A 72,089-nucleotide genomic window follows, 5' to 3' on the forward strand; every position below is an offset into this window, starting at 1 on the left:
ATCTGGCAGTCAGGGGCAGGGTGGATATCGGGGAATTCACCCACTGTGTAATAAGTGCAACAAACACCACAGTGGAAGATGTCGCAGGGAACAATGTCAAAGATGCCTCAAGATGGGTCATGAGGCTAAGGATTGTAGAAGCTCTCGGCCAGCAAATCAGAACCAGCAACTCCCACCGCCAGCTCCACAGAACCAGCAGCAGCAACCACCGCGTGGAAATCGGGGATGCTTCCAGTGTGGGGCAGAAGGTCATTACAAACGCGATTATCCTCAGTTGAACCAGAATCAGAACCACAACAATAACCAGGGCAACGGGAACAACAACAACAACGGGGGAAACAACAACAACAATGGCAACGAGGCAAGAGGTCGAGTTTTCGTGTTAGGAGGAGGAGACGCAATGAACGCTAATTGAACTTATAACTTATCTTGGGTTTTCATTATTATGTTTACGCTACTCAAACAAAGTTTGGTTTGAACATTAATCGTGTTGGGTTTTATGAATTATTTTACCTATTATATTTTATGTTTGGTATGATGGATGGTTTGATATTATTGAGCGCACCTGCCGTATTTATGGACCTTATGAACAGGGTGTGCAAACCTTATCTTGACAAGTTCGTCATTGTCTTCATCGACGACATTCTGATCTACTCCAAGGGTCAGGAGGAACACGAGCAGCGCTTACGTCTTGTCTTGGAAACTGTACGCAAAGTTTTCAAAATGCGACTTCTGGCTTCGTGAAGTCCACTTCTTAGGCCATGTGGTGAACAAGGATGGGATTCATGTCGATCCATCCAAGGTAGATTCGATCAGGAATTGGCCAGCACCGCGTACACCGACGGAAATACGCCAATTTTTGGGCTTGGCGGGGTATTACAGGCGATTCATTAAAGACTTTTCGAAGATCGCGCCACCGATTGCTATGCTGACACAGAAAGGTGTCACTTACTGTTGGGGAGATTCCCAGGAAACCGCTTTTCAGTACTTGAAGGATAGGCTTTGCAGTGCACCTATTCTCTCATTGCCAGAGGGCACCGACGATTTCGTGGTTTATTGTGACGCATCGATACAGGGGCTTGGTTGTGTATTGACGCAGCGTGATAAAGTTATTGCTTACGCTTCACGGCAACTCAAGATTCATGAACGGAACTACACGACGCACGATTTAGAGCTGGGAGCTGTTGTTTTGCACTTAAGATATGGCGACACTACCTGTACGGTACCAAGTGCGCAATTTACACCGATCACAGGAGTCTCGAGCATATCTTCAAGCAGAAGGAGTTGAACATGCGTCAATGACGATGGATCGAACTGCTTAACGACTACGAATGCGCCATCAAGTATCATCCAGGCCAGGCCAATGGTGTGGCCGACGCCCTCAGTCGAAAGGACACCCTACCTAAGCGCGTGCGAGCGCTACAGCTTACTATTTAGTCTGATCTTCCTGCACGGATACGAAATGCTCAGGTAGAAGCACTGAAACCCGAAAACGTCAAGGCTGAAGCCTTGCGTGACTCACGACAACGAATGGAACAAAAGGAAGACGGCGCCTACTTTGTATCGGGGCGTATTTGGGTCCCACGTTATGGCGGCTTACGAGAACTTGTGATGGATGAAGCTCATAAGTCTCGCTACTCGGTATATCCAGGTTCGGACAAAATGTACTACGACATCAGAACTGCTTATTGGTGGCCTAGCATGAAGGCCCACATCGCCACCTATGTTGGCAAGTGCTTGACCTGTGCGAGAGTCAAGACAGAGTACCAGAAACCCTCAGACTTACTTCAGCAACCCAGGATACCACAATGGAAATGGGAAGAAATTTCCATGGACTTCGTTACGGGTTACCTAGATCTCAGCGTTGGAATAATACTATATGGGTGATCGTGGACCGACTCACCAAGTCTGCACACTTCCTAGTTATAAAGGAAACGGATAAGTTCTCCACTCTCGCAGACATCTATCTTACAGAAGTTGTTTCGAGGCACGGGGTGCCCACCTCCACCATTTCGGATCGGGATGCACGATTCACGTCAGAATTATGGCAAGCGATGCACAAATCTTTTGGCTCACGATTAGACATGAGCACAACATACCATCCTCAGACCGATGGGCAGTCTGAGCGAACGATCCAGACTCTTGAAGACATGCTTCGGGCATGTGTTATTGATTTCGGCAACGGCTGGGAAAAGCATCTCCCTTTGGTGGAGTTTTCGTATAATAACAGTTACCATACCAGCATTCAAACCGCTCCATTCGAGGCATTGTACGAACGTAAATGCCGGTCACCTCTCGGTTGGGCAGAGGTGAGGGATAGTTAGAATGCAGGCCTAGAAATGGTAGTTGACACTACTGAACGAATTGCACAGATACGACAACGCAAGGCGGCAGCTCGCGATCGCCAGAAAAGCTACGCAGATAAGCGTAGGAAGCCATTGGAATTTCAGGTCGGGGACCGGGTTTTACTCAAAGTTTCACCCTGGAAGGGTGTGGTTCGATTTGGTAAACGAGGCAAATTCAATCCACGGTATGTTGGACCGTTCGAAATCACTGAAAGAATAAGCCAAGTAGCCTACAGACTAAACCTAACAGCTGAACTCGGTGCAGTTCACAATGTATTTCACGTATCAAATCTGAAGAAGTGCCTGTCAGATGAGACCCTCATAGTTCCTTTTAAGGAACTCACTATCGACGAGCGGTTGCAGTTCGTCGAGGAACCAGTTGAAATCACGGACCGGGATGTAAGGTCCTCAAACACAAGAGAAGCCCTCTTGTTCGAGTTCGTTGGAACTCCCGACGTGGCCCAGAGTACACCTGGGAACGCGAAGAGCAGATGACAGAAAAGTACCCCAGTTATTCGAAACCAATGTAACCACTACTGAGGCTGAAGCTACTACTACTGAATTTCGGGACGAAATTCCAAATCAACGGGGGGATGATGTGACACCCCAGGAAAACCAGTGAACGATATAACTTACCTAGCTTCCTCAGTGAGTGCGTACCAAATTTCGGGACGAAATTTCTTTTAAGTTGGGGATAATGTGACAACTCGAAATTCCAAGATTCTATTTCGCATTTATTGCGCGTTCATGTATTGTCTAGTCGTTTATTTGCACAATTGTTTGCCATGGAATTATTTATGTTTTAATTGTGGGAACGTGCATGATTGTTTATAAATTGTGAAGTTAGTAAATATATGAACATGGTGGTGGAGTTGTGAAATAAGTAGGGGATGGTGTACTTGTGTAAAATATAGAAATTCAGGGTGTATAGTGTAATTGGTGAAAATAAACCATACTTAACCCTAATCACCTACCCTAATCATTCTCTAATTATTCACAAAGAATTAAACACGTACTTTCACTTCCTCTAATCCTCTCTACAACATCCTCTCATCATTTTTGGTTTCACAAGTCCTTTGCATCAAGTTCGATCTTTCAATCTATTTAGAATCAATCAAGGTAATCGCTTAATCATTGTTGGTTGTTAATAATTGATTGTTTGATCTTTACAAATTCATGATTCTTGTAATTCTTGAAAAACCCTAGATTATCTTATGAAGGTTCTGCGTTTTAAATTGATATTGAATATTGTGATGATGATGATTATTTACATGCTTGATAAATTGTTCTTGGGATTGATTGTTGATTGATTTAGAAATGGAATTGCCGTTATGCGTCGATACATAAGGAATTAGGGTTTTGAGTCATATGAGAACGTAACTGATATGATTCTTTTCTGTATTGGAATTCATGTTATTAATTGTCTGAGTTTTGTGCAAGATTGAATTGTCTGAGTTTAAAATGATATCACATGTCCGAGTATTAGCATTGTCATGTAACCGAGTGTATACTTGAATGTGGTCCGAGTTTATTCATTTAAATGAGAGGCCCGACCTTTGCAATCTATCATGACCGAGTTTAACTCCTGTTATATGTTGCCCGAAGTTTTGGTGAGTAAACCACTTGGTCCGAGTTTCTTGTATGGGACTATGTCTGAGTTTATTAATTAAACACTAGGCCCGAGTTTATTAATAAACAAAATGTCCGAGTTTATAACAAAACACAAGGTCCGAAATTATAACCAAACTCAAGGGGGTCCGAGTTTGTGAGCCCAACCTATAGTCCGACTTTTTGAATGAGATATAGTCCGAGTTTAATGAATCATGTATGGTCCGAGTTTCAGCAACAAGCATATGGTCCGAGTTTTAGCAACAAGCATATGGTCTGAGTTTAACAAGCCTATGGTCCGAGTTTATTGAGTTGTTGGGCCGAATTTATATTATGTTCTTTGGTCCGAGTTTATTGTATGCAATTGAGGTCCGACTTTAATGAACTACTATTGGACCAAGTTTAATGGCTTGCATTTGGACCGAGTTTAATGAGTTTGATTTGGTCCGAGATTAATATGATCTAGCATGCCCGACTTTAATAAGTTTATGAGTAGTCCGACTTTTAAACAGGGGAAGCCCCCCCCCCCCCCATACTTGTCTGAGTTTTTGAAGGGCAAGGCCCTGTCTGTCTGTCTGTCTGTCTGATGTTATGTGATGCTTAAATTGAATCAATGAGCTGCATACTATATAATGACTAATCTGTTAAGCTTATTAACGATAATAACATGTTCAGTATGTTATCAGTGGTAACCAGGTTAACAATTACGTTAGATTAAACTGTGTAATCAAGATGCGACGCATGAACTATATGAATATGATTAACTGTTTAAGTGATGTATGATTCTGTATATGATTGTATGATACTGAATGCAACAGTATAATCCTGCATGAATGAACGATCTATGTGATATCATCCTGCATAAAATAAGCACACAAAACACAGTCTCTTGAATGTCAATGATTTGTAAACCGTAATTTGATGCAAACACTTACATCGTATCATATGCAACATATCCTAGGTCGTGTGTAACGGACTTAGACGTTTGATAAAACCCTAGAAGCAATAACATACCGAGCAAACCAAGGTGAGTTCACACAGCCAAGGCATGGGGTTCCCAGGGTGGGAATGGGATTTGATTGTTTACTGGTACTCGAGTATAATGGAACGTAGTGATGTGATTTGATGAACTATGGTACATACTCCACTGTTAGAACTACTACTAGACTAGTAACACTTATTGAACTGATTTTCGCACACCTGCCAAGGGTTGGCCGCGATAATTATGACTGACTTCGCACACCTGCCTTTGGAAGGCCGCGAACTGTAATTTACTAATCTTCGCACACCTGCCTGGTAGGCCGCGATACAAGTAAACCTAGTCTAGAATATACGGGATGAACATCCCCCTAATATCTTCGCATACCTGCCTGGGAGGCCGCGATGGAAACCAATACGATACACGACATAACGAACGAACATACTACTACTCACACTGTACTATTACTGATCTGTTAACTGTGAACTCGCTCAACTAGTTTGTTGATCCTCTGTTACATGCCTTGCAGGTCGTTAGATATTTATGGAGCTTGCACAGGGAGGAGCAGGTCGTTGTGGAGCATGGATTATGTTTTGAACTTATTGAACTTGTGTTACACATTTGGGCTTTCATACTTATGCTTCCGCTATACTTATAAACTATGATTATGTTTTGAACACCTATCAAATTGAATGATTGATTTACACTTATTATATTTGATATTACTTACATGTTCGATATGATTGGTGGCTTGATCCTGGTCAGTCATGCTCCCAAGCGGTGATACTCCGCAGGTGGATTTTGGGGGTGTGACACTTACGGTACGTAAGCCCTTAGTTTGGCAGATTTACAGTTTTGGTCCCTGCAGCCCCAAAACTTGGTATTTGATGCATTTTTGACACGTTTAAGCCCCGTTAACCCCATTTCAAAGCTCTAAAATGAAGCTAAAGTATAGGGAACTTAAAATGTGCTCAAAAATATCTCGGATGTCGGTTCGTTTGGCCGTACGGTCGCGATGTTCGGTTAATTACGACGGAATGCGCATAAGCGCGAAAGACGATCCAAATTGCGCGAAGAATGGATTTTTCTCATGCCATACACTAAGGCATAATATAAGGATGCTTACATATATTTTTGGATGTCCGGATGTATTCAGAATGTAAGTTATGCGCAAAAGTGCAAACTTGTGCACTTTTTAACACTTTTAGCCCCTGAATGACCCAAAAGTTTATTTTAGCACACCGAACACCTCAAAGCCTATTTCTAAGCTTTGTAAAGGATATTTATGGTATGTTTAACTTATGTACATGTTCTGGAATGTTTGTTACAGCTCAAATTGGCATACTTTCACTGTTTGTCAAGTTTAGTCCCTGTAAGCTAATTAACTTGTTTTTGCCATACCGAAGCCTTCAAAACTTATTTCTAAGTTATGTAAAGGTTATTTAAGGTATGTTAAGCATATGTTGATGTTCCGGATTATTTGTCTCATTAAACTGAGTACGTTTTCGCACCAGTTTGCGTATAAATCTCAAGAAAGCGATGAAGAGTTTGAAATTGAACAAAAGTCAAAACATGAAAAATGTAAAACATAACCAAACAAACATTGGGATCAAATAACATTGTTTTATTGATGATTGAACTGTTTACAATGATTACAGGCACAGATGTTACAGTCTCCCCTACTTGTGGAAATTTCGTCCCGAAATTTATTTAGAGGAAACTTGTGGAAAAAGATGCGGATATTTTGCCTTCATTTGATCTTCACGTTCCCAAGTAAACTCAGGTCCACGCTTAGATTCCCAACAAACCTTGACCAAAGGAATGCGCTTGCGTTTGAGCCACTTGACTTCATGTTCCATGATTTCCACTGGTTTCTCAACAAATTTCAGTGTTTCATCAACACGAATTTCGTCAAGCGGTATGTGGAGGTTCTCATCGGCTAAACACCTCTTGAGATTGGACACGTGAAAGGTTGGATGAACATTTCCAAGTTCAGGAGGTAACTCAAGTCTGTAGGCTACCTTACCGATTCTTTCGACGATCTTGAATGGGCCAACGTATCTAGGTGCAAGTTTTCCTTTCTTCCCAAATCAGATCACACCTTTCCAAGGTGAGACCTTAAGTAATACACGATCACCGATTTGAAAATCCAAGGGCTTGCATTTTAGGTCCGCGTAACTCTTTTGACGGCTTCTAGCTGTCTGAAGGTTATCACGAACTTTCTTAACTTTATCTGGTGTCTCTAAAATGAAGGCAGGTCCAGTAAGCTGAGCCTCGCCGATCTCATTCCAGCAGACTGGTGAACGACATTTTCGACCATAGAGAGCCTCGAAAGGAGCCATGTTGATGTTGGAGTGATAACTGTTGTTGTAGGAGAATTCAAACAACGAAAGATGTGAATCCCAACTACCACCAAAGTCGATCACACAAGCTCTTAGCATATCCTCCAGTGTCTGGATTGTTCTTTCAGATTGACCATCCGTTCGCGGATTCTAAGCTGTGCTCAGATTAAGTTGGGACCCCATACCAGATTGCATGGTTCTTCAAAAATGAGAAGTGAAACGAGCATCTCTATCAGAAATGGTGTTCAAAGGAACACCATGTCGAGCTACAATTTCATCCACGTAGATTTGAGCAAGTTTGTCAGCCGAAAAATCCTCACGGATTGGCAAGAAATGCGCTGACTTAGTAAGACGATCAACGATTACCCAGATGGCATCGTGACCTTTCTTTGTGCGCGGGAGTTTAGTAATGAGATCCATAGTAATGTTTTCCCATTTCCAAACTGGGATCTCTGTTGCTCCAATAAACCGGAAGGACGCTGATGTTCAGCCTTAACCTTAAGACAAGTAAGGCATTTTGATACATATAAGGCAATATCTTTCTTCATACCAGGCCACCAATACTGAATACGAAGATCCTTATACATCTTATCTGAGCCAGGATGAATAGAATTATGAGACTTATGGGTTTTATTAATAAGCAAGGTACGAAGATTATCTTGGATTGGGACCCACAAACGGTCCATGAAGTAATATGATCCATTGTCCTTCAGTTCAAGAGCAGGTGTTATGTGGTAAGGAAATTCCTTATCCATCAAACCTTGTGAAACACAAGATTGTTGAGCCTGAGAAATGCGTGCTTGGATATCAGATTGAGCATGAATAACAGATTGGACACGAACACACTGGAGCTTAGTACGTTCCTTGCGACTCAAAGCATCAGCTACGACATTCGCCTTACCAGGATGGTAGCGAATTTCACAGTAATAGTAGTTTAGAAGCTCCACCCAGCGTCGCTGCCTCATGTTGAGTTCTTTCTGATTAAAGATATGCAGAAGACTTTTGTGGTCTGTGAAAACCACACATTTTGTACCGTACAAATAATGTCTCCCGATTTTAAGAGCGAAGACAACTGCACCCAACTCAAGATCATGAGTGGTGTAGTTTTTCTCATGTATCTTCAACTGCCTCGATTTGTATGCTATAACTTTATTTCTTTGCATCAGGACGCAGCCAAGACCTAATTTAGATGCATCGCAATAAACGACGAAATCATCATTGCCCTCTGGCAATGTTAGGACAGGCGCGTCGCAAAGCTTTTGTTTCAAAGTCTGAAACGCTTCCTCTTGTTTGACTCCCCAATAAAATGGCTTGTTCTTCTGAGTTAGAGCAGTTAGAGGAACTGCAATCTTCGAGAAGTTCTCAATGAAGCGGTGGTAATAACCCGCTAGACCAAGAAAAGAACGAACTTCAGTAGGAGTAGTAGGCGTGTCCCAATCCCTAATCGCACTGATCTTGGAGGTATCTACATGAATACCTTGTTCGTTGACAATATGTCCTAAGAATTGAACTTCTTTAAGCCAGAATTCACACTTGGAGAATTTGGCGATAAATTGCTCTTTCTTTAGGAGTTCCAAAGTAAGACGAAGATGTTGCTCATGATCAGCTCGCGTCTTAGAATATATTAAAATGTCATCAATGAAAACGATGATGAACTTATCCAAATAAGGTGTGCAGACCCTATTCATCAAGTCCATGAAAACAGCAGGATCATTAGTCAAACCGAATGGCATGACTGTGAACTCATAATGTCCATAACGGGTGTGGAACGCTGTCTTGGGAATATCTTCTTCATGCACACGAAGTTGATGATATCCAGATCGCAGATCAATCTTTGAAAAATAAGAAGCGCCTTGCAATTGATCAAAGAGGTCATCAATCCGAGGTAGGGGATATCGATTCTTGATGGTAAGCTTGTTAAGCTCACGATAATCGATACACATCCTAAAAGATCCATCCTTCTTCTTTACAAAAAGAACGGGAGCACCCCAAGGTGAAAAGCTAGGACGGATAAAACCTTTGTTAGAGAGCTCCTGAAGCTGCTTAGGTAATTCTTGCATCTCAGACGGTGCAAGACGGTATGGAGCTCTGGCAATGGGATTTGCACCAGGTACGAGATCAATACGGAACTCGACTTGGTGTGGTGGAGGTAGACCATGTAACTCTTCAGGAAATACTTCAGAATAATCCCAAATGACAGGAATATCTGAAATAGACTTACCCTTGCCTTTAGATGCTGTAACATGTGCTTAGAAAGCCACATAATTCTTCCGTAGATACTTCCGTACCTTAAAACAAGACATGAGTTTGAGACCACCGGCAGGCTTCTCACCACGAACCTGTAGGATCTCACCTGTCGACAGCGGCACACGAACAATCTTCTCAGAACAAGCTATCTCTGCGCGATGCTTAGATAACCAATCCATACCCACTATAACGTCGAAGCTTCCAAGTTGCATTGGCGTGAGGTCAATAGGAAAAATATGGTCGTTAAGGTTCAACTGGCAGTTGCGCAGAACAGAATTAAGAACAATGGGTTCACCACTGGCAACCTCTACTGTCAAAGGTTTACCTAGTTTCGTTCTAGACACGCGAAGCATTGGCTCAAAAGACAATGACACAAAACTTTTTTCAGCACCCGAATGAAAAAGAAGAGATACAGGCTGATTATTAATAAAGAGCGTACCATTCACCACTACATTGTCTGCTTGTGCCTCTTGAGCATTCATGTTGAAGACTCGCCCTCGAGTCTGAGCCTGATTCTGATTCTGGTTCGCTAGCCTTGGGCACCGGTTTCTATAGTGGGTCAGATCCCCACAGCTATAACAAGCACTTGGTGGGTATTGTGGTCGTGCAGCTTGATCCTGTTGCTGAGCAGGAGGCTGAGCAACTTGTTGAGCAGGGTTCTGAACTGCGCGATTTTGAGCAAACCGACAATCATCGGCAAGATGACCTGACTTCCACAGTTAGTACAGAAACGGCACTGATGTTGCGGCTGATGGTGACTGTTGCATCGATTGCATAAATGTGCACTTCCTGAATAGGGCTTCATTACTGGAGGCTGTGCGGGTTGGTTGGGAGCTGCCTGGTTACCTTGGGCAGTGACAACATAGTTTTGGGAAGCCTTACGCTTCTTTGCCCTTTTTGATGGACCAGTATCCTTTCCATTCTTGTTTTGACCTTTCTTGCTATCTTCCTTGTCAGACGACTGTTTCTTGCCGTTGTCACCCTTCCTGTGTAATTTATTCTTCCGAATCTGCGACTCAGTCAGTGTCGCTGATACTCGATTGCCTGACGGAGTGTGGTAGGGTTGCTACCTGTGATAATGTCTTGTACCGAGTCAGGCAGGCCGTCGATGTACCTTTCGATAGCCTTGTCGAGTGGGGCGACCATAGTCGGGCAAAGTAGACTCAACTCTTCAAACCTATCAGTATATGCCCTGTGCTCGCCACTATCTTGCTTCAAATCATCAAACTCTTTCTCCAACACTCGTTGCTCATGATGAGGACAAAACTCCCTCATCATAAGAGCTTTTAGTTCAGCCCATTTCTGTGCTAGAGCGACGTCTGCACCACGGTCTCTCATTACCCCATTCTACCATGTAAGAGCCCTCTTTTGAAACACGCTTGAAGAAAACTCGACCTTGCGATTATCCGGACACTGCACGTGGCGAAAAGTATTCTCGATGCTCTCGAACCATTGAAGAAGCCCAGTTGCTCCCTCAGAACCACTAAACTTGAGTGGTTTAGCCAAGTTAAAGTTCTTGAAATTGCATGTACCATTGTTGTTGTTGTTGGCCTGGTTCCATTGAGCAAAGAGATTTGGGAATTGAGCAGCCATCTGTTGTGTAATAATTTCTGCCAGCTCGGCAGTTGCTATCTGGTGTTCGCGTCGAGGAGGCATTCTAGAAGAGGAAAACATGAAAGGAAACGAGTGAGATGATTGGATGAAGAGAATGAGATGAAGCAAAATCAACAAAAGCAAAGATGGTGGTTACGCATCACAAAGCAAACAAGTGACACGAAATGTCTAGTCAAAGTAAATGGGTCAAAAATAATGTATCGCGAAGACATGTTCGCCTATAAGTGAACACTCACCCCAAGAGTTCCCAGGTAAGAGTGACTGGTCCGATTATGTGGATTTGTACGAACATTCTAGCCTTAGACAGAAAACTCAGGGTACAGACATTCACTCTTCCAGTTCGCACGTGTTCACACTATTAAGGCCCAAAACTTTGACGAGACTTTTGAAAACTCAAAGGGGTTCAAAACCTTATAACAGAGGGTTCAAAACCTAGTAATCAATCATCCTAGAACAGATGATTATTTTTCAAAGCGTATACGGAATCGATGTTCTCGTTGTAGTTATCACCTAAGGATAGGTGAAGTGCATGTTTTAAAAATCTAAACATAAGTTAACTTGTGTTAGGGTCCTAGAAAGTTATAGTCTAGGTCAAAGCATTAGTAATAACCTAATTCCCTATAACCATTGGCTCTGATACCAACTCTTCTGTCACACCCCGGCCGCGTATAACATGCAACCGCGGCGGAAACGCCGGGGAGTGTTGGGACAAAATTAATTGTTTCATAACCATGGAAATTAAAGTTACATTTTATTTATAAACCAGAGTGTTACATTGTCTTAAACAGGAAAACAAAGAGTTCAAAACATAATTAAACTAGTCTATCTTGATTTTTAGTCCCTAAGGCACAGGTCTGCCCTAGTGTCATGATCATCATCCTATGGAACAGCTCCTGAAAACACATGTGAAAGTAGGTACGTCAGCATAAAAATGCCTGTGAGATACATAGGTTTTGTGAACATAGGATTCATGACTTGAGTTTAAAGAAATGTTTAATAACAGTCAGTCATGAACCTTGTAATTTGTCTTGCTTTTTAAACCATTTGAAAAACAATAATATCAGATGATATGTAAAATAAATGTAAGGTTAAAAGAATAACCTAGTAAAATGAGTATGTATAAGATGAGTTGTTTGTAAAACAATGTTTTGTGAATAATATGTTATTTGTATAAAATGTAATATGTTTAAACTGAAATGATTTAGATAACGCTACAATATGTAATATTATACAAGCATTTATATATAGGAAGTACCAGCAGCGTATCCACCATGTTTGTGCCATATTACATACGCCACGTTACTCAAACCATTTACCCAAACCAACCACCATGTAAATTGTTCAAGTATAAACCAATTGTCAAGTGTTATTGTGTAAACCATATCGAAATGTCTATGTTCAATGTAAACCACCAAGTATGTATATCAATGTCAAAATGTTTATGTTTACTGTATATCATGTAATGTGTACCCAAAATATATCTTGTACGGTAAGTGAGATGTATCAACTAAACCATATGTAAAATGCACAAAACAAGGTGTTGAAGTAAAACATGGTTTAAATCAACGTTATGTTTTGTGGAACAATGCATGCTCTACTGATATAAACATTTATGCGGTATTGTGAAATATGCATACATCCAAGCCTTGAGACTGTGGCGATAAACCCTTAAACAAATTAAAGGTTTATCTAAGTTATGTATATCGAATTCGGTCATTCCTTTCATCCAAACCAAACTAGGATGTCCGGAACGGGAGTTGTCAACTCCTATGGTACCACTACCTACTAACGAATGTCATACCAAAATGAAGGCATGTGATGTAAACAATTGTACTAAGTATGCACACAATAGGCATAAATAGCATGAAATGCAATGTGAAGCAATGTACTAAGTACGCACAAAATGGGCATACATAGCATGAAATGTAATGTAAAGCAATGTACTAAGTACGCACACAATGGGCATACATAGCACGAAATGTAATGTAAAGCAATGTACTATGTACGCACACAATGGGCATACGTAGCATGAAATGTAATGTGAAACAATGTACTAAGTACGCACACAATGGGCATACATAACATGAAATGTAATGAAATCATGTATTATAATGTACTAACGAACATAGCAGGTATATGATGTGAAAACATGGAAAGCATGAAAGTAACAAGTAGGCACATGTGTTTCACCCCAAAGTGTTTGGAAAACAGTAAAAGATGGGTTCAATGTACTCACCTGAGATTGCTTTGAAGTTCTTGTATAACAACCAAATAACGCTAGAGATCACGGGTATCAACGGCACCTTATATAGGTAACTATGTTACTATACCAAACCTAAATCGGAGGATTGGATAGTATGCGGGTTCGTAAACTAAACGAGTATAGAGACTCGTGTAATATGGTTTAACAAAGCCTACATACTAAAATGAAACCTAACCTAAGTGCTTACAACCCATTACGACCCGTTTAGGTAGCTTATGCTACCTTAGCGCGTCGTTCGCGTAGAACGTGTTTGGAACACATAACATCGTGATCATAAGGTATAACCTCGGAAGGTTATAGCTATGGTCACCTAATATGTTTGGTCGGATCCTAATGATCGACCAAATGGGTCGGGTTCGAAAGTACAAGCGATTGTTTAGATCGCTTACCTTACGACCCTACATAGGCACTATACTAAAAGTGACGAGCTAAGCATGTTAGAACATGCTTAACAATGTTTAGAAAACAGGTTTGGTATCAAAACAAAAGGTTTTGATACCTATGAGTAGTTTGGTTTACAAAATACACAAGAATGTGCATTCTGGCCGAAACTACGACTCGTCACTGAGCCTAGATAACGTGGTAATCAGTAGGTATAGTCACTATGGACCATAACCATCGTGATCACGCTCACGTTATGAAGTTCCAACGAACTTCGCATCGACCATAAGCTGGTTAATGCAGAAAGTCTAACAAAGTACGACTTTCGGACTCGAAAAGCGATAAAACAACGAAGGAACACTTACAAAGGGTCCCCGAATGCTAATCTCGATCCAAGGAACTCAGGTATGAAGCAATGGCTCCAACTTAGAGTTTTAGATCAGATTCTTGTGGGTTTTACACCAAATGGGGGGGGGGGTATTTATAGAAAAAGTAGAGCCGTTAGGATCGTTTCTTGAATATCGTGCCACGATCTCGCCCGTACACTTGTCGAATTGTTGTGGTACATCTGATCTTGCCCCTCATTGGCTGGAAGAGACAAGGGCAAGATTGGCTTTTCAATTCATGAAGAGGAAACATCATTAAATGCTGAATCTGCTGTACTGGGGATGCCTTACGGACCGTATGGGTTATGGCTTACGGTCCATAAGCCCTTAGTTTGGCAGATTTACAGTTTTGGTCCCTGCAGCCCCAAAACTTGGTATTTGATGCATTTTTGACACGTTTAAGCCCCGTTATCCCCATTTCAAAGCTCTAAAATGAAGTTAAAGTATAGGGAACTTAAAATGTGCTCAAAAATATCTCGGATGTCGGTTCGTTTGGCCGTACGGTCGCGATGTTCGGTTAATTACGACGGAATGCGCATAAGCGCGAAAGACGATCCAAATTGCGCGACGAATGGATTTTTCTCATGCCAAACACTAAGGCATAATATAAGGATGCTTACATAAATTTTTGGATCTCCGGATGTATTCAGAATGTAAGTTATGCGCAAAAGTGCAAACTTGTGCACTTTTTGACACTTTTAGCCCCTGAATGACTCAAAAGTTTATTTTAGCACACCGAACACCTCAAAGCCTATTTCTAAGCTTCGTAAAGGATATTTATTTAGCTTATGGACATGTTCCGAAATGTTTGTTACAGTTCAAATTGGCATACTTTCACAGTTTGTCAAGTTTAGTCCCTGTAAGCGAATTAACTTGTTTTTGCCATACCGAAGCCTTCAAAACTTATTTCTAAGTTATGTAAAGGTTATTTAAGGTATGTTAAGAATATGTTGATGTTCCGGAGTATTTGTCGCATTAAACTGAGTACGTTTTCGCACCAGTTTGCGTATAATTCTCCAGAAAGCGATGAAGAGTTTGAAATTGAACAAAAGTCTAAACATGAAAAGTGTAAAACATAACCAAACAAACATTGGGATAAAATAACATTGTTTTATTGATGATTGAATTGTTCACATTGAATACAGGCACAGATGTTACATCGGTGTGCTAAAATAAACTTTTTGGTCATTCAGGGATTAAAAGCGTCAAAAAGTGCATAAGTATGCATTTTCGCACATAACTTTCGTTCTGAATACTTCCGGAAATCCAAATATTTATGTAATCATTAAAATATTATGTTTTAGTTGTTGGACCGTGTTATGACCCTAAACAGTCAGTCAAGAGCGTTCATCTTCACATACAAAGGCGGAATCAACGTAAATGAAGTTACACAGCTTTTGCTTTTCAATTCCTTTCCTTTTATTGCTTTCTGATATTGATTTGGCAGAGTTTCGCACCTAAAGCTCTCACACAGTTTCGCTCCAACGTATATCAACCACCCTAATAGTTTCGCTTCTGTGACCTATTTATAGGCACTGATGTTTCGCTTGTATGTCATGTCAAGCGGAACCAATTGAACATATGTACAAGTAAGAGAAACTATCAACATAGAACATGTTTTTGACTTTCTAGCTCCTAATTTAATCAATCTTGACCTAAGACTTGATGTAGACGAAGTCAACAGACATTCCATGCATCAACAGACTCCCCCTTGGTTGTTGACGAAGTCTTCAGCTCCAAGTCTTCAGTCTTGGTCTTTTCTCCAACTCTATCTTTTTATCATCATCACTCTATCTTCACAGGTTTAGGATCTCATCCTAGCTCTATCATCAATCTTCCCTTTGATTGTTGATCCAGACTCCCCCTTTCACAGACTCCCCCTCTCTGTATGCTAGGATCTGGTTCAATCTTTAACAGTTCATTTCCGTGGGTTGATAAAGTCTGCAACCTGTTACTCAACCAATAACTTTACAATTTTGTCTATTTACAATAACCAACAAAACTATCAGTTTAAGAATCCACTTAAGTACTCAGGTCTAAGTTAATGACCATGATTACTTAATTAATCTGCCAAGTTCAACTTAATGACCTTGGTTGATCTATTTGACAATCAAACCGATTTTGTTCAAAACATTTTCCAATTTTTCTTAAACATCACAAGTATCAACTTAATGAACTTGCATTAACTTTCAAACAATCAAGTTTATTCAGATATGCTCTCCTCATCGTCCAGCTCAGACTCTTCTGCATCTGCTTCAATCTTGAGAATCCGACAGTCCACTCTCCACTTTGGTTTGTGAAAAATAAAGCAGAAATAAAATCTTTTTGGATTTTCTGTATGATATCTAAACTAGAAAATGAAATACTGAAATGTAAATGCAATATGTAACGAAATATAAACTATATACAAACATATTTTTGGCTGAGCGTGTCAGGGAATCATATAAGTTTATCAGACAAGTCACAAGTACCGTTAAGCTTAATTACATTGTCAGAATTGAACATTTCACCTCGATTGTCGATATACTTGTCCTCTTAAATTCTCAACACAATTTTCAATCTATTCAGGATACGATTTAGGTAATTTTATGCACTTAAACACATTTTTGTGTCCCACCTCTTGAATATACTCCCGTATCCAAATCCCAATATTCTGTCTAACATGTGACTACACTACAATGATATCTGTGCATAAATTAGGTATGCGAGGGCCGAGGGATCTCAGGTCGATACTTCCGTATGCGCAGAGAGATATCAGCTTTGACTTTTGAGTATGTCCCCTTTAGAGGATCTTTTAGCTACAACAGCACAGACTATCAATTTTATTGTTTCATCAGCATGCTGGGGGTTATGTTATGTTTCAAGCATTTGGTGAAAGCATTATCCAAGGACTAGGTCAGAACTTCCGTTCAGTAGAAGTCCCGGAATAATACCCCAGATATCACTGAGCATAAGAACGTAGTATATCAGAATACGAGACTTTTCAAACGAGATTTCAGGGGTTACCTATATATCTAAGTAGTGTTCCCCACAAAATATGCAAGTTTGAATATTTTAGGTTTATATCCCAAATATATCTACTAAATGTGCGAAAATCTATGGACACATCATCAGTGAGACTTTTTAACGCTTTAATTCTTTCTAATTCTTTAGCGTACCGTAACTGTCAAACCGATGTACTATCATTTTCCCTTTATACACAAGCTCTTTTTCATTTTTAACATGTTTTTGTATTTTTGCATTTTTTACTGGTTTTGTATTTTCTGAAAATATAACTACGTACAACTACTATACTCCCCCTAAATACCAAAACAAGTAAAAAAGCGACAGACCATTGCAGATTGTTTCTCGTCTTCATCCACAACAGTACCTTCATCAATGCCAAGAAAGCCATCCATCACTGGAAAACGCTTCATACCATTTAGTTTTAAAGAAATTTAAACCGTGATCTGTCAAAAGCTTTGGTATGCAAATCAGCTTTCTGATTGTCAGTGTGGATTTTCTCTATTCGAATCAACTTCTTCTCGAAGAAATCTAGAATAAAGTGATGTCGAATTTCTATATGTTTAGTTTTAGCGTGATGTACTGGTTTTTTAGTTATATTAATTGCAGCCTCATTATCAACAAAAAGAGTCGCGCATCTGTTGCTGTATCCACAGGATCTGAGAGCAGCAACTGCTAGCAGAAACATACTCCGCTTCACATGTAGATAACGCCACAGACGTTTGTTTCTTATACTGCCATGTAACCAATCTAGGACCAAAGAACTGGCATCCTACAGTTGTTGATTTAGAATTAAGCTTGCAGCATCCGAAATCCGAATCAGAATATCCTTCGAGCGTGAAATCGCCTGTTCTAGGATACCATAACCCCAATGAAGGAGTACCCTTAAGGTAACGTAATATCCTCTTGACAATGATCATATGCGATGCTCTTGGATTAGATTGAAATGTTGCTGCGAGGCACGTCGGATACATGATATCGGGTCTCGAAGCAGTCAAGTACATCAACGAACCTATCATGGAACGATATAACGTCTCTTCAACCCTATCTCCGGTGAGATCTGGATGTATCCCATGATTCGTTGCAAGTGGGGTTGCAGCTGGAGTAGAACTTGACATCCCAAATTTCTCTAGAATATCATGAACGTACTTCATCTGGTGAATGAAAATTCCTTCAAGTAGTTGTTCAACTTGAAGACCCAAAAAGAATTTCATCTCCCCCATCGATGACATTTCGAATTTTTGCTTCATGACTGACTCGAAATCTTTACACAATTTCTCATTTGTCCACCCAAATATGATATCATCAACGTAAATCTGTACTATCAGAAGATGACCGTCGACCTCTTTAATGAAGAGAGTGGCATCCACTTTTCCACGTATGAACTTATTGGCTAGTAGGTGTTGAGACAAAGTCTCGTACCAAGCTCTCGGGGCTTGATGAAAACCATACAGCGCTTTGTCCAATAAGTAGACCTTGTTTTTGTGGATTGGATCGGTAAAGCCCGGCGGCTGACCGACATATACCTCCTCTTTGACCTTCCCATAGAGAAACGCCGATTTCACATCTAACTGATATACTTTGAAATTCTTCCATGATGTAAATGCTAAGAAGATTCTGATCACCTCCAGTCGAGCTACAGGAGCATACACCTCAGTGAAATCTATCCCCTCCTATTGACTGAAACCCTGAACTACAAGTCGAGCCTTGTTTCTAACCACAACTCCATGATCATCCCTCTTGCATTTAAATACCCATTTTGTATTGATTTTTCGATGACCTTCCGGAAAATCTACCAACTTCCACACTCCTAACTTCTCAAACTGACCTAACTCTTCCTGCATCGCATTGACCCAAGAATCTTCAGTAAGCGCCTCTTTATACGTTCGCGGTTCAATATGCGAAATATAACAACTTAATGAAAAATCAGTTTGTAAAGGTGTTACTGTATAATAAAAACAAGTAAGCCCTTGGTCAATTTGACGTCTTGTGCGAACGCCTGCTTGTAGATCTCCAATTATCAACTCCTCTGGATGGTATGAAAGAGTTCACGGCATCACTTCGCTTGGAACATCTACATTGCCCTCCAGATTAGTAACATTCTGTTCTACATCATGTACATCAACTTGGTTTGTTTGACTTGAAAGCTGGATCTACTCCCCCTCAGAATCTGAATCTCCGTGATCAAATACTGGCATGTTATCAGCGAGTTGAGTATCATTCTCTCCCGACTGATTTTCCTGAGCAACTCCATCCTATTGGACATCATTCTGTTCACCAGCATTGCTTGGACCAGCTTCATTATCATTTGAAGTTTCCCGTGGTCGCCATGAATTCTTAGCTGGGAACTTTTGCTGTGACTCGTATTCACGCAGAATATCCAACTCATCAAAGAAATCTTCCTCATCCTCTGATTCTTCTCTCATGTCAAACGAATCCCAATTTTTTTGGTAATGATAATGCCATGAATCTCCAGGGACTTTGTGGCGGCATCGTGTAACCTTGACATTCAACATTTGCTGCTTTAATAATCCGCTTCTCACTTGGAACGAAGACACGTCGTGTAGGACTTGAGTAACCCACAAAGATACCCTCTATGCTCTTCGGACCAAACTTTCCATAAGGCTCTAGAACTGTACAGGGTGACCCGAACGGTTCAAGATACTTCAGATTCGGTTTGCGATTACTGATTAGCTGAAAACACGTTTTGTTGAACTTTTTGACAGTAAGAACCCTGTTAAGCGTATAGCATGCAGCAGAAACAGATTCAGCCCAGAAATTTATTGGTAATTTTGAATCTGTGAGCATCGTTCTAGCTGTCTCGATTAGCGTCAGATTTTTGCGTTCTGCAACTCCATTCTGTTGCGGAGTGTACGCAGCACTAAACTCATGCAAAATACCTCTTTCATCACAAAATTCTTCCATCTCACTGTTCTTGAATTTTGTACCATTATCACTTCGAATTCTTTGAATACTCCGTTGGTACAAATTCTCAATCCTTTTGAATAACGCCATTAAACTATCAAACGTTTCATCTTTCGACTTCAAGAAAGATACCCACGAAAATCTTTAATAATCATCAGTCACCACAAGACAATACTTATCTCCTGTAATACTCTTGACATTCACTGGACCAAACAAATCCATATGAAGTCTTTCAAGGGGTCTTGAGACTGAATTGAGTTGCTTTTTAGGGTGTGACCTTTTCTTTTGCTTGCCTTTGACCTAGCTAATGCACTCCCCTTCCAGATGAAAAGCTTTTACGTGGACTCCAGTAACCAACTCATTGTGCACCAAGTGATTCTTTTTCTAAGATGTATATGCCCCATCTTCCGGTGCCACAATCTTGATTCTTTTTCTGTTGCTCTTGACACGAAACAATGAGCCTGACCCGTGGTTGTAGTAGCTACGCTCATGTCCAACACGTACAGATCATTTACTCTTGGTGCCCTCATGATGATCCATTCCTCAGGAATTACAAATCCAGGCTTTAAAATCAAACATTCTTTGTCGGTGAAATGTGTAGTGTACTTCCTATCACAAATCTGCGAGATGCTTAGTAGATTGTTCTACATCTCTGCAATGTAGTTCACTCTATCAAACGTAAGATCCTATTAGAAAGCGTTCCTTCACCGATAATACGACCTCCCTGATTACCCGCAAAACCAACATATCTTCCATTTGTGTTCTCCACGTCGTAAAGTAATGCAGTTTTCCCGGTTATATGTCGAGATGCTCCACTGTCCATAATCCAACGTGAAACCAATCTCGAAAGATCCTGCACATATAACCATTATGATTTAAAACTTCAATAAGGATATCGATTCCTGCTTCGCGATCAAGGAAGCTCTGGCAATTCAAACTGCTCAGTCAAACATGGTGTCCACCCAAGCCTCCTCAGACTTAGGTGAAACATTTACAGTTTTAACCCTTGCAATCTGAATTTTAAAATTTTCGGCTTTCAAAGGTGGAAAATTTGCATCATAATCAACCGGAACTGAATCCTCCACCTTTTTCTTTTCAGGATTTGAAATTTTTGGTTCAATTTTTGGTTTCCATAACTGTTGAGTTAATGCAACCCGTTTGTATAATGTGTCATTTTTAGTTACCAATTTCTTTACTGGTTCATTTTTCATTTTGAGATTGTTATTTTTCATAATCTTCTTCTTAAAAACCCTTTTCTCAACTACCATGGGTGCTTTACCCTTCACGTCAACCTTCTTCTGTTAAACCTTCACAGCTTAAGTCTTAGGCTTCACATATGTACACTTTCGTGCAATGTGACCAACCTGATCACATCTAAAACAAGTTCGAGTATCAACTACCCGACTCTTGCCTTCACACTGAGCCTGTGAAGCTCTCTTCTTAAAGAACTCTTCGTTAGATTTTGAAAAAATCACTTTCTCTTCATCAGCAAGTGAACTTGAACTGTTCACAAACACCTTTTTCTTTGCAAAGTTCTGGTTCTGAACATTCTATTTCGAATAAGGCTTACCCCCCTGATAACCACCCGACCATCTGTTTCGGTAATTGTTGTTAAAACGTGGTGGAACAGCAGATTGTTTGTAAACTTTATCTTTCTCAAAACACATTTTGTTCTTTATTTAACTCAGATTGTTCACTTCTGACAATTCGACCTCAATTAACTTGAAAACATTTGTTAATTTGTTCATGTTGACAATCTCGATTGGAAACTCTGAATCCGAAAACAACTTATCAGATCCCGACATCTTGTACATGACAAGAGTTGGTTCATCATTTAAGTTGTTCTTGGACCTTTGTTTCGAAATGTATCTTTCCAAGAAACACCCATCTTCCTCAGAAGTGTCACTATCCGATTTTAAAACCTTTTCAACAACACCTTTAACAATATCATTTTGGACACTCTCGTCGTTGGAAGACGTGAACGTAACATCAATGTTTTCTGGAAGTTTAACTTCACTTTGTTCACCGATTTCAACCAACCCTGATGTCTTTTTCGTGTAATTTGCCAAAACCAGCGGTGGAACTTTATGAAAAACCCACCCGAGTTCCATCAGAATAGACATCTTCGCCCGCTTTGTTTTTCCCGATAGGTTTGGGAACGATGTGCTGCAAAACAAAGCTTGTAGAGCTGTAACTGTTAAGCTTCAACCGGATTCGCTCATTTTCAATTTCAGCCTCTTGACATTTAAGTTTTAGTTTAGCGATTTCATCCAGTTGATGGTTGATTGATTCTTCTTTAGCTCTAAGCACTGCTTTTAGATGTTCGTTTTCTTTAAACGTTTTACCATTTCGATCATCATTATCTTTGATGGTGCTTTTGAGTTTTTCAAACTTTTCAGACATCTGACGGTTTTCAAGAATAAACTTCTCATTTTCAGTTTTAACCTTTTTATGTTCAATTTTATCAGTTTCCATTTGAGCAGTTAATTCTCTTATCCGTTCAGTTGAAGCTTTTACTGTTTTGTCACGACCAAGGATCTGATTCTCAACGCTTCTGACCTTTGCTGTCAGATTTTTAACTTTCTCATCGTTGAGATACGTGACAGTGCTACAAAATTTGCACTCTTTGTTGCAATTTTTGCAATCAACATTTCCTTCGAGCTTTTTACCTGACACATTCGTTGACGAATTTGGACTGACCTGGCCTTTTGACTCAGACATGGAGTTAGAGTCTACCTCAAGTGTTTTAGCAGCCAGCACTTTATCAGCCATTTTTCCCAAGTTTTCGGCGGTCAACTCTTGTGTTGTGTCGATGATTCCAGTATCAATTTTCTTTGCATGCTCTTCTTTCTCCTTTCTCTCTTTCTCTTCTTTCTCTTTCTCTTCTTCTTTCATTTTCTCGGTCGGAGTTCCCCACCATTTGTTCTGCCAGTACTCATCCTCTTCTTTGTACTCCTTGATGATGGCTTCAATATCAAGTGTTTTGTCATCAATCGCAATGTTACCATACGGATCAAGGTAGCATTCTGTGTCCGGATCCCATCTTTTCGCTCTTCTCGCTTCCAAATAGATACCAGAAAGTCTAATAATTTTGTTTTCAGCAATCATCTTTCTGTACCTATACTTCTGCTCTTCTGTACGATTATCTTTCCAAGGAATAGGTTCATTTTTTGCCATGAACGCGTAACCAACCGCGTCTTCCTCCGGTAAAACCTCTTTGCTCCAATCATACCCCTCATCATCGTAGATCACCGCAAGAGCCTGATGTGTGTAAAATACAACATATAAATTACATCAATTAAGGCATAAAACTAACCCTTTTTAAGTACTAATGTTGGAAAAAGAATGTTTTTGTCTTCTTTTGTATTTTCAGGATGAATTGAGCTCAAATTCACAAAAGAAGCAAAAAGACAACTAATTCTAGCATAAATACAAGAAAAGGAATAAAAGTAGACTGCCCGAACCCTCAATGGCATCCTCCAAAGCAAAGAAGAGAAAACAGAAGCCTGAACACGCCCCGTGCTCAGCCAGCACACGGCCGTGCCCAAGAAGCAGTAGAAAAGACAAACTTGTAGAAGCTTCTATTGCCCACCACGGGGCCGTGTCCAGTGAGCACGGGGGCGTGGTGAAAGTACAGCAGGCGCATTAATTGTAATTGCGAATAACAAGTAATGAAGAGAGAGAGTGTCAGACGGGCACGGGGGCGTGTCCAGCGGACACGGGGCCGTGCCCAGCATTCTGTTCAGCCTATAAATAGGAGTACTTGGTTTCATTCCATCTCATCCCTTGGCACACCACCTCTCTCACACTTCATCCACCACCCACCACCACCATAACACCATCATCCACCACCATCATCCATTGTCCATCGTAGAGTGTGTGAGTCGTCTCGGGATCCAAGATTGATAGTAAGAGTTCTTGACAATCAAGGCCATGTTTGCCTAAGTCTCTTACATCACTTGGTGAAGACAAGTGTTTAGTATAATACTTTTTATTTTTAATCTTTTGCACTTTTTATTTGGTTTTGTATTAATGACTTTAATAACTAGTTGCTTATGTTGAAGGTGATCTTTCCTTATCGTTTGTCCGTGGTGTCTTTGTTGGTGCACTACATCTGTTGATTCCGTCTAGGTGTCTAGGATCAGGTCTTACATTGAATTGAATAGAATAGCGCTCGAAATACGAGAAAACAGGAGTTTGTATAGGTGTTAGGACCTTGGATCGCTTATATGGACTTAAGGTGTGTGGATCGCCTTTAGGGCAATATGGGTCGCTTATGTGGTATAGGCTGAACCGCTTATGTGTCTCATGACATCATGAGCGGTCCAGAATCCTTATATATAGCCCCAAGAGCGATTCACTTAGAGAGGCTCTTGATTTCCATGCCGAAGCTCTGCCGGTGTGACGATTGAGCTGTAAACTGTTTTAAATCAATACAAAAGTGAGTTAGAAGGAAGATCGTACTATTTCTACTTGTGTTTCTTATTATTCCGCATCTGATTCACAAGAGCAAGCCTCTGACCGACTCAATTGGGTCAGCAATCGATCCTACAGGTGGTATCAGAGCCACGGAGGAGGTTTTCTACAGGATATAGTCGTTTTTTAGTGTCATTTCTCACTTCTACACCTTCTTTTCTCATTTCAAGGAGATTTCACGGTCAAAAATCGTTCAATTTCTCACAGACTGTTCAGTATAGTACCGAGTCAAACCCTTCAAAGTTTCAGACCGAAATTCAGCCCAAAAACAGATTAAAATTCATTCGAATCATGAACCGCTCATATGACATCATTGTTATTGAACGGCTTATTAGTCAAATTGCTATGAACCGCTCGAAATGAACTGCATGAACCGCTCAAACGTACTTTCTTAGACCGCTCGAAAGACTTGTTGAGAACCGCTCCAAATTTAGCTTTCTGAACCGCTCTTTCTGAACCGCTCGAAATTGACTTTTGGAATCGCTCAAAAGTCTGTACTTGGTCCGCTCATAGATTGAATTCTGGATCGCTCAAAGTGACATTGTTTGTGGATCGCGTATCTGATTATTTCTCTGGACCGCTTTTCTGTCTAATATCTTGAAATACGTGCTAAATCATCATGAATTCAGAATTTTTCAACGCTTTTGCCACATCAACTACTCCAGCCGCAATTGCTCAAGCAATGAACTTGGAAAATGAGACGGGGACGACTCAAAAACCCCCGAGATTGATGAGCATCGAGGAATATTATGGATGGAAAGATAGGTTTGAAAATTGGGTTCAAGCCAATCATCTTAGATCATGGGAATGCATATTAAAGAAATACACGTTGCCCCGAACTGAGTTGCAAGTCATCAAAGAGATTTCTGAATTTACAGATCAAGAACGGGCGATGTATAAAGCTGAAAAAATGATGATTAGTTTATTGCAACAAGCGATTAAAGAAGATATATTCATTCTTCTCCAACACGACAAAACTGCTAAATCAATTTGGGATGCGTTGAAAGTCAAGTTTGAAGGTAGCGAGAACATGATTAAAAGCAAAAAGGCTTTATTGAAAAAGGAATTCGATCTGTTTAGCAGTTTGCCGGGCGAGGATACCAAGAAGCTAATTGAGAGATATTGCCACTTGGTGAGATCGTTATCGATGTTGGGAGTTGAAAAAGTTCGTGAAGAATGGGTTGAGAAATTGGCAGATGCATTACCTCAAAAAGAGTGGGGAACGTACTTAATGATCTTGAAGAATACTGGTGTGTATGATGGGTTGACAATCTCATAGTTCATTGAGAAAATCGAAAGTCAAGATCTTGAGCAGCAAAAGATAGCAAGAATGAACAGTTCTAGTGGTCAACAGGACGTGAAGATGTATTACAAAGGTAGTATACCAGCAATTGAATCTGAAAGAAGTCCGAAAATTCAAACAGCTTTCAGTGCTGATGATTCATCTGAGAAAGCTGATCAAGGATCAAACAAGAGTAGCAGCGGGTTTTCATCATTTCCAAGTGTGAATCCGAAAGAGACTAACACTGCTTTTCAGTCTCAAAGTACAAAAACGGGAAATGGTTGCGTAATTCAGTGCAACATAGCTCTTAATCTTCCTGACGGTCAAAGTTTTTCCGAAGACATTGCGAAAGATCATATGGTACTTCTAGGTTCTGTTCTGTTATCCTATGAAGGTCTAGTTGCTGGACGAATCGGGAATCCTATGCTCACTAAAGAGGATTACGATCAGAAAGATGCAGAGGAAATGGAACTTATGGATATCAAGTGGTGTCTTGCCAGTGTTCTTCGTAGAGCTGAGAAATTCAAAACAATCACCGGGAGAAATGACTTTCTTGATGCACATGTTTCTACTTTAGGTTTTGACAAATCTAAAGTTACTTGTTTTTGTTGCAGGGAGAAAGGCCACTTCAAACGGGAATGCAAAGGAAGAGAAGCTAGTGGGGCACAGAATCCATTCGGAAAAGATGATTACTACCGCAAAGCTATCTATCAGCAAGTTGGTCAATCCCAGGAACCTCAAACAACTCATGGAAGAAAGATTGAAGATCCGAAAAGAGCTTGTATGGTAGATTTCAGCTAGAGTAATTACATATCATCGGATGCTAAAGAAGAACGCATTACTGATCAAGATGATGAGAAACTACCGGATGGTTTCAGTTGGGATATGTTTGTAGATGAAAAGTGAGGTTTTAAAACTTTTATTGCAAAGATTGTCCGAGAACCAAACTTGTTTGCTACTTGGATGAGATCAATTGGTGAGAATGTGAGAAGTGATGAAGAAAAATCTGAGTCATCTGATGAGAATTCAGATATCTCTGATAAACTTTCAGAAAATTCTGGAAATGTTTCTGATAGTTCAGTTAATAGTGTACAAGATGATACTGTGCAAGAACAAGATGTTGTATTTGACAAAACACCATCTGATTCTGGTGTTTCTGATGATGATTCTGAAAAATCAGTACAGTTTGATCAATCACCTGATCAAAGCAGCAGTGGTGATGAGGAAGAGAAATATATAAATGTTGCAAAATCACATATGTCTCCTGATAGTTTTCATTTTTATTTTGCAGATAAAATGGAAAAACTGGAGGAGAAACGAGCTGAAAAAGAACAACAATTTGAATCGGAGGGTAATATTCAGAATGTTGAAAATGTTGCTGAGAAGTTTACTGAGATTGCGAAAGAAGAAAAGGTGATTGAAGTGCAAAAGGTAATCGAAGTTGAGAAAGTGGTAGAAGTTGTAAAAACAATCGAAGTGGAAAAGATTGTAGAAGTTGTTAAGCCGTGTGAGAAGTGTTTGGAAGATTGCAAAGATTGTGTGGTTAAAGACAACATCATTGCTGAGCATGAAAAGAAGAAAGATCAGTTGTTGTTCAATCTTAACTATGTGAAGGAATCTTACGATGTATTGAACAAAACTGTAACTGGTCTTCAAAAGACAAACACAGAAAGAGAACAGGCGATGACAATGATGAACGCAACTTTAATGTCAAAGCAAAAAGCTATAAATTTCTACATTGAAGAAAGTGCAAAATGGAAGCAAGAGTTGGAAAAAGAAAAAATTGAAAATGAGAGAATCAGGAGATTGTTATTGAGTTATTCTACTTCTGACTATGTTATTGATCGTGTGTATCCGACTGTTGCAGGTATGGAAGCTTTTCAAGATGAGAAGCAGAAAGAAAAGAAGAATTGTGGTAAGAAATCGAATGTTAGCTATAACAAGTGTCCACCTCCAATTTGGGATGGGTATTCACCTAGGAAACCAAATGAGGAGCAACTTGCAGAGGTAGTCAATATACAGCTTAAAACAGATTCAACTGACGGTTTACCAGAAAACATTGATGTGACGTTTACCTCATCCGATACTGATCATGAATCTGAATTGATTAAAAAGATGGTCGATCAGGTGTTGGACACTGATGAGGAGACAGAGTCTAAATCTGAGTCTGGAAAGCCAAAGTCGTCAGTCAACAGTCAAATTCCATCGGTTAAACGATCTTACAGTAAAGAGTTTTTAATATCAAAAGCAGATTTGAATGATGAAACATTTGAAGTTGTTTATACTTTGAATGGTTCGGACAAATTATATTACAACAAAGAATTTCCAATCATGAGTATTAAAACAGAATTGATCAACAAAACTTTTAAACTAGTAGAGGTTAATATTCCTGAATTAAAAGTTTTGAAAAATCTTGAAAAATCTAAAAAATATACTTCTAGAGTTCAACAACGTTTAAACAAGAAAAAGGGTTACAATTCTGGTCCTGGATTTCCTAAGAAAACCAACCAAAATTGTAGTTACAAAAAGAGAGGTTTAGGTTTTGTTTCACCAGAAAATGATGCAAAAGTAAAAAGTGCTAAAACAAAATCTGAATTTGTTTCAGGTGGAAGTTCGGAAGAAGAACAGCAGAAACCATTTTGGAGACAGTCTAACAAAGAGTTTCTGGCTGAGAAGAAAAGGAATGGAACAGGAGTCTTTCATCCGAGAAACACTCAAACCTGTGTTAAGGAAAATGTAACTATTCAAGTTACAACAGATAACGATGCAAAACAGGGAGTTTCTCAGAAAATGAAAGAGAAAGTTGTTGAAAAATCTAAGAAAGTGAAGAATTCAAAACATGAAGTTGGGGAGAGTTCAAAGACCCTGTTGTATCAAAGGAAAGCAAATGACAACCAAGTGTGGGTTGTGAAAAAGGTTGAAGAAAAAGTCGGCGATGAATCTGGTTCCACAAAGCCAGAAGAGCCACAAGTTGTGAAAGATATTTCAGTAGATGATGATTTACCATCACTGAAATTTGAAGAGGTTAAAAAGGAAGTTGGTAAAATTGAGATCTCAAATCAATTTTATAAAGAAGAAAATGAGTTTGATGTTGAAAAAGCATTCAGTGGGAATGTTAAGAAAATGTTTGTGAAAATGCTAAGTGGGAAAGCTAAAGGGATAAAAGATCTTTATGCCATCAAAAAGGCAACATACAATCCCATTGAGCAGGAGTTGAAAGACACCAAGTCTGAAATGACTTGGAGGGAAGTTTGTTTCCCACAATAGTCTAAGGACTTCGCCGGAGATCCCAAGTTTATATCGTGGATCAGGAATCGGCATCATTCTAGTTTGTCAAATGTTTTGTATGATTGTTTTTAAAGTGTGTGAATATTTTTACAGGTTAAAGGAATTTGCCGGAGCTTCCAGGTTGGTAAGTGCGAAGCAGGAATCGGCATCCTGGTTGGTAAGAATGGTAATGAAGAGGTCATATTCCTACAAGTAGTGATTAGATCTACATGTAGCAGATGGTATAAATGATTCGGACTTTAACTGCAAGTGGTAAATCAGGGACATTAATTTGTACTTGATTCACTATACATGATCGAAAGTTAAACAATATGATGAATCATATCCCCGATTTCTAAATCTACAAATGGATTTCATTAACACAAATTCATTTTCCGGAAAAATCATTTTGATTAAAACAAACTTAAGTGTTTTGAGATCTAAATGAGAAAATGAATTGTGATAGGGGGAGTTCTGATTGTTTATGCAGAAAGAATTGAGATTTGATGAAATTCAATATCAGTTGTCAAGTTTCTGTACAGTTTATGCTTCATTTCATGTTTCCAAATATGTTAGAATTTAAGAGGTTTTCAAATTCTCGTTGAAATGTGTTTGCATTTTAGGGGGAGTAGAAATTTCAGAAAATTCAAAAACATTTAAATTTGAAAAATCCAAAAACATTATAAAATTTCAAAATGAGTTTTGTTTGCGAAAAAGAGGAAATGATAGTACATCAGTGGACTATCACGGCACACTAAAGATTTGAAAAGTTTTAAAAGTATTAAACAATTTTACTGCAGATGTGTCAGTAGATTTTCACACAATTAGTAGATTGAAACGAGATATAAACTAAATTCAACTTGCTTAATTCGTGGGTAACTATTCTTGAATATATAGGTAACCCCTGAAATCATGTTTGAAAGGTTTCATTTTCTGATTTTTTAGGTTTGTATACTCTGTGATATCTGGGGTATTATCCCGGGACTTCTGCTGAATGGAAGTTCTGACCTAGTCCTCGGATAATACTTGCTGCAAATGCTTGAAACATAGCATTAAACCCTCAGCTGATTAGACAATAAAATTGATAATCAGTTGTTGTAGCTAAAAAGATCTCCTAAAGGGGACACTCCTTTAAGTCGAAGCTGATATCTCTCTGCGCATATGGAAGTATCGACCTGAGATCCCTCAGCCCTCGCATACCTAAATTATATACAGATATCAGTTGTAGTATATTTTCCTGTAAATCTGAATATTGAAATCTGGATACGGGAGTATATTCAAGTGGAGTGATACACAGTTAAGTTCAAGTTTCTAAAACATTAATATCATATCTCGAATCGATTGAAATTTGTGTTGTCAATGTACTGATAATCCAAGTAAATTGTTTAAAACTTAAAATGAAATCAAGCTTAACGGTGCTGGTGATAGATTTCCAATCTGATATGATCTTCTTGCACAAACTCACAAAAACAGTGTCATTTTATTTCATTATGTTTCATTTACATGAGGTATCAACAATTGGTTTCTAAGAAAATACAAAAAGATTTTTATGTGTTTTTAGTCTAAAATTTTGAAAAATTCAAAAAGATTTTCGACAATTGATATTGGAAATCTGAATTTCAAAATTCTGGATGCTAAAACAGGATGAACATTATTTGAGGGGGAGTGTTGGTATAAATCTGATTGTTTTTAACAAATCTAATCTTCTTCATGTGGTTCATCATAGAATGTACGAGGTAAAGACATAGGTTGGTGCACAAATGTTTGTAATATGTGTAAAAGAAATTTATTTCTGGGTTAAGAATGTGCAGGAAGCAAGTCTGATCGATTCTGATTCTGATAATGCTGATGAACTTAAGGAATCAAGAGATCTGATCAAGAGAATTAGAGTTTTTGAAGCCAGACAACGATCCTGAAGATGTTACTGAAGAACAAAAGAATGCCAGTAAATCGAGAGGGGGAGTCTGAAGTCAGAAAGAAAGAGAAAGCCCAGAGACTGATCTAGCCTGACGAGGTGAAGATACAGCTTTAAAGTCAGAGTGTGGTGACGACTTCATCAACATCTGAGGGGGAGTCTGTTGGTGCACTACATCTGTTGATTCCGTCTAGGTGTCTAGGATCAGGTCTTACATTGAATTGTATAGAATAGGGCTCGAAATACGAGAAAACAGGAGTTTGTATAGGTGTTAGGACCTTGGATCGCTTATATGGACTTAAGGTGTGTGGATCGCCTTTAGGGCAATATGGGTCGCTTATGTGGTATAGGCTGAACCGCTTATGTGTCTCATGACATCATGAGCGGTCCAGAATCTTTATATATAGCCCCAAGAGCGATTCACTTAGAGAGGCTCTTGATTTCCATGCCGAAGCTCTGCCGGTGTGACGATTGAGCTGTAAACTGTTTTAAATCAATACAAAAGTGAGTTAGAAGGAAGATCGTACTATTTCTACTTGTGTTTCTTATTATTCCGCATCTGATTCACAAGAGCAAGCCTCTGACCGACTCAATTGGGTCAAGAATCGATCCTACAGTCTTAGCATTATTTTACTGTCTATATAAAATAAAAGATTTTCACCATTCATATCTCCACGGTCTATATGGAGGTATGTTGGCTACCTCATCGGGGGTTAAGGGAACGGTTTGGTAAGGGTCTTGCCCTTGTTCAGCGTTTAGAGGTCCTGCAAGGGACCTGGGTCAAATTTAGTAGGATCTCCTTCAATGCCCATAGGTATTGGATGGCGGGGATCCAAACTCTTTGACCCCCTCATAAGTTAACTACTATTAATACTATAACCCGGCTATTTAGGACTGTATCCCTGCTGACTCAAACTACTTAGCCGAGGGTAACGTCACCGCCAAAAGCGGGGCCTACCATAATTTGCATTAATAACTTAATTCATTATCTTCCAATAATCCAACCATTTAGGATTGTATCCTTGCTGACTCAAACTACTGGGTTGAGGGTAACGTCGCCTTCAAAAGAGGGGCCTACTACAATAACTAATATAATAATCTCTTAAACAAGTGCAAAAGTGCGAAAATAATCAATGGTTATGCTAATACACGAGTCGGATCCAAGTGATTCATCTTGTCTATCTGTTTTTATTTTATTTTTATTTTTCAGCATTTAGTTAGTTTTTATTTTCTTAGTTTAAAAACATTTCTCTAACTTTTTGATTTGATTAGACGTTGAGGATAAACCGGTATTAAAAGCTCTTGTGTCCTTGGACGACCTCGGTATCTTACCAACACTATACTACGTCCACGATGGGTGCACTTGCCCATATGTGTGTTTAGTGTTAGTAAATATCGTGTTTTATAAATTTAAAACTTGGCTAAAGGTGTAAAAAGGGCTTAATTATTTATCTAAATTATATACACACCGACACACATCAAGTTTTTGGCGCCGCTGCCGGGGACACAAGGATTTTAGGAAAGTTAGGAATCAACGGCCTAATCATATTTTTTTATTTTTCTTATTAGTTTTTAGGATTTTCTTAGTTTTTCAGCTTCTGCAGAGCTCAGCACGGGTCGTGCCTGGTCGGACACGGGCCATGCCCAGCATTGTTACTGGCAGTTTTTAGTTTTCCAAGGTACAGAAGGCTAACCACGGGGCTGTGTCGGTGCAACACGGGGCCGTGTCCAACTTCCAGTAACTGGGGTCTGGAAAACATTAACTGTAACTCCGACCACGGGCCGTGTTCGCTGAACACGGGGCCGTGGTGAACTTTCTGACCAGCATTCTTTTCTGTTTTTATTGCAGGACTTGGAACCCGACGCCAATCTTACATAGTGTATGAGCTCCAGTTCTAATAAGGACATAAAAGAACCTCTAGAAGAACCCGAACGCTTTCTCAGAAAAAGATTAAAAGCTAAAAACCAAGAGAAGGTTTCGGGAGATCCACCTCCAATGGCGGACCAACGTACCCTAATGGATTATCTACGACCCACCGTAGGTAACCTAGGCGCTGCTATCAATGCTCCGAATGTTGAAGCTAATAACTTCGAACTTCGACCGCATTTGATACAAATGCTCCAAAACTCCGCAACCTTCCATGGGCTTGCGGACGAGGATCCCCATCTACATATCACTAATTTCTTAGAAATATGTGATACCTTTCGGATCAACAGAGCATCAAATGATGCCATCCGCCTCCGTATGTTTCCTTTCTCACTAAAAGACCGAGCGAAAGCTTGGCTCAACGCCCTCCCAGCTGGATCGGTAAACACCTGGGATGAACTAGCCCAAAAATTTCTATATAAGTATTTCCCTCCCGCTAAAACTGCTAAATTAATGACTGAAATTAATACATATTCACAAGAGGACGGGGAATCCTTATATGAAACTTGGGAAAGGTTCAAGGAGTTATTACGCAAGTGTCCACATCACGGCCTTGCGATATGGCAACAAGTATCCACTTTCTATAATGGATTGTTGCCACACACAAGGCAGACACTTGATTCTAGCTCCGGGGGACTTTTAGGTAATCGACGCCCGCACGAAATATATAATCAAATTGAGGAAATTGCTCAAACCAATTTTCAATGGCACACCCCCCGGGGGAATAAATCTATTTCCCCGGGCGCCCATAAGGTCGATGAAAGCACTTCTTTACAAGCCCAAATCGAGGCCCTTTCTTCAAAAATAAAAAAATTGGAAATGACAAAAGCAGTCTCGGTTATGGCTTGTGAAGGGTGTGGTGGGTCACATGAAAATTGGAGTTGTATAAAAGAAACGGACGATCAACAAGAAATGGTAAACTACATTGATAATAGACCTAGGCCGTCGGGTCCCCCAACGTGAACTTACAACCAAGGATGGCGAAACCACCCAAACCTTGGTTGGAGAGAACCCGACAATAGTAGTAACCAACAAACCCAACGAACAAACTTTCAACAACCAAGAAATGAGTCACAAAATTTCACTCAACAACAAAGTGGACGAGAAAGGCTCGAAGATAATGTATCTCGCCTCATCTCCGACACTGAAAAGAAAAACTCGGAAAGATTTCTACAATTAGAATCAAATTTTAGAAATCAACAAGCTAGTATTCAAAACATAGAAAAACAATTAAATCAAATAGCTCAAAATTTTGCCGAGAGACCGCAAGGCGCATTACCTAGCAATACCGAAACAAACCCAAAACCGCAAGTTCACCTCATCACGCTACGAAACCGCACCATAGGGCCTGCAGAAGCGCCGCCGCCAACAGAAGAAACAGTACCCACACCTCTGCAGGAGAAGAACTCCCCTCCGTCACCAGAGCCTACCAAAGCTCCTCGAGTTCCGTACCCCGGTAGGTTAATTCGTCAAAAGACCAATGAGCAATTCGCAAAGTTCGAAAGTCTATCAAAGCAATTGCATGTCAATATTCCTTTTATCGAGGTCCTAACCCAAATGCCCAAATACTCTAAATTCATGAGGGACTTCCTTACGCATAAAAAAAAAATTGGAAATTTGCAATTCGTCAATTTAGGTGAAGAATGCTCTGCCCTCGTACTCAATAAACTTCCCTAAAAGAAAATCGATCCCGGAAGCTTCACGATTCCCTGCTTAATAGGGGAATCCCCCGTTCCTAATGCCCTAGCCGACCTTGGGGCTAGCATTAGCCTCATGCCCTCATCAATGTTTAAAAGACTCGGCTTGGGAACCACGAGTCCTACAAAAATGAGCATACAACTCGCTGATCGATCCGTCAAATTTCCACAAGGTGTCATCGAAAATGTCTTGGTAAAGGTAAGCAGATTCGTCTATCCAGCCGACTTTGTCATACTCGATATGGAGGAAGACACCGAGGTCCCCCTCATACTAGGGAGACCCTTCCTTGCCACCGCCCAAGCAGTGGTAGATATGAATGACGGAACACTCACCTTGAGGTATGGGGATGATGAAGTAAAGTTCAGAGTTGGGAAGAGAATAGAGGACGACGACCCGGTCGATTACAAGAAGGTTATTGATTCGAGCTTGGATGCTGCTCTCCGACGGTGTAACATGGGACGCCAAGCGTCCCACTCAGAAAACATATAACCTCGCATTGGGTCTAGCCAAGGACCCTTATAAACGTGGCGCACCACGGAAGCATTCCGCGGAACTATCCTTAGTTTAGTTTAATCTTTTAGTTTTAATTTGCAGGAATAAAACACACTAGTGGTGGTAATGGATGAAAAAGGGAACGAGAAAAATGGCCCCATGCACAAAGAACGGAGCAACCCGACACAAATCTCCGTCACAGAAGGCTCAACACGGGTCGTGCTCAACCAACACGGCCCCGTGCTGAGCCACCTGCAGAAAAACGCCCAGTTCAGGTAACTGGACACGGGGCCGTGTCCGGTCCCCACGGGGCCGTGTCCAGACTGCCAGTAACATAAATCTTTGCTTTCTAACACCACATTACACATCCAATCAACCTAAAAATTTATTTTTGGGACACATTGAGGACAATGTGTAATTTAAGTGTGCGGGGGAAGCTAACACTTTGAAATTTTGCAAGTCCTAACAACAAGCCTTACACAAAACTCTATTGGAACCGCTAAACACCCCAAATTTTTTTCAAAAAAATTTTTCATTTTTTTACTTGTCTAAAGTTTAAGTTAGGAATCACAAGATTAATAAGGTTATATTTTTATAAAATTTACAACCGAGAGCGTCGTGATAACAAGAACCAACATAAGAAAATTATGAAACGGTAACAAGACTAGTTAAAATTCGATTATATATATTTGATCACATTAAAAACCCATTCCCACAAAAGTGAGTTTTGAGCCTTTATTGAGCATACAAATTTACATCTTTAGACTAAATGCTCATTTTTTCGTTTCTTGTGTGAATAGCCGCTTGGTTCTTACAACTCTAGAACTTGCCACCACGATTCATTCCCGGTCCTTACCAACTTAAACCCAAGTAAGTAAATGATGGAGGCATTAGGACTAACCATTTTTCTTTCTACACCATTATTTTTCATTTTTTTTACCACCTACCCAAAAATCCCCCTAGTTAACCCCTTTGAGCCTAAACCTTTCATTTCATTACCCTAAACCCTTTTTACCCACCAAAACCCCTTTTTATTTTTCACTCTTTATTTTAGTAACAAGCTCGGTTTTTCGCAAGCTCGTTCTTTTATGTGACTGATCAAAAAAAATGATGATGAAGTTAAAAACAAACAAAGCTATACAAACAAAAGCTTGTTTGGAAAAATACTTCAAAATAAAAAGTCACTAAAAACAAAGGGTGTTACGAAAACCGACGCTTTTTACTCTTTTCGCCCTTTTACTAACCACTAACCCAACCACCCACCTTTAGCCCAAGCCTAACCCTTCACCCAAAAAAAAGTCCTCTTGATATTTACAAAGGTATAAAGTTAAAAAGGATGAGGATTGATTGCTTGGCAAGCCTATGGAAGGCGTAAGTTCCATGCCGCTCTCGAGTGATTCACTAAAAAAATACACCCTCGGCCGAGTGTTGAGTGATTTATCCCGTGAGGTATGTGAACTTGTATATAAATGAAATTTTAAAAAGGCATGTTATGCCCAAATAAGTAATTTATCCTATGAAACGTTCTAAATAAATCATAACGAATAGGATTGTAAATAAATAAAAATAAAACCCAAAAAGATCTTCGATTCCCGACACTCTATGACAAGCCAAAAACTTTCTCTTCTACCCATTCTATTTGGGAGTGTAAGCCATATTTAAAGAGTTTTGCTTGAGGACAAGCAAAAATTCAAGTGTGGGGGTATTTGATGTGTGTAAAATGCAACATATAAATTACATCAATTAAGAATGTTTTTGTCTTCCTTTTGTATTTTCAGGATGAAATGAGCTCAAATTTACAAAAGAAGCAAAAAGACAACTAATTCTAGCATAAATACAAGAAAAGGAATAAAAGTAGACTGCCCGAACCCTCAACGGCATCCTCTAAAGCAAAGAAGAGAAAACAGAAGCCTGAACACGCCCCGTGCTCAGCCAGCACGGGCCGTGCCCAAGAAGCAACAGAAAAGACAAACTTGTAGAAGCTTCTATTGCCCACCACGAGGCCGTGTCCAGTGAGCACGGGGGCGTGGTGAAAGTACAGCAGGCGCATTAATTGTAATTGCGAATTACAATTAATGAAGAGAGAGAGTGTCAGACGGGCACGGGGGCGTGTCCAGCGGACACGGGTCCGTGCCCAGCATTCTGTTCAGCCTATAAATAGGAGTGCTTGTTTTCATTCCATCTCATCCCTTGGCACACCACCTCTCTCACACTTCATCCACCTCCCACCACCACCATAACACCATCATCCACCACCATCATCCATTGTCCATCGTAGAGTGTGTGAGTCGTCTCGGGATCCAAGATTGATAGAATAGTTCTTGACAATCAAGGCCATGTTTGCCTAAGTCTCTTACATCATTTGGTGAAGACAAGTGTTTAGTATAATACTTTTTATTTTTAATCTTTTGCACTTTTTATTTGGTTTTGTATTAATGACTTTAATAACTAGTTGCTTATGTTGAAGGTGATCTTTCCTTATCGGTTATCCGTGGTTTCTTGGCATTATTTTACTGTCTATATAAAATAAAAGATTTTCACCATTCATATCTCCACGGTCTATATGGAGGTATGTTGGCTACCTGGTCGGGGGTTAAGGGAACGGTTTGGTAAGGGTCTTGCCCTTGTTCAGCGTTTAGAGGTCCTGCAAGGGACCTGGGTCAAATTTAGTAGGATCTCCTTCAATGCCCATAGGTATTGGATGGCGGGGATCCAAACTCTTTGACCCCCTCATAAGTTAACTACTATTAATACTATAACCCGGCTATTTAGGACTGTATCCCTGCTAACTCAGACTACTTAGCCGAGGGTAACGTCACCGCCAAAAGCGGGGCCTACCATAATTTGCATTAATAACTTAATTCATTATCTTCCAATAATCCAACCCTTTAGGATTGTATCCTTGCTGACTCAAACTACTGGGTTGAGGGTAACGTCGCCTTCAAAAGAGGGGCCTACTACAATAACTAAGATAATCTCTTAAACAAGTGCAAAAGTGCGAAAATAATCAAAGGTTATACTAATACACGAGTCGGATCCAAGTGATTCATCTTGTCTATCTATTTTTATTTTATTTTTATTTTTCAGCATTTAGTTAGTTTTTATTTTCTTAGTTTAAAAACATTTCTCTAACTTTTTGATTTGATTAGACGTTGAGGATAAACCGGTATTAAAAGCTCTTGTGTCCTTGGACGACCTCGGTATCTTACCAACACTATACTACGTCCACGATGGGTGCACTTGCCCATATGTGTGTTTAGTGTTAGTAAATATCGTGTTTTATAAATTTAAAACTTGGCTAATGGTGTAAAAAGGGCTTAATTATTTATCTAAATTATATACACACCGACACACATCAGAGCCCTAGACTTTTCTTTAGTGTCTTCAACTGGCTTCAATCTAGGCGGTTCAGATTTGTTCTGGTGATAAATCGCCTTCTTGTAGTAATCATCTCTGAAAGGGTTCTCCGACTCATCAGCATAAGCGTTTCTACACTCCCATTTGAAGTGACCTTTCTGCTTACACTTGAAGCATGTCACCTTGGATTTATCGAACCCCAATTTGTAGACGGACCACCAATCGATTTTCTGCTTGTTATCTCCATGAACCTCTGAGCACGACGAACAGCACTAGCCATAGCCCAACGAATATCGATTAACCCCATTTCTTTAGGATCTATTTGATCATAATCCTCCTTTGTTAGGTTTGTGTTTCCGATCTTCCCAGCTACCAGCCCTTCATATGATTCCAATAACGATGCCAAGAAGACCATCTGCTGCTTTGCCGACTCTTCATCAAAATTCTGAGCATTCTTCAAATCTATTGCGATGTTGCATTGAAAACGATTCTTTGCATCAGAATGACTTGCAGATGATGAAGATCCACTGTGATAACCACTGTGGTTTCCACTACTTTGACTTTCTTTGTTCACTGAGGACACATTCTCAGCAGAAAATGCAGTCTTTGGAGAAGTTGCTTTCGGCATCATGCTTTTCGGATAATACAGATCCAGATACTGTTAATAAGATGAGTTATTGACTTTGTATGTTTTCTTCAGTTCCAACTCGTGACTCTCGAGTTTCTCAATCAGCAGATCCAAAGTCAATTTTTCAGGATCTTTGATGGTATTCTTCAACATCAACGCATAATACCTCCAATCCATCTCGTCGGGTAACAAATCAAACAATTTGTCGATAAGCTCATCCTCAGGATATATGATATCATGACGTGCTAATTCCAGTTTCAGATGACCAAACCGTTCTATCATTTTGCAAACTGACTCGTTTTTCAGACATCCAAAAAGATCAAACTCTTTTCTAAGAAGTTTTCTTTTGTTTTTGACAATATCAGAACTTCCTAAACATTTAACACGAAGTTTATTCCACAGATCTTTTGCGTTCGAATAATCGATCAGAGAGATAATGTCTTCTCGAACAGACTGAAATAATAATGCTATACACTTCTGTTCGGCAACAAACGAATCAATCTCATCAGCTGAGGTTAACGTTTCACCAGATTTATTTCCATGATCATAACCGTTCTTCAAACTCTTCCAACTAGCAAGCGCAAACGCCATCAACCAGTCTTCAAACTTTCTTGACCATCTGCTATACTCTTCAATAGCCATTAGCTATGGGGGTTTATTGAATGTTCCGAAGGCACTCTCCGATTCCCAAGCTTCCTTTTTCTTCACAACAGTTGGATTTTCATTCGTGTTACTTGATGAAGAAGTGTCATCATTTCCGGAATTTCCCGCAAACGCGTACATATCGCTGAATGGGTTCAAGAATATATCATCCATCGTGATTGTACCTGCAAAATCAGCAAACACTTAGACAAATTTTCGAAATTTTAGAAAGTGATGACTGATAAGCGAAACTATCAGCAATTATGACAAAAAAGCGAAACTGATAAGTGTCAGATAAGCGGAACTCCAATGTCCGAATAAGCGAACCAGGTAAATGTCCAAATAAGCGAAACAATATGGTTCAAACAAGCGAGACTATTTTTTTGACAGAAAAGCGAAACCAGATTTGTCCTTAAAAGCGAAACTAGAAGTCCGGATAAGCGAAACTCTCAGTAACAGTCAAGCGAAACTACATAATTGTCACTACAAGCGAAACCCACTTGATCTTTCAAGCGAAACCTAAGAGCGAAAGGTTCAAATAAGCGAAACTATATGTCCTTTCAAGCGAAACTTACAAGCAAAAGTATGTATTTCAAGCGAAACCTATGTAGTTTCAAGCGAAACCTGTGAATTACAAGCGAAACTTATCAACGAAACTAGGTCTTTCAAGAGGAACCTCGATGTCTGTATAAGCGGAACCTAGTTCTAACCAATTTTCACCATGTTTTAGTCCGAATTTTAACCTGAGATTTTCTAGGGTTTGTTATTACTACATATCACACGTTATTGTCAAAATTCAGGCCATTTCAACCGTAGCAACCAGTTCAAACTGAAAAAGTATGAGAGAAAGTGAGTAGAATCGAGAGAATTCTGTAGATTCAAGCTGTAGTAGTATGAACTCCTCGTCCTGTGCTCTAATGCCACTTGTTGGACCGTGTTATGACCCTAAACAGTCAGTCGAGAGCGTTCATCTTCACATACAAAGGCGGAATCAATGTAAATGATGTTACACAGCTTTTCCTTTTCAATTCCTTTCCTTTTATTGCTTTCTGATATTGATTTGACAGAGTTTCGCACCTAAAGCTCTCACACAGTTTCACTCCAACGTATATCAACCACCCTAACAGTTTCGCTTCTGTAACCTATTTATAGGCACTGATGTTTCGCTTGTATGTCATGTCATACAAGCGGAACCTTTTCTAAACCCTTGAAGCAAAACCTCTATGACACTCAAGCGGAACCAATTGAACATATGTACAAATAAGCGAAACTATCAACATAGAACATGTTTTTGACTTTCTAGCTCCTAATTTAATCAATCTTGACCTAAGACTTGATGTAGACGAAGTCAACAAACATTCCATGCATCAACATTAGTGATTGGCTTGATAAAAATCCATTCGTTGCATAATTTGGATCGTTTTTTTCGTTCGTTACGACTTTCGTCGTAATTAACCGAACAACGCAACCGTACGACCAAACGAGCCGACATCCTAGATATTTTTAGCACATTTTAAGTTCCCTATACTTCAACTTCATTTTAGAGCTTCGAAATGGGGTTAACGTGGCTTAAACGTGTCAAAAATGGGCCGAAATGCATGTTTCTCAAGTGCATGGACCATTTTGCAATTGCTAGAAAGTATCAGACCTGCAAGGTCCTTACGGACCATATGGGAATGGTCTTACGGTCTATAAGCAGGTCCCAGACATTAGAAAGTGTTTTCCAGCTTGTTCCAGCTTTTTCACACCTTTACCCCTGGTTTCTTGCATCTTGTGGGTTGGTTTTGGATGCCCCTAGGTTTGTAAAACAATGGCCACACATGGAGGGTTGAGATCGAAGCTCGAAATTCAAGAAACGATCCTAACGGTTCTACGAAATCTATAAATACCCTCCATGAATTCACTTCCAACCCACTTGATTTCTGATATTTTCTCTAAGTTGGAGTGGTTATCACTTCATACCTGAGAAATACTTGGAAATCAATCTTGCGGGGACCTTCTATAAGTATTCTTTCGTGCTTTCCGTTCGTTTTAGCGTTAAAGTCAAACTGTGTTTTGACTTTCTACGTTGACCAGTTTATAATCAACGCGAAGTTTGTTTGAACTTCATAACGTGAGCATAATCACGATGGTTATAGTCCCTAGTGACTATACCTACTGATTACCACATTATCTAGGCTCAGTGATGAGTCGTAGTTTCGGTCAAAATGCGTTTTCTCACGTATTTTGTAACCAAGCTACTCTAGGGTATCAAAACCGTTTGTTTTGATACCAAACCTTTTTTCTAACTTAACTAAACATGTTCTAGCATGTTTAGCTCGCCGCTTTTAGAATTGTGCTTGTCTAGGTTCGTAAAGGTAAGCGATCTAATCAATCGCTTATACTTTCGAACCTGACCCATTTGGTCGATCATTAGGATCCGACCAAACACATTAGGTGACCATAGTTGTATAGGGAATAACCTTCCAAGGTTATACCTTATGGTTATGTCGTTTAAGTAGTTGTATGATAGGTAGTTTATATGCCTTAGGTAAATTACCAAAATACCCTTTTTACGCATAAATTCATTTTAACCATATGTAACTTAATTTTTGACATCTAAACTGATTTAGCAACAATATTAGACATGTTAAGACATATAATACTTGTCATAGGACTAGTTAAGCGGTCCGAACGTGCTTTACGCGAACGACGCGTTAAAGTAGCATAAGCTACATAAACGGGTCGTAATGGGTCGTAAGCACTTAGGTTAGGTTTCATTTTAGTATGTGGGCTTTGTTAAACCATATAATATGAGTTCCAATACTCATTTGGTTTACGAAACCTCATACTATCCAATCTCCCGATTTAGGTCCGGTTATTTATGTAGTTATCTATATAGGGTGTCGTTTGATTTTCGTGATTCCTTTAGCTTTGCTTAGTTGTTGTTCAAGACTTCTAAGAACCCTCAAGTGAGTACATAGACCCCTCTTTTACTATTTTTCAAACATTTTGGGGTGAAACACATGTGCCTACTTGTTACTTTCATGCTTTCCATGTTTTCATATCATATAATAGCTATGTTCATTAGTACATTAGTACACGATTTCATTATGTTTTTGCTATGTATGTCCATTGTGTGCATACTTAGTACATCATTTTACATGACATTTCATGCTACGTATGTTCATTTAGCGCATACTTTGTTTTACATTACCTTTTCACGCTATGTATGTTCATCATACTTAGTGCATTTGTTTTACATCACACGCTATGTATGTTCATCATACTTAGTGCATTTGTTTTACATCACATGCTTACATTTTGGGTATGACATTTGGTTTGTTTAAGTGGGACCATATACATTCATTAACTTTGATCACGCCGCTCGTTAGTAGGTAATGGTACCATAGGAATTGACAACTCCCGTTCCTATCATCCTAGGTATGTTTGGATGGAAGGAATGACCAAATTTGATTAAAACATTTAGACAGATAGACTTTTAATTTGTTTAAGGGTTTATCACCACAGTCACAAGGCTTGGATGTATGCATTTTCACAATACCGCATAAATGTTTGTATTCAGTATAGCATGCATTTCCACAAAACATAACATTGATTTAAACCATGTTTTACTTCAATACATTGTTTTGTGCATTTTACCTATGGTTTAGTTGATACATATTTCACTTGCCATACATGACAGTTTGTTTACACATTACATGATTGACATTTGACATAGACATTTTGATATTGATATACACATTTCATGGACTACATGTTGACATAGACATTTTGACATGGTTTTCACAAAGACATTTGACAAATGGTTTAGACATGGGCAATTTACATTGGTGGTTTGTTTGGGTAAGTGATTTAAGTAACGAGACGTGTGTAATGTGATACAAGCATGGTGGATACGCCGCTTGTACTTCCTATATATAAGTGCTTGTATTGTATTACATGTCGTAGCGTTATTTAAATCATTCAATTTGGATTTATATATTTTTAGAAATAACATATTTTTCACAAGACATTGTTTTACAAAACAGTTTGTTTTATACAATTTCATTTTACTTGGTTATTCATTTAACCTTGCATTATTCTTTTAACTATACATATCTATCATCGCTTTTCAAATAATTTATAAAGCAAAACATTTTACAAGGATCATGACTAACCTTTTGTTAAACAACTTTTTCTAAACTTATAAGTCATGAATCCTAAATCAATATAACCTATGTACTCGCCGGCATTTTTATGCTGACGTACCTATTTTCACATGTGTTTCAGGAGATGATGCATAGGATGGATCAAGATACACTTAGGCGGACTTGGGCCTTAGTGACAATAAAAGATGCAAGACTAGTTAAATTCTATTATACTTCTTTGTTTGTTAAGACATTGTAACTCTTTTAATCAATAAAACAACATATCAATTTTCCATGTGTTATGAAACAATGATTCTGTTACAACACTCCCCGACGATTCCGCCACGTTTTGTTGTTTTATGTGGTCGGGGTGTGACAAAGTTGTTTCTTCTGCATGCTATACGCTCAACAGAGTTCTCACTGTCAAGAAGTTCAACAAAACATGCTTTGAGCTGATCAATAACCGCAAACCAAATTTGAAGTATCTAGAACCGTTCGAGTCACCCTGTACTTTTATAGAGCCTCATGGAAAGTTTGGTCCAAAGTGCATTGAGGGTATATTTGTTGGTTATGCAAGCCCTATGCGATGTGTCTTTGTTCCAAGTGAGAAGCGGATTATTGAAGCTGCAAATGTTGAATGACAAGGTTATACTATGCCGCCGCAAAATCTAGGAGATTCATGGCGTTATCATTATGACAAGTTATGGGATTCGTTTAACATGAGAGAAGAATCAGAGGAAGATGAAGATTTCTTTGATGAGCTGGATATTTTGTGAGAGTATGAGTCGCACCACAGGTTCCCAGCTGAGTATTCTAGAAGACCTCGGGAAACTTCAAATGACGATGAAGCAGGTCCTAGCAATGCTGGTGAACATGATGATGAAGTTGCTCCTGGTAATCAGTCGGAAGAGAATGATGATCAAGAAGCTGAGAACATGCCAGTATTTGATCTTGGTGATTCAGATTCTGAGGGGGAGCAGATCCAGATTTCAAGTCAAACAAACCAAATTGGTGAACAAGATGCAGATCAGAATCTTACTAATCTGGAAGGCAATGTAGATGTTCCAAGCGAAGTGATGCCAAGAACTCTTTCATACCATCTAGAAGAGTTGATCATTGGAGAGTTGCAAATAGGCGTTCGCACGAGACGTCAAATTGACCAGGGCCTTACATGTTTTTATTCTACAGTAACACCTTTACAAACTGAATTTTAATTAAGTTGTTTTATTTCGCAGATCGAACCTCGAACTTACAAAGAGGCGCTTACTGAAGACTCTTGGGTCATTGCGATGCAAGAAGAGTTAAGTCAGTTTGAAAAGTTGGGAGTGTGGAAGTTAGTTGATTTGCTGGATGGTCACAGGAAAATCAATACGAAATGGGTATTTAAGTGTAAGAGAGACGACAAAGGATTTGTTGTACGAAAAAAGGCTCGACTTGTTGTTTAAGGCTTTAGTCAACAGGAGGGGATTGATTTTACTGAACTGTACGCTCCTGTGGCATGACTAGAAGCAATCAGAATTTTCCGGGAATTTGCATCTTGGAAGAACTTCAACGTATATCAGCTAGATGTGAAATCGTCGTTTCTTTATTGGAAGGTTAAAGAGGAGGTTTATGTCGGACAGCCGCCGGGCTTTACCGACCCAATCCACAAAAACAAGGTCTACTTAATTGACAAAGTGCTGTAGGGTTTACACCAGGCCCCGAGAGCTTGGTACGAGACTTTGTCTCAACACCTACTAGCCAACAGCTTCATTCATGGAAAAGTGGATGCCACTCTCTTCACCAAAGTGGTCGACGGACATCTTCTGATAGTACAAATTTATGTGGATGATATAATTTTTGGGTCAACAAATAAGAGTCTATGCAAAGACTTTTCATCAGTGATGAAGCAAAAGTTTGAAATGTCATCAATGGGGGAAATGAAATTCAACAGACGAAGTACGTTCGTGATATTCTAGAGAAATTTTGGATGTCAAGTTCTACTCCAGCTGCTACACCACTTGCAAAAAATCATGGGATTCACCCAGATCTCACCGGAGACAGGGCAGATGAGACGTTCTATCGTTCCATGATAGGTTCTTTGATGTACTTAACTGCTTCACGTCCTGATATCATGTACCAAACACGCCTCGCAACAAGATATCAATCTAACCCGAGAGCTTTAAACATGATTATTGTGAAGAGGGTATTGCGCTACCTGAAAGGAACTCCTTCATTAGGGTTGTTGTATACTAGGAAAGGCGACTTTACGCTCGAAGGGTACTCCGATTCGGATTTTTGATGCTGCAAAGTCAATTCAAAATCAACAACTGCAGGATGCCAGTTCTTTGGACCGCGTTTGGTTACGTGGCAGTGTAAGAAACAAACGTCTGTGGCGCGATCTACATGTGAAGCGGAGTACATATCTGCTAGTAGTTGCTGCTCTCAGATCCTGTGGATACAGCAACAGATGCGTGACTACGGTTTGCAGTTTCTTAACACACTTCTTTTTGTTGATAATGAGGCCGCTATAAATATAACAAAGAATCCAGTACATCATGCTAAAACTAAACACATAGAAATTCGACATCACTTCATCCGAGATTGCTTCAGGAAGAAGTTGATTCGAATAGAGAAAATCCACACTGACGAACAGAAAGCTGATTTACATACCAAAGCTTTTGATAAAACACGTTTTAAATATCATTTAAAACTAAATGGTATGAAGCTTCTTTCGGTGTTGGATGGAATTGTTGGCGATGATGAGAATATTGTTGTGGATGAAGATGAGAAACAATCTGCAATGGTTTGTCGATTTTTTACATGTTTTGGTATTTAGGGGGTGTAGATGTAGATAGATTTTCAGAAAAAGACAAAAACACTAAAAAAAATTAAAAAAATACAAAAACATGATAAAATTTCAAAATCCAAAAATAATATAAAATCTGAAAAAGAGCTTGTGTATATAAGGAAAATGATAGTACATCGGTTTGACAGTTACAGTATGCTAAAGATTTGTGAAGTATAAAGAGTAAAACAGTCTCACGGATGATGTGTCGATAGGTTTTCGCATATTTAGTAGATTTTTTCGGGATATAAACCTAAAATTTCAAACTTGCAAAATTCGTGGGGAACACTACTTGGATATATAGGTAACCCCTGAAATCTCGTTTGAAAGGTCCCTCTTTCTGAAATACTAGGTCTTTATACTCAGTGTTATCTTATCAGGGGTATTATTCCGGGACTTCTGCTGAACGGAAGTCCTGACCTAGTCCCCGAATAATACTTTCCGCAAATGCTTGAAACATAGCATCGCCCTCAGCAACTTGATTAAACAATAAAATTGATAATCAGTGCTGTTGAAACAAAAGATCCTCTAAAGGGGTCACACCGAAAAGTCGAAGCCGTCATCTCTCTGTGTATACGGAAGTATCGACCTGAGCTCTCACTGCCCTCGCATTTAACCCCTTACAGATATCAGCTGTGGTATAAGCTGTGGTATACTCACCTGTAAGACTGAATATTGGGATTCTGGATACGGGAGTATATTCAAGAGGTGGGACACATGAACGAGTTAAGTTCCTAAGACATTTAAATCGTATCCTGAATTAATTGAAATTTGTGTGAGAATTTAAAGTGGATCAGTATATCGACAATTTACATGAATTGTTTAATTCTCAGTATGAATTAAAGCTTAACGGTACTGGTAACTTGTCTGATAACTGATATGATTCCCTAACACGCCCACCAAAAATAAGTTTGTAAATAGTTTACTTTGTTTACATTCTGCAATTTAAGTTTTCATATTTCATTTCCTAGTTTAGAAACTTTATTAAAAATCCAAAAATATTTTCTTTCTGCTTTATTTTCTGACAAACCAAAGTGGAGAGTCGATCGTTGGATTCTCGTAAGCTGAAGCAGATGCAGGAGAAGTTCTGGTCTGGAGAATGAGGAGAGCTTATCTTGATGAAGTTTGAGTTGTTAAAAGTCAAAAACAAGTTCATTAACTTGATGCTTGTTATTTTCAGAAAATGTTTGAAAATGATAATCTAAATCAGTGTGTTTGTCTGAAATCAACCAAGATCATTAAGTTGAACTTGGTAGATTAATTGAGTAATCAGGATCATTAATTTGGACCTGAATACTTGAGTGGATTTCTAAAACTGATAGATATTGTATTCTATTGTTAAAATCAATAGTTTGTAATGTTATTGGTTGAGTAACAGGTTGTAGATTTTATCATCTCCATGGCTCAAAAAGTCAAAGTTTGAACCAGATAAAGATCCTAGATCCCAGCATTCCGAGAGGGGGAAGTTTGAACCAGTTAAAGATCCTAGATCCCAGCATTCTTAGAGGGGGAGTCTAGAGTTCTGGATCAATAGTCAAAGGGGAGATTGAAGATAGAGACAGGAAGAGTTCCTGAACCTGAGAAGACAGAGTTGGAGAAAAGACCAAGACTGAAGACTCGACGCCGAAGACTTCATAAACATCCAAGGGGGAGTCTGTTGGTGCATTGAATGTATGTTAACTGCGTCAGTATCGAGTCTTAGGTCTAGATAGGTTAGATTGGAGCACAAAAATCAAGAAATTGGTTTTAGCTTGTTAATTTCGCTCCAAATGACACTTGTGTCATTTGAAGCGAAATCAGATCATTGTTGATTTCGCTCCTAGAGTCAAATAGGTGATTTCGCTCCTATAGTTACATGGTGATTTCGCTCCTAAAGTGATCATGGGGTTTCGCTCCTGCTGTTTGGAGCAAAATCAGATTCACTATAAATACCTATGTGTGATCTTCATTTGTAACGTTGGAGCGAAATTAGGTCATGTGCTAGGTGTCGAAATGCTGTCAAAATTTACTCAGAAAGCATTAATAGAGAAGGAAATTGAAAGGAAAAGCTGTTGTGACTTCGTTTACATTGATTCCGCCTTTGTATATGAAGATGAACTGCCTTAAACTGACTATTTAGGGTCACACACGGTCCAACAGTGGCCAAGGAAATGTACCTCTCGAATCCAAAACTCACACTTGGAAAACTTCGCGTAGAGTTGCTCCTTCCTCAGGAGCTCCAAAATGAGACATAAGTGCCGCTCGTGATCTTCCTTTCCCTTTGAATTGATCAGAATGTTGTCGATAAACACGATGACGAAGTCGTTGAGATACGGTTTGCATACATGGTTCATGAGGTCCATGAAGACTGCTGGAGCGTTCGTCAACCAAAACGGCATAACTAAAAACTCATAGTTCCCATACCGCATTTTAAAAGCCTTTTTAGGAACACCCTCCTCTCGGACTCTCATCTGATGATAGCCCGATCTTAAGTCGATCTTCGAATAAAAACTTGACCCCTGCAACTGGTCAAATAAGTCGATGATGCGTGGCAAAGGATAGCGATTCTTAACTGTTACCTTGTTGAGTTCTCGATAATCTATACACATGCTAAAAGATCCGTCCTTCTTCTTTACAAACAAACCAGGGGCTCCCCAAGGCGAAGAACTGGGCCGGATAAAACCTCTATCCAATAACTCTTGAAGTTAATTTGATAGCTCTTGCAACTCTCCGTGTGCAAGACGATAAGGAGCACAAGTAAATCGGAGCTGCTCCTGGCATAAGATCAATCTGGAATTCCACCTAGCGATGTGGAGGTAAACCGGTCAACTCTTCAGGGAATACGTCAGAAAACTCACGAACTACTAGAAGATCCTCGATCTTTCTTTCTTCAGGTTGTGAATCGGTGACAAGAGCTAGAATAGCATGGTAGCCCTTTCATAGACACTTCTGGGCTTTCATGACTAAGATGATGCCGACAATGGCACCACTACGATGACCATGTACTGAAAAGGATTCCCCAATGAGGAGAGGGATACACACGATTTTCTCTTTATAGAGAATTTCCGCTTGGTGCTTCGACAACCAATCCATGCCAACGACCACATCAAAGCTTCCAAGAGTGACAGGGAGTAAGTTAATGGTGAACACTTGACCCATGAGATCAATGTCACACCCCCAAAATCCCACCTGCGGAGTACTACCGCTTGGAGGCGTGACTAACCAGGATCCAGCCACCAATCATACTGAACAAGCATATAAATAGTTATAAAAGTTTAACCATTCACGATTGGTGTTCCAAAACAAATAAGTTTAAGTTGCAAGCGGAAGCATAAGTTTAAAGTTATAACATAAGTTCCAAAAGTTTCAAGTTTAACATAGTCTTGTAGCAATCCCTGTCCCACAACGATCTTCCTCCATGCAAGCTCCCACTGAGTACCTATGGTCCTGCAAAGCATGTAGTAACGAGTCAACAACTAGTTGAGTGAGTTCACGGGTGGGCGTTCGTTTTAGTTGTTTCGAAAACAGTTTACTTTATCTGGCATCCTGCCGTGGGGGTTACCCCATAGTTTTAAAAACGTGACCAGTTCGTTCCCAGTTACTCCGGCACTCCGGCCGTGGGGGCTACCCCATGTAGTTATCAGGCATTTCGGCCGTGGGGGCTACCCCATGTACATCATCTGGCTCTCCAGCCGTGGGGGCTACCCCATGTGTATACTAGACTCGTTACCGTATCGATTGCTGACTGTAGTCATGTTTATGTGCCCTGAAAACATCAATGTCTATCATCATTGACGTGCCCCAGATCCATTAGTTCACGCCCGTCCTCTGCGGCACGGTGTGAGGCTTGTCAGACCTAAATAGCGCTATCTAACTAATGACCCGCTCGCCATTGGCCCGGCGATTAGTCGATACAAAAAGGAGGGACTTCGTGATAGAGTTTTAGTCTAGTACGTTTATCCGTCCATCCGGACGAGGAATCACATTCCTGAACCACTGACGTCCTACCCAAGGTAGACGAGGAACCACGTTCCTTAACCCCGTTCCCAACCCAGGGAATCCCATGCTTTGTAAAGGGTGTGAACTCACCTTGGTTTGCTCGGCAGTTAATCACAGAAAGTCAATCAAGTCGCAAGTAGTCAATAACGTCCTAACACGGATATCACGTATAATCAGGTTCGAACCAAGTAGTGCACAAATGTTCAACACGTATGGCAGACACGTTTAACAGTTCACAGTTCACAGGTAACAGTCAATCACAAGTTCAAAGTCCAAACAGTTGGGCTCGTGATAACAGGCCCAAATAACTCATCAACAGTAGCACAGAAGTTCATAAGTCCGGCCCACTAACTAAGGCCCAAAGTGTGGTCTCGAGTCGCAACCGGACTCGCAAGCATGGTCTCGAGTCATGCTGTGCGTTGATCATGGATGGTTGCGAGTCGCAACTGGTGTCGCAACCATGATTTCGGTTCATCATGCTGAGGTCTCGAGTCGCAACGGGACTCGTATCCTGTGGTTTCGGCTTGTCCTGTTATGGTTGCGAGTCGCAACCGCGTGGTCTCGAGTCATCACGCTGTGGTTGCGAGTCGCAACTGCGTGATTGCGAGTCGGTAGCAGTCGTTTTCAAGTTCACGTGTTGATGCAGATGTAGTCAGATTAGTGGTACAATATAATCAGGCCCAAATCCGGAAATAACCAATAGCATTCCACTAACAGTTTTCCTAATCAGGTTATTGGTCAAAGATGGATCAAAATCACAAGGGTTTTCAATCTTCAACTATCATTCAAAGTGTTCTTCACACATTCAAACCCATATTCATCAAGTATTCAACCTTTATTCAAACAAAACTATGAACAACCATCAAGATACAATTTACTAGCATGCATCCTAACATGACAAACATACTCCTTAGCCGATTTCATGACATATGTAAACCGATTTCATGAATCATCAAATCTAATAGTTTAAACTCTCTTTAACACATGAACACATTCCAACACTAAACTTTTTAACACACATAAAACATCATCTCATTTATGCATCTATTTAAGCACAAGCATAACATGAACATACTATCACTAAGCATTCAACAATGATCATCAAGAAATACTAACAAATAACATCATCTCATGCATTTTATCATACAAACATAACACCAACATTCAATCAAAACATCAAGAACACTAACCGGTTATGGATTTCGAGGGTGTGTGTGTGTGCCGATCCAAAGTCCAAATCCGAGAGTTTCTTGTGTCAACCGAGTGGATCCGAGAGTCTTGGAAATGTGTTTGTGTTCTTAAGGCTTAGAGAGAGAAGTAGGAGAGTGTGTGTGTTGTATTGTTCAACAAATGGCAAAAACTAACTAAGGGTAGTTTATATAGTCAAGTTCCAAGTGTGTGCACCCTTAGTGGGTTTCGAGTGGGGTTCACGGCCCAAAGGCCCAACCGGCCAAAGGTTCTCGGCCCAAGGCCCAAAACCGATTACTAGTCACTCGAGACCTCATGGTCTCGAGTCGGGTTCCTTGTTGTTTCGTGTCGGGTTCTCGGTTCACATATAACACGTACACATATATATATAATACACACGTAACAAAGCACTTATCATATAAAAAGGTTCACGTTATCATTTTAACTAGTCACATAACGTACAAGCAAGTTACAACGAAAGGTTCTAAATTTCGAGTTGTCACATCATCCCCAAGTTGAAAGAAATTTCGTCCCGAAATTTGATGGCACTCACTGAGGAAGCTAGTTAAGTTGTAAGGTTTTCCCGGTTTTCCTGGGGTGTCACAATCAAGCTTACAACCAAAAAGAACATGAGAAGCTTCAATCAATTTACCATTAGCTAATTCTACTACATGCTTATTTACAAGAGGTGTGGGGGTCAACCCTAACTAACGATTGAACCCCAAGGACACATAACTCCAATCGGCACTAGAGTCAAATAAAACAGAAGCGAAAAGATCGTTCACAGAAAACGTACCGGTCACCACATTGCCATCATTGCGAGCTTCCTCAGCGCCAAGAGTAAATACTCTACCACGTGCCTCATTCTCACCATTGTTCTCTTTGTTGTTATTCCATGCGTTGTTGTTGTTGCCTGTATTTTGGATAAGAAGAGGGCAATCCCGCTTAAAATGATCCTCTTCACCACACTGAAAGCACCCCTTTTGATTTCCCTGATTCTGTTGAGGCTGTTGCCTCTCATGTTGTTGTGGCTGCTGCTGCTACTGGGGCTACTTTGTGAGCCAAACCCTATAATCTTTGCCATATGACCCACTGATGTGTGTAAAATGCAACATATAAATCACATCAATTAAGGCATAAAACTAACCGTTTTTAAGTACTAATGTTGGAAAAAGAGTGTTTTTGTCTTCCTTTTGTATTTTCAGGATGAAATGAGCTCAAAATCACAAAAGAAGCAAAAAGACAACTAATTCTAGCATAAATACAAGAAAAGGAACAAAAGTAGACTGTCAGGACCCTCAATAGCACCTCCCAAGGCAAAGAAGAGAAAACGGAGACTGAACACGCCCCGTGTCCAGCGAACACGGGGGCGTGCCCAGGAAGCAGCAGAAAAGACAAACCAGTAGAAGCTTCCATTGCCCACCACGGGGCCGTGTCCAGCGGGCACGGGGGCGTGGTGAAAGTACAGCAGGCGCATTAATTGTAATTGCGAATTACAATTAATGAAGAGAGAAAATGTCAGACGGGCATGGGGGCGTGTCTAGCGGACACGGGGCCGTGCCCAGCCTTCTGTTCAACCTATAAATAGGGGTGCTTGGCTTCATTCCATTTCATCCCTTGGCACACCACCTCTCTCACACTTCATCCACCACCCACCACCACCATAACACCATCATCCACCACCATCATCCATTGTCCATCGTAGAGTGTGTGAGTCGTCTCGGGATCCAAGATTGATCGTAAGAGTTCTTGACAATCAAGGCCATGTTTGCCTAAGTCTCTTACATCACTTGGTGAAGACAAGTGTTTAGTATAATACTTTTTATTTTTAATCTTTTGCACTTTTTATTTGGTTTTGTATTAATGACTTTAATAACTAGTTACTTATGTTGAAGGTGATCTTTCCTTATCGTTTGTCCGTGGTGTCTTGGCGTTATTTTAAAATAAAAGATTTTCACCATTCATATCTCCACGGTCTATATGGAGGTATGTTGGCTACCTGGTCGGGGGTTAAGGGAACGGTTTGGTAAGGGTCTTGCCCTTGTTCAGCGTTTAGAGGTCCTGCTTGGGACCTGGGTCAAATTTAGTAAGATCTCCTTCAATACCCATAGGTATTGGATGGCGGGGATCCAAACTCTTTGACCCCCTCATAAGTTAACTACTATTAATACTATAACCCGGCTATTTAGGACTGTATCCCTGCTGACTCAGACTACTTAGCCGAGGGTAACGTCACCGCCGAAAGCGGGGCCTACCACAATTTGCATTAATAACTTAATTCATTATCTTTCAATAATCCGACCGTTTAGGATTGTATCCTTGCTGACTCAAACTACTGGGTTGAGGGTAACGTCACCTTCAAAAGAGGGGCCTACTACAATAACTAAGATAATCTCTTAAACAAGTGCAAAAGTGCGAAAATAATCAAAGGTTATACTAACACACGTGTCAGATCCAAGTGATTCATCTTGTCTATCTGTTTTTATTTTATTTTATTTTTCAGCATTTAGTTAGTTTTTATTTTTCTTAGTTTAAAACATTTTTCTCACTTTTTGATTTGGTTAGACGTTGAGGATAAACCGGTATTAAAAGCTCTTGTGTCCTTGGACGACCTCGATATCTTACCAACACTATACTACGTCCACGATGGGTGCACTTGCCCATATGTGTGTTTAGTGTTAGTAAATATCGTGTTTTATAAATTTAAAACTTGGCTAAAAGTGTAAAAAGGGGCTTAAATATATATCAAAAGTATAACACACTTCACGCACATCACCCACCTTGTTGCATATATGACATACCCGGGTGCACGGCCCGCGATGGTGGAACATACATTTATTACACTTTGGTAGCTTTCTCGCGTAGGAACCCTGATTTGAATTGTTGCCCTGATTCTGATTCATAGAAGACGATTGGCTAAAACTGCAGTTGACACTGTTGTCTGCCTTTTCTGTGATTGACTGACACTAGTTGCTTTGTCAGCCTCATTCCATTTTCGCTTGTTATCACCAGAAGATGTGGTAGCTGTAGCAGCAGGGATAGTAGTAGATACACGAGGCGGTAGCGATCCACGCTCGACCTCCTTGTTAGTAATCTTGTGTACCACACGGATGATCTGGGGTGGATTGTTAAGGTTTGCAGCAGTGACATACCCCTTTACGGCTGGTGCGAGGCCCATGATGTACAGCCCGATTCTTTGAGGTGGGGGTCCAGACAGAGTGGGGTACAGGGTTGCTAGCTCATGTGACCTCTTTGTGTATGCTTCGATTTCGGACCCCTCCATCTTCAGATTGTAATATTCGTTTTTAAGTTTCTGAATTTCGTCACGAGGGCAGTATTCTTCACGCATCAGCTCCTTCAAATCGTCCCAAGTAGTTGCATTCACCATTTCAATGCCCAACATCTGGACTTGGGCATTCCACCATGTCAGGGCACCATCCTCAAGTGTGCCTGTAGCATACTTCACCTTGAGCCCAGTATGACAGTTACACATCGCAAACACTGATTCTGCCTTCTCGAACAAACACAGAAGTCCTACAACCCCTTCAGTCCCACTGAAAGTCTGTGGCTTACAGTCCATGAATGTCTTGAATGTGCAGGCAGGCAGATTATTCTGTTGCGCTGGCTGACCTAATGGACGAAAGAAAATACAATACTAGGGTAAGGGTTGTGTACACGACAAATGAATAAGGAAGATTTGGCACATATCATACCGACTTGATAGGTTGCTGATGCCTCAGCCACACGGGTGTTAATCAGATTTATCAGCTCAGCCTGGGTCATTGCAATGTGACCACGTCCATGACCTCGTCCGCTCATGATCCTATAAGAAGAGGGAACAAGTTTAAGAATCGAGATAAGGTAGGAGTCAAATCTCACATTGACATCCACAAACTACAAAGTTTATACCAAAAAACAGGGCAGAACCCTTCTCACACTCGTTAAGCCTCACTGGGACTCGCCTGCACCTCACGTTATTATTATGTGTGCACCCATAATAACAAGGAAATTGGCATGCTTATCTCAGCACCTTTTAACTTGCGCTAAAAGTTTCCCCCACAATCAAATAGTAAAACGAAAGGTATTACAGGATTGCGAATCACAAGGGTCGAATAGTTGTGTCACACTATCACATCACCATAGTATCTAGTATATAATTTCATGGAAGCTGTGAGTGTGTGACCACTAAACAAGTAATGCATAAAGTAAACAAAAGACGGACCTTGTAATCTGGAGCTGAGTGTCAGGGTCGATTTCTGAACAGTTTGGTTATAGTCTGGTTTTACAAAAATGTTTTAAAGCCTAGTTCACTATAACCAGTGGCTCGGATACCAAACTCTCACACCCCCAAAATACCATGTGCGGTAACCCCGCTAGGCGTGTGACGTAGCAGGATCTAGCCACCAATCACATTGAACCAACCATAATATGTTTAACAAAATTCCATTCATTAAATAAAAACGTTCATAGAATATAATTCAATTTAAATCGTGACAGCGGAAGCAAATAACAATTCATTGTTTAAATGTTTCAAAACCCAATGTATAAAAATTCAGTAAACAAGACACGCGTAACTAAGCACTGCGACCCATGACCACTCTAGCCATCCAGATAGCAAGTTCCCATCCAAAGTACCTAATGACCTACGAACATGCAACAAGTGTATCTGACAACGCTGGTGAGTTCATAGTTTTACGAAAACGTTGGTTACCAAGTGTTTAGTTTAATCCATTGAATTTAATGTTGATAATATCCTGAATATAAGACGGCTCTTGAATTACATTGCCCTTTTCTCCAATGCTCCTATCAAAGCATTGGTCATGACTAGGTCTTTAGTTCAACACCCATCCTCTCTGGTACTGGGTGAGGTTGCCAAACCTAAGTAGCGCTACCAACTAATACCTTATTACCTCTCAGGTAACCAAATAACACGGAGGGACTTTAATGGTGATAGGATGAGTATATTATCCAACATTACCGATTTACAACAAGACGTATTCCTCTCAGGAATACCCAAACGAGTTACCCAATACCTATCCCTCCTAGGGATACCCAAAGACTATCCCAACGATCGGGACGCATGCTCAAGAGAAATGAACTCACCTTGGTTTGCTCGGTATGATTAGTTACTTGCTCACAAATAAATCAGTCAAAGCCTATGATATGCATGTACACGAAATCAGTTTCCAATCACTTGGTTCGCGTATAGATTGTACTCATGGTGTGAAATCAAGCAACAGTTTCCGATTAACACATAAACAGTTATCCAGGCTCATACATATCCACAGTCCGCTTGCATGTTTCGTAATATCACTTAATAGTTACGTGAGTTTTTCAACATACGCAAGTTATGTTTTCCTTAGTCATAATAAAATCAACATATACTTGTTTATTCTCACACTTGTTTTAAACTACAACCTATTGCAAACCACATTCTGGGTGGCGAAACTCCTGGCGAAAGATAATAGGTTTCGTTGAGGAGATGGGTGGCGAAACTACATAGTTTTCGTCGAGGAGATGGGTGGCGAAACTACATAGGTTTCGTCGATAAGGTATTTCGCCGGAACCCATCTTCTTCCTCACAGTTCATCATGAACATCAATAACCTTAAACACTTATAGCTCCGATTTATTCACAGTAATGCACTCCAATAACATAATATTCATATAGCAACAAGATCATCAAAGTTGTGAAGTGAGCATGACTAACCATAAAACATCAGATTCCTAATATACGTGTTATAAATCTAATGAATAAAGCAGTAACATATCAAAACCCACATAACATGCAAAAGTTATCAGTCAACCAACAAATCAGTACCATCAAATCAAACCAATCCTATAAAATATTACTCCATGTTACGTCGAGTTATATTTGAGTTCGCATTGGAACCCTAAATCATTCTCACATCTCAAACATCAATATGTACTCATACAATTTGTACAACAAAGAACTACAATGAGTACGGATTAGGACATACTAACCGAGTGAGGTGTGTGTGCGCGCCGGAGGTTAGAACCGAGAATGAAAGGGGATTCGATGAAAGGGGTTGCCGTCGACGTGAAGAAGAGAAATAAGGAGGATTAGGGTTAGACTTACGTTAAATAGCTTGAATAGTGTGACTGGGCTACACTTGGGCCCAAAGCCCAAACTGCGAACAAATCAATCGACGAAAGAGCATGCCAGACTAAACTCCAACCATGATGATGACGAAACTTCAATGATGGCGAAACTTCAATGTTTCCTCAAGCAGAGTTTCATCGAAGGGGTTTGGCGAAAAACACATGCAGTACATAACCTAAACCCAAGTTTTTATTACAACTATACATAACACTAACTTAATCAATTGTGACAACTGTGCTCTGTAATCTCTGTACGATGTAAAACAATGTTGATTATTAATAAAACAATGTGCTTTGGTGTTATTATATGTGTTTTGATGTATTATGTGTGTATTTGTGTTTGGTGATTTGTGCAATTCGATTCGATTCCAATTTCAAGCTCTAACTCGCTTTCTAGAAGGTTATATGCGCGCTAATGCGTAAATATAACCAGTTTAATGCAAAAAATGCTCCGGAATAGTGAAATAGGCTTAACATACCTTAAATAACCTCCACATAACTTAGAAATAAGTTTTGGATGGTTCGGTGTGTTAAAATCAACCTTGTTCGATCGCAGGGACTATTTGTGTCAAACTGCGAAACTATACCGAATTGTATAGTAACGAACACTCCGGAACTTGATCATAAGTTAAACATACCCTAAATAACCTTTACATAGCATAGAAATAGGCTTTGAGGGGTTCGGTATGCTAAGATAAACTTTATTGATCAATAAGGACTAAAAGCATCAAAAAGTGCACAAGTTTGCATTTTCGCGCATATCTTACGTTCTGAATATATCCGGACATCCAAAAATTTATGTAATCATTAAAATATTATGTTTTAGTATGTGACATGATAAAATTGCATTCGTCGCTTAATTTGGATCGTTTTTGCGTTCGTTCCGACTTCCGTCGTAATTAAGCGAATAACGCAACCGTACAACCAAACGAACCGACATCCGAGATATTTTTGAGCATGTTTTAAGTTCCCTATACTTTAACTTCATTTTGGAGCCTTGAAATGGGGTTAACAGGGCTTAAACGTGCCAAAAATGAGCCGAAACGCAAGTTTCTAAGCTGCAGGGACTAAAACTGACAAATCTGTCAAACTTTGCCCAGGCGGCCCGCGTGAGATTTTGTGCATTTCTTAAGCGGGCCGCGTGAGATGCCCAGTTCAGAAAAATTGCAATCCAGCTTGTTCCAGCTGTTTCCCTCTTGTGCAAATGGTTTTTAGCCTTCTATGGGCTGGTTTAGGGGTGCCCAAGGTTTTCTAAATCAGTGGGTGCACTTGTACGGTCCAGATCGAAGCTCGGGATTCAAGGAACGATCCTAACGGCTCTTGTTTTTTTATAAATACCCATTGCCTTCACTTGCAAAAACCCACACTTGATTTTCTGAGATTTCTCTAAATTGAAGTGCTAGTCACTTCATACCTGAGAATACTTGGGAAATCAAAGCTTGCGGGGACCTTTTGTAAGTATTCTTTCCTTCTTTTCATTCGTTTTCTTCGTTAAAGTCAAACTGCATTTGACTTTCTGCTTTGACCAGTCTATGGTCAACGCAAAGTTCGTTTGAACTTCATAACGTGAGCGTAATCACGATGGTTATAGTCCCTAGCGACTATACCTACTGATTACCACGTTATCTAAGCTCAGTGACGAGTCGTAGCTTCGGCCAGAATGCGTTTTCACACGTATTTTGTAACCAAACTACTCTAGGATATCAAAACCGTTTGTTTTGATATCCAAAATTGTTTTCTAACCTAACTAAACATGTTTTGACATGTTTAGCTCGTCACTTTTTAGTTTTGTGCTTGTGTAGAGTCGTAAGTCAAGCGGACTAAACACCCGCTTAGACTTTCGAACACGACCCGTTTGGTCGATCGTTAGGATCCGACCAAACATGTTTAGTGACCATAGTAGCATAGGGAATAACCTTTCGAGGTTATACCTTATGGTCACTTAGGTTTAATTAGTCGCATGATAGGTAGTTATATGCCTTTAGTAAATTACCAAAATACCCTTTTCATACATAATTGGTAATTTAGCATATGTAACCTAAACTTTTTACACATAACTGATTATGTAACATAATTGAACGTGTATGGGCATATAATACTTGTCATAGGACTAGTTAGACGTCTCGAACGCGCTGTTGCGTGCACGACACGTTAAAGTAGCGTAAGCTACCTTAATGGGTCGCGATGGGTCGAAAAGCACTTAGGTTAGGTTCCGATCTAGGATGTAGGCTTTGTTAAACCATATTACATGAGTCCCAACACTCATTTGGTTTACAAGACCTCATTATGTCCGATCTCCCGATTTAGGCGTTTATTGTTTAACTAGTGGTTCGATTACTAGGAGCTACTTGATCTCTCTGGTTTGCTCGAGTTTGTTGAAGTTCTATTTGATAGAGGATACTTTGCACTACATGTGAGTACATAGTCCCCTCTTTTACTGTTTTCAATTGTTTTGGGGTGATTCATATGTACAAAACGAATTTCAAGGTTTAAACGATGACTTCAAAAACGATTAAGGTGGTTTATACAAAACTAATAACGATTTCGATAAGGTGTACACGACTTGTTGGTTGTAATTACATAACGAATGACATTCATTAGCATTGATCAAGCCGACCAGTATTAGGTTATGGTACCATAGGATCTGACAAATCCCGTTATTGCACTACACCCATGGTTATGTGTGGGGGTTGTGGGTAACGACTGAATCTGATGATTGTTAACTTACCCTTTGGAGGTTTGTTAATGCGAAAACGAGTTGAACAATAAACGAGCCACACAGGTTTGAATGTTATTAACGAGACGACCAAAAGTAGTTTCACTATCAAAACGAATACGCTTTGAGACGAGTTAAACGATTTGAAACGTGATACACGAGGTGAAACGAGTAAACAAATTAAACGATTGGTTTTGAGCAATAATTAGCTAATGGGGCAGGTGTAGTATGATAGTATCATGGTAGATGCGCCACTGGTACATCTTATATATAAGTGCTTCTATCGTATTACATTGCGCGTCGTTGTTTAGCTCAGCGAGGAAACGATTTTGAAACGATTTTGAAACGATATCACACAACGATGTTTTTTTCCAAGAGTTATAAACTATACGAGCTTTTAACGAGTTTTTACAAGATGTTTTACAGGTTAGTTTTCTAAAGCAAATGTTTTTGGGTTAAGAATCATGGCTACGGGGTTTTATAAACTATAAACCGCTTGATTTGAGTTGGTTAATTAAGTTGCAATATTATACTCTTTTCAAAACAAAGTTTTTAATAAAGTATTGCAACACTTAAACTAGCCATGAATTCGACACTCCTTTAAAACCTATGTACTCGCCAGCATTTCTTTGCTGACTAAGTTTTTACATATGTTTCAGGTGTTGATGCTTGAATGACTACTAGGGTGCATGCGTCACATAGGATCTGGACGAGGCCTTAGTGACTTAATAACTATGATAGACGATATAAAACTTGTTTGTTCTATGTGTTAAGACAATGTAATGTTTAATATTATCAATAAAACGAAACACTTTTTGTATCCATGGTTATGAAACAATAGCTTCTGTTGCAACACTCCCCGACGTTTCCGCCACGGTTTGTTGTCCTACGTGGTCGGGGTGTGACAGAAGAAGTTGGTATCAGAGCCAATGGTTATAGGGAATTAGGTTATTAGTAATGCTTTGACCTAGACTATAACTTTAGGACCCTAACACAAGTTTACTTGTGTTTAGATTTTTAAAACAATAGCGTCACCTATCCTTAGGTGATAACCACAACGAGAACTCAAATCCGAATCTGCTTCGAAAATTAATCATCCGTTCTAGGATGATTGATTGCTAGGTTTTGAACCCTTCCAGTTTGATTCATATCTGGCTTAGTGCCTTTTGAATTTTCAAAATCTCGTCAAAGTTTGGGTTAAAATAATGTGAACACGTGCAAACTGGAAGAGTGAATGCCTGTACCCTGAGTTTTCTGTCTAAGGTTAGAGTGTTCGTACAAATTCACATAATCGGACCAGTCACTCTTACCTGGGAACTCTTGGGGTGAGTGTTGACTTATAGGCGAGCACGTCTTCGTGATGCATTATTTTGATTCATTTACTTTGATTAGTCACCGCGTGTCGTTTGTTTGTCCGAGGTAACGAACAAATGATCGCCTTCCTTGTGCTTTGTCGATACATCTTTTACTTTTCCTAATTATCAACCTCACTCGATTCTCATATTTCCTTGTTAGACAATGCCTCCACGACGTGAAGCACAGTCTTTCACCATCGAAGAAATCGCAGCCCTGGTCTCTCAGCAAGTGGCCGCTGTGCTTCCCGGTGTTGTAACTCAAGTTCATGAGATATACAACAATAACAATAATAACCACAACAATGCGCGGTGTAATTTCAAGAACTTCAATTCCGCTAAGCCTCTGAAGTTTTCTGGGTCGCAAGGAGCAACTGCGCTCCTACAGTGGTTCGAGAGTATTGAGAACACATTCAGGCATGTGCAGTGTCTGAATGAACGAAAGGTTGAATTTGCTTCAAGCGTGTTTGAGAAGCGAGCGCTTACTTGGTGGAATGGTATTATGCGCGATAGGGGTGCCGAAGTGGCATTGGCACAAACATGGGATGAGCTTCGGGCTCTCATGATGAGAGAGTTCTGTCCCCGTCACGAGATTCGAGCTTTGAAGCGAGAGTTTGACGACTTAAAACAAGATGGGGCTGAGCACCGTGCGTACACGGATCGCTTTGAGGAACTCAGTCTATTGTGTCCCACCATGGTTACCCCACCAGACAAAGCAATCGAAAGATATATCGATGGTCTACCCGATTCTATGCTGGATATTGTGACCGCTGTTAAACCCTCTACCCTTCGTCAAGCGATCGAGTTGTCTGCTACCTTGACTGAATCCCAAGCCAGAAAGGGTAAACTCACCCGCAAGGTTGACAAGAAGAAATCATCTGATTCTGTGAAAGACAAGAAGAAGGGTAAAGGTAAAGAAGGTGAGTCGTCAAAGAAATCAAGGAAGCGAAAGGGTGCACATAACTTTGCTGTTACGACTCAGGCTGAACAGAACACACCGGCTCGAAAAAGGCGTATGCTGGTACTGCACCTCATTGTGCTCGCTGCAACGGTCATCATGTTGCACAACATGCTTGTAAGCAATGCACGGTGTGTGGTAGATTTGGGCATTTAGCCAATGTTTGTCGTTCAGGACAAAATCAGGTCGCCCAGGTTCAAACTCCGGCACAAGGGAATGCTGCTAGATTCCCACCAGGTTCATGTTTTAATTGTGGAGAGTTTGGCCACTTCCGCAACAACTGTCCGAGGCTGGCAAATGCCAATGCGAATCTGAATGCGAACGTCAACGCCAATGTGAATCCTGCTCGAGGGCGAGCTTACAATTTGAATGCAATCGAAGCGAGGGCCGACAACGAGGTTGTCAATGGTACGTTTCTTGTTAATAATCAACCCGCATCTATTCTTTTTGATTCTGGTGCCGATCGAAGTTTTGTTTCGTTATCTTTTGAACCGTTGCTTGCGATACCTAGAACTAAACTAAGGAAGCCCTTATCTGTCGAAGTTGCTTCTGGTAAACCTCTTGTTCTCGATTCTGTTATTCGTGATTGTCAGTTGAACCTTGATAACCATCTTTTTCCTATTGACCTCACACCAATGCATCTTGGAAGCTTCGACATTATCATTGGAATGGATTGGTTAACCAGACACCACGCTGAGGTGGTTTGTTTCGATAAGATTGTTCATATTCCTCTTCCGTCTGGCGATGTTTTGGAAGTTCGTGGCGAGAAGCCTTCAGGTGGATTGAAGCTTATGTCGTGTACGAAGGCCCAAAGATATTTAAGAAAGGGATATGTTGCTTTTCTAGCACATGTCACCGAGGAGAGAAGCAAAAGGAAGAGTATTCAGGATACTCCTATTGTTCGGGATTATCCAGAGGTGTTTCCCGATGAACTGCCTGGTTTGCCTCCAGTTCGTCAAGTTGAGTTTCATATCGACCTTGTACCTAATGCCAACACGATTGCAAAAGCACCCTATCGTCTTGCACGATTAGAGATGCAAGAGTTATCGAAACAGCTTCAAGAGTTATCTGATAAAGGATTCATCTGTCCGAGTTATTCACCTTGGGGAGCTCCTGTCCTCTTCGTGAAAAAGAAAGATGGGTCTTTTCGAATGTGTATCGACTATCGTGAGCTTAATAAGCTTACCATCAAGAATCGATATCCCCTACCGCGAATTGATGATCTCTTTGACCAGCTGCAAGGTGCTTCATGTTTTTCTAAGATCGATATGCGTTCTGGGTATCATCAACTTCGTGTTCTCGAAGAAGATATTCCCAAAACTGCTTTCCGCACGAGATATGGGCATTACGAGTTCACAGTCATGCCTTTTGGCTTGACGAATGCTCCAGCTATCTTTATGGACTTAATTAATAGGGTCTGTAAACCTTATTTAGATAAGTTCATTATTGTGTTCATCGATGATATCCTCATTTATTCGAAGACTCGAGCCGATCACGAACAACACCTTCGCTTAACGTTGGAACTCCTTAAGAAGGAACAACTTTTCGCTAAATTCTCCAAGTGTGAATTCTGGCTTAAAGAAGTCCAGTTTCTAGGTCATATAGTCAACGAGCAGGGTATTCATGTGGATCCATCCAAGATTGCTGCTATTAAGGATTGGAGTACACCGACGATGCCGACAGAGATTCGATCTTTTCTTGGTCTTGCTGGTTATTATCGTCGATTCATTTCTAATTTCTCGAAGATTGCGGTTCCACTCACTGCTTTGACTCAGAAGAATAAGCCTTTTGAGTGGGGACCCAAGCAAGAAGAAGCGTTCCAAACGTTGAAGCAGAAGTTATGTAATGCTCCTGTTCTATCTCTGCCTGAGGGAAACGATGATTTCGTTGTCTATTGCGATGCATCCAACTTAGGCCTTGGTTGCATCCTCATGCAACGAGGTAAAGTTATTGCATATGCATCTCGACAGCTGAAAATCCACGAGAAGAACTATACGACTCATGATCTCGAGTTAGGAGCTGTGGTTTTCGCGCTCAAGATTTGGAGACACTACCTCTATGGAACGAAGTGTGTGGTTTTCACAGACCACAAAAGTCTCCAGCATATTCTTAATCAGAAAGAGCTGAACATGAGGCAACGACGTTGGGTTGAACTCTTGAACGATTACGATTGCGAAATTCGCTACCATCCTGGTAAGGCGAATGTCGTGGCCGATGCGCTTAGTCGAAAAGAGCGAGTCAAGCTTCATTCCGTTCAAACTCTATCTGATCTTCAATCCCGTGTTCTTCGAGCTCAGCAATTTTGTGTTTCACAAAATTTGATGGGTATGGAATTACCACATCAGCTTGAGCTTAAACTCGAAGCAAAAAGCGATGGTTTGCTTTATTTTAAGGATCGTTTGTGGGTCTCAAAAACAAGATGATCTCCGCACCCTAGTAATGGACGAATCTCACAAGTCCCGATATTCTATCCATCCTGGTGCTGATAAAATGTACAAGGATCTTCGTACTAAGTTCTGGTGGCCTGGTATGAAGAAAGATGTTGCCTTGTATGTATCAAAATGCCTAACTTGTCTCAAGGTCAAGGCTGAACATCAACGACCTTCTGGATTGCTTGTACAACCGGAGATACCGGTTTGGAAGTGGGAGAGCATTGCGATGGATCTCATCACTAAGCTACCGCGTACTTCTAAAGGTCATGATGCTATCTGGGTTGTTATCGATCGATTAACGAAGTCAGCTCATTTTCTCCCGATTCGCGAAGACCTATCTGCTGATAAACTTGCAAAGATTTATGTTGATGAGATTGTTTCACGACATGGTGTTCCTTTGGATATCATTTCTGACCGTGATGCTCGATTTTCATCTCATTTCTGGAAAACTATGCAATCTACTATGGGAACCCAACTAAATCTAAGCACTGCTTATCATCCCCAAACAGATGGTCAATCTGAGAGGACAATTCAAGCTTTGGAGGATATGCTTAGAGCATGCGTGATAGACTTTGGTGGTAATTGGGATTCTCATCTGCCAATGATCGAGTTCTCTTACAAAAATAGTTATCATGCTAGCTGATATTCGCTAATTTACACATATTTTAGTCCCCCGTTTTACCCCTATTTTATGCGTTTTCGGCCGTAAAACCGTCATTCGGATACTTAATTATCTACATTTTTGTTTACAGGCCTAAAACAGCATACCAGACAAGATGATAGCGAAAACGAGGACTTTCCGGACAAAACGACGAAGCTGCGAAGATTCTGTGAAGAAACTGACCTGGGCGTTTGGCACGATCATGCGACCTCATGCACGACCGTGCATATCCGACAAACCAAGAAGACCCGGCAGTGAACCAGGCGTGCAACTCACCGTGCAAGACATTGCAGGCAAACCCGAAAAGGCACGGTCATGCCATATCAGGAACGGTCGTGCGGATCCGACGTTCCAGGAACACCTCGGAGCTGAACGACCACAAGTCAAGGCGTGCAACAAAATGCCGGTGTGGAACGGCCATGCCAGATCAAGAACGCCCGTGCATATGCGAAGACCAGTCAACGATCTGTGACGTCATGCGGTATGGTGGCCCACCACCAATAATGCTTAAAGTGCACGGTCGTGCGATCGGGAGAACGGTCGTGCAACTTCGAAAAAGCATTTAAACAGAACAGGGCCATCTTATTAGTAACTCTGGAATTTTGGAGAGCTCCAGAGGCGATTTTCAGGCTCCGGAAGCATCAGCTTTAGCCCGGATTCAAGCCACATTGCCCGGTTTTGCTCATTTACTATCCGGATTCTTAATCTTGTGCTTGTTTATGGTTGGGTTTTCTAATCTTTCCATAGTTTTGTTAATCTTTCAAGCATTTAGATTAATATTTATGTATTATTGTAGCCTTTGGGCAAAAACACAACAATCCCTTGCTTGATTATAATCATTAGTATGTCAATCTTTGTTTGTAATGACACTTTGAAGTATTTTCTATGATTATCTTTGATGATTAGTTTGCAACCTTGTTATTGATATTGATTTCTTGATTATAAGTAATTGTATTGGATGATTGGTGCTTGGTTAGGTAAGATAGTTGAAAAATGAAGCTTATTTAATCATGTATTAGTAAACTTTTAATTTGGTTAACTAGTTTAACTTGGTTAAAATGTGGGCACCATGATACTCTAACGGGTTAGTGGTTTAATAAAATGTAATTATTGTTAATCAAGAAAGCTTGCCTTCACGGAAGGACTCTAACGGGTTAGATGGTGTTGTTACGAATTCTTGCCAGGTTTGTTAGCCTAGTTAGTAGTTTCGGCCAAAATTGCTATCTTGGTGAATTTATGCGTAAGATTTGTAAAATGAACTCGGTTGTGATTTAATCAAGTTTATGCTTATCTCGGTGGTTGCATTGTGTTTATCGATGTTGCTTTCCTTGATTAAGTGAGGTTAGAAAACTCCTAACGGATGACTAACTTATTTTTAGGAGATTTTCATAGACATTTATCAATTGCACGTTAAAGAACAATTTTAGGTGGTTAAAGTGTGTTTATCGTTTTAACTTTCCGAATGATTGTCATGTTAGGATTCCCGAAAGGGATACTAATTGTCTCGAAATGGAAAATTGACCGAATGCTTCTAGTGCCAAAACTGACTTAGTTGACATGCTATGGTTGTGTATTAAGCAAGGCTATTTATATATAATCTACTATGGTTTATAAGTATTTATTTATGCTTATTTTAGTTTAGTTAAAACCAAAACAAATTATGTTTTTACCGGTAATTTAGTGATAAAGGTCTAGTATTATTTCTCCGCCCATTTCCGTGGATCGATACTTGGTTCTTACCGATACTTTACTACATATATGACGGGGTACACTTGCCCTTTCGTGTGTGTTTTGATGTAAAAGTAATAATCACTTTTATAAATTTAAAACCAAATCGTGTGTAATTTCATCGTAAAAATATGTGTAGTCACGCACGTACCAAGTTTTTGGCGCCGTTGCCGGGGAATGGCGAGGTTTAGGAACGACCCGAGTCATTGTGTTATCGGTGTATATACTTGTTAATATTTGTGTATATTTTCATGATTGCTTATTTGTTGATTTATTTGTTAATATTTCCTGCTTTTAATTCAATTTATTCATTTTCGTGATTCTTTTGTACATTTGTAAATTTTTATTCTATTTATTTGTTCAAATCCGGATTTATTTATTCATTTATTCTCTGGGTTTTCGGCTCTTAAAAATCATTTTTGTACTAGCCGATTCGATTATGTTCGTTGCTTTAATTTTTATAAAAATTTCGGCCCATTTTCGGATTTTTATAAATTTTACAGCCCATATTTACATATATTCTGCTTCTATTCAGCAAAAAAAAAAAAAAAAAAAAACAGCATTATTATATTACTAAAATATTCATTGTGTCAGTTTTTCGTTTGCATGTTGATGTCCTCAACTCCCGCGCCCGCTATTGCTGAGCCGACTGACGAACCAGCGCATAATCTTAGAAGAAGTAGGAGGTTACGCGAAAGGTCGCTTGTCATTGCACAACGCATTGCAAATGCAATTGACGAGCCGGTGATTGTTTCTGAAGACGAAAGCTCAGAGGACGAGGAGAGAGTCGTCATGGCAGACGACGACCGACCATTGAATGAAACGAACCAGCCCGGAAGGGCAGGCCTGGAGCCGAGTATCCTTCAGCCCACTATAGACGCACCTAATTTTGAAATTAAATCTAGTGTTATTAACATGGTGCAGAATTCAGTACAGTTCGACGGACGTGAGCATGAGGATCCCGGGAGGCATATCGCTGCTTTTCTTGCTATTTGTTCGACATTTAGGATGACAGGTGTTTCGGAGGATGCGATTCGGTTGAGGTTGTTTTCGTTTTCGTTACGTGACAAAGCTAGAGCTTGGCTTATGTCACTTCCTGCCGGGTCCATCAGGACCTGGAATCAGTTGGCGGAGCAGTTTATGCAGAAATATTTTCCACCTGAGAAAACGAACAAGCTACGGAACCGGATTATTTCCTTTCGCCAGGACGAGGGCGAGTCGTTGCATGCAGCTTGGGAGAGATTCAAGGATTTGTTGATTGATGTGCCACATCATGGCTTCTCCAAGCGACAGCTGGTTTTGACGTTCTATCAGGGGCTCAGCTATAATACGCAGGAGCGATTAGACGTGAACGCGGGAGGCGATCTTGGAACTAAGACGCCGACTGAAGCGTATGATATTATCGAAAAAGCTGCGTTGAAATCCAGCTCGCGTCGGGACGGAGATAGAGGTCAGGCATCATCATCATCTCGCGCAGGAGTTCATGCTGTGGACGACTACACGACACTTACTACACAAATCTCGGCTCTTACATCGAGATTCGACAGGTCCCAGATGATTGCGCATGCTGGCTCGGGATGTGACCAGTACGGAGTGTCACACGAGCCTGGGGCATGTTTTCAGGGAGTCGTATATGAGGGCCACGAAGAAGTAGATTTCGTGAGTAATCAGGTAAGGCCGCAGAACAACCCGTACAGCAACACCTATAATCCCGGTTGGAGAAATCACCCAAATTTTGGGTGGCGAGCGAATGCAGGAAATCAGAACCCATTGGGGTTCACTCAGCGTGCTCCAGCGCCTCAGCAGGGTCAGCAGTACCAGCAGTACAACCAACCCTACCAGCAACGTCCATATTCGTACCAGAATCAGGGCATTGGGAGTAGCTCCCAGCAACAGGCCTCACTCAAATTCCAAGCTGGAGGATATGATGGCTCAGCTTCTCTGTAGCTCTGAAAAACGATACCAACAAAGAGAAGATCGTTTTCTAGCTAACGAGGGAGAAATAAGGAGTCAGAAAGCCTCGATTCAGAATATCGAGAATCAGGTTGGTCAGCTGGCACAGATGATGTCCAAAAGGCCCCAAGGCGGTCTTCTGGGTAATACAGAACCGAACCCGGGCGGGCACGTGAATGCAATCATGACCAGGAGTGGAAAAACTACCGGACCCGTCATATCAGACGCAGCACCGATCACTGAAGCGGTCCCGACTGACACACCGGACGAGGTGCAAGCCAGGCTGCGCCCAGCAAGTACAGCACAAGTCCAGGAGCCGATCAAAGATTACACTCCTCCAGTACCTTATCCAGGCAGGCTGAAGAAGCAGAAGAATGAAGAGCAATACGGTAAGTTCCTTGAGTTGTTTAAGCAACTACACATCAATATACCGTTTGTTGAAGCCTTGGCCCAGATGCCAAAGTATGCGAAATTCCTTAAGGATATCCTCTCGAATAAACAGAAGCTCGAGGATATATCATGTGTGGTGATGAATGAGACTTGTTCCGCCGTTCTGCAAAACCGTCTGCCCACGAAAATGGGAGATCCTGGTAGTTTCACGCTCCCGTGTTTGATTGGAAACATGTCTGTTAGCCATGCATTGGCTGACTTGGGAGCGAGTATTAACCTTATGCCGTATAAGGTTTTTACTAAACTGGATCTGGGTGAGCCGTCACCCACTAGGATGAGCATTCGGTTGGCAGATCGCTCAATAAAGTATCCGCGCGGATTTGTGGAAAACATGCTTGTAATAATCGATAAATTTGTTTTCCCCGTGAACTTTGTTATCCTTGACATGGACGAAGACTCAAGGGTACCTTTGATACTTGGACGCCCTTTCCTCAATACAGCGAGGACGATTGTTGATGTGGCAGCTGGCCAAATCACACTCCGAGTGAATGATGAGCACGTGACATTCGATGTCAAAAGATCGATGCAGCATCCGCAATGTCACGATGACAAGCTTTATTACGTCTGTCATGTGGGGACCTGATTGGCATTACGCAGGAGGGCCACGATTTCGAGCAGCCAGTCTATCAGATTGGTGACGATGGTTCCCAGAGTCCGGAGAGATTTCTTGAAATTGACCATGTGAAAAAGGAGGAAGCAGAGCCTTCGGTTGAAGATCCGACGCCTTTGGAGTTGAAAGAACTCCCACCACATCTAGAGTATGCATTTCTGGACGAGGAGCGTCGCTTACCGGTCATAATTTCGGCATCATTGGAAAAGGATGAGAAAAATCAGCTTCTCAAGGTTCTGAGACTTCATAAGAGAGCCATTGCATGGAAAATCATGGATATCAAGGGCATCAATCCTTCTTTTTGTACTCACAAGATTCTGATGGAAGACGAGTACAAACCATGTGCACGGCATCAGAGGCGTTTAAATCCAAATATGCAGGACGTGGTAAAGAAGGAGGTGATTAAATTGTTGGATGCCGAGATGATTTATCCTATTTCTGACTCTGTGTGGGTGAGTCCGATGCAGGTTGTACCTAAGAAAGGTGGTATGACTGTAGTCTCGAATGATAGGAATGAACTAATTCCTACCCGTACCGTCACTGGGTGGCGAGTTTGCATTGACTACCGCAAGCTCAATGATGCTACTCGCATGGATCACTTCCCGCTTCCATTCATCGACCAGATGTTGGAACGTCTGTCGGGGAAGTTGTATTACTGTTTCCTTGACGGATTCTCCGGGTACTTTCAAATCCCTATCGCTCCTGAGGATCAGGAGAAGACTACCTTTACATGCCCCTTCGGCACATTCGCCTACAGGCGGATGCCTTTTGGGTTGTGTAATGCACCAGCGACCTTCCAGAGACGCATGGTTGAAATTTTCCATGACATGATCGAGGATTGCATGGAGGTTTTCATGGATGATTTTTCGGTATTTGGGGATTCCTTCGATCACTGCTTGGAAAATTTGAGGAAGATGTTGAAGAGGTGTGAGGAGACGAATCTGGTCCTGAACTGGGAGAAATGCCACTTCATGGTGAAGGAGGGCATAGTACTGGGACACAAGATTTCGCTTGCTGGTATGGAGGTCGATCCAGCCAAAGTGGATACCATTTCACGACTTCCGCCTCCCACCTCAGTTAGAGCGATACGGAGCTTTCTCGGTCATTAAAGATTCATTAAAGATTTTTCAAAAATCGCCAGACCCATGACCCGTCTGTTGGAGAAAGACGCTCCGTTCATATTCGGAGATGATTGCTTGAGAGCCTT

General features: G+C 40.3%; 1 non-coding gene across 1 annotated transcript; it reads right to left on the minus strand.

Annotated features, from left to right (window-relative positions):
• Positions 1-33,407: 33,407 nt before the first annotated feature.
• On the minus strand, positions 33,408-33,514 carry LOC118489842. Its single transcript, XR_004887855.1, has one exon. It is a non-coding gene; the product is annotated as a small nucleolar RNA R71 (small nucleolar RNA).
• Between the last annotated feature and the right edge of the window lie 38,575 nt (positions 33,515-72,089).

Source organism: Helianthus annuus, chromosome 2, assembly GCF_002127325.2.
Source record: "Helianthus annuus cultivar XRQ/B chromosome 2, HanXRQr2.0-SUNRISE, whole genome shotgun sequence".
Taxonomy (NCBI): Eukaryota; Viridiplantae; Streptophyta; class Magnoliopsida; order Asterales; family Asteraceae; genus Helianthus; species Helianthus annuus.